The sequence below is a fragment of the Triticum aestivum genome, chromosome 5A (genome assembly GCF_018294505.1).
Source record: "Triticum aestivum cultivar Chinese Spring chromosome 5A, IWGSC CS RefSeq v2.1, whole genome shotgun sequence".
Classification (NCBI taxonomy): Eukaryota; Viridiplantae; Streptophyta; class Magnoliopsida; order Poales; family Poaceae; genus Triticum; species Triticum aestivum.
Genome location: NC_057806.1, coordinates 34,863,037 through 34,935,125, shown reverse-complemented (window position 1 = coordinate 34,935,125; position 72,089 = coordinate 34,863,037). Strand labels below are relative to the sequence as shown.

Sequence of the window (72,089 nt, the reverse complement as noted above, 5' to 3'; positions counted from 1 at the left end):
ATCCGCGTGGCTGGCTTCGGCATCATCCTGACAAATATCATCATCAATAAGACGCATGAAAAATAAACCAAGTGAGTCAAGCTCTACCTCAAAGTCCGGATTATCCACATCATCATCAGGGGCTGGATTAGAAGATGCAGTGGTTCGTTTCCTGTGGGCAGTCTTCTTCACAGCTTTAGTCTTTTGCCAGGTTGCTCTTTCCGGTTTGTCTGGTTTTTCTGGTTTCTCCTGCGGCAGTTTTTTGCTCCAAAACGGATCATTGCCCTGATTATGCAGACACTGATATTAAACAATGACCAGACATATCAATAACAGATTCAGCAAAGAAAAAAAAATCAAAGTCTTACAGCTGGCGGTTTGTTGGTGGCACAGAAGGGAAGCAGGCCGGTTCTAGCGCAGACGTGTTCCGGTTCATTCAGCATCTTATTCACAGCCTCTGTGATTTCTTCATCGGAGAGCTGGATTTTTGAATTTTGCAGTGGGTCATCAACACTGTCAGTATACTCGCACATCAAACCGGAGCGCTGACTAAGGGGCAGTATGCTCCATGATATCCAACAGCGAGCGAGATCAACCCCTGTTAAACCGTTGGCCATAAAGGCTCTGAGCTTTGACAGTTGGGGAGCATATTTTCTTCTCTCCTGGGCAGTCAATCTTTGAGGAAAAGGGTGTGTATTGCTGAGCCGCTCCGGACGAAAGCCAGGTGAGGGATTCTCACCAGCAGGGGAGGTGTCTTTGCAGTAGAACCATGTCTGATTCCACTCCTTGGGGTGACTGTGCAGCTTGGCGTGAGGGTATGTGATCTCTTTCCTTTTCTGAATCGCCACGCCACCCAACTCTGTATTAGAGCCATTAGTAAACTCAGTACGGCGGTTTAGATGGAAAAGGTCTCTGAACAATTCCACTGTGGGCTCCTCTTGAAAGAACACCTCACAGAGCACTTGGAAGTGACACATATTTGTAACAGAGTTGGGGCCAGTGTCTTGCGGATGGAGTTGGAAATCGGCTAAAACATCCCGGTAAAATTTAGAACCGGGCGGCTTAAAGCCCCGGGCTAAGTGATCTACGAAAACAACAACCTCTCCTTCTCGAGGTGTGGGAGGGAATTCTTTGCCAGGAGCCCTCCAATGGATGGTATATTTGCTGCCTAAAGCGCCAATCAGGACTAAATCGTCCAGTTGATCCTCTGTGACGCGAGAAGGAACCCAATTGCACTCATATACTTGCTTGGCCATGATGGAATCTGCAAGGTAGAAGATCCCGATTCAAAAATGCATTTGATCAAGGTAGGTTGGTATGTGCACGGTTAAACCGGAGACAGAACTATCTGAACCGGAGTTTCATGAAGCAACCAACATCTGGCAGTTCAACAAGGGGACTAATGGCATATACCGGTTTGGAAAATTTTCTATAAGGTTAAACCGCCTGATCTAAGCATTGAAAAGCTGAGATTGTGGATGGACAAGTACGCAGAAACAGGTTTCACAAGATTTCTTTACAGCATTGGATCTGAAGCAAGTTCAAAAAAAATGCTTAGAGGTTCAAAGGAGCAGTACCGAACCAATGAGCAAAATGTTCATATAGATCTATGGTTTGAGATGCATAAGTGAAGGCGAAGGTCAAACAACTATCGTTGCACAGAGTAAAGATTTGCGGATTCATCTAAAGATCTATCATATGAGCAAGATGCAGACGATGAACACTGAAGAACTGTGAAACCCTAGGCCAGATCTGCGGGGGAAAGGATAGAAGGTTTACCGGAGCTGAGGAAGATGCGGAAGGTTGCCGTGATGTTTTGGTGCGCTCAGGTTGATGCAGCGGCCAAGGATGAGGCAGAGGTCGACGGCGGCGGCGGAGCTCCGAGGCTGGCGACGCGAGGAAGACGAAGAAGGCACGGAAGGAGAAAAGAAATGACCCTTCGGTCCTATTTATAAGGCGAAAGAACATGAGTCAGGCGCGACAATCAAGGGGCCACAAAACGGAGTTGTCGCCTCGATTTCCGCCGATCTATTAAACAAAGAAGCATAATGGATAGCTTCGTTATGACAGGTGACGTCACTCCGGTTTACAGCAGTCAGAGAAGATGACATCATGGCGGTTTTACCAATTTATAAAAAGATGTTGAAGATGAAGCTTTTATTAAAGGATTGACATGAACCCGTTCAAATCAATCTGGGGCCTGATGTTGGGGATATTACTACTGGGCGTAAACCGGCCTATCTGGGCCGGGTTAACTTCGTCAGTAGTTAAGTATGTTAAAGCCCAAGAAGACAGAGGAGGGTTCAAGGCCCATGGTCGGTTCAAGGCATGTAGCCGTAAACCGGCGTTAGTAGTTAACCTGTATTGTAAGTTAGGAATAAGTAGAGACCAAACCGGATACATCTATGAGCCGGTATTGGGACTCCGTAAGCCGACGGGAGTCACCCGTGTATATAAGGGGAGGACCCGGCGGCGGTTCAAGGACAACAGACAACAACTCGAGACATAGGCGAAGCTTGTTTGCTCCCTAGTCATCGAAACCCCATCAATTCCATAACAACTAGACGTAGGCTTTTACCTTCATCGAAGGGGCCGAACTAGTATAAACTCTCTTGCGTCCTTGTGTCCGCTTTAACCCCTTCAAGCTAACCCGTCACGATGGCTCCACGACTAAGTCCTTTCTCTAGGACATCTGCCATGACAAAACCACGACACCGGAGCCGAGGAAGAAACAGAAGGTCGCCGCGATGCTCTGGTACAATCAGGGTGATGCAGTGGCCAAGGCTGGAGCAGAGGTCGTCGACGGCAGCGGAGCTCCGAAGCTGGACGACGCGGGGAAGACGAAGTAGAAGGGCACGAAGGGGAAAAAGAAATGACCCTTCGGTCCTATTTATAAAGCAAGGGACATGTGTCATGCACGAAAATCAAGGGACCGTGGGTTTGGAAACGAAGTTGTCGCCTCAATTGTCGCAAACCTATTAAACAAAAAAGGTATCATGGATAAGTTTCTTTATAACAGGTGATGTCACGCCGGTTTACAACGACCAGAGAAGATGACATCACGGCGGTTCAACAAACTACAAGAAGATGTTGAAGATGAAGTTTTTTGCTAAAGGATTGACATGAACCTATTCAAATCAATCTGGGGCCTAATGTTGGGGATATTACTACTGGGCGTAAACCGGCCTATCTGGGTCGGGTTAACTTCATCAGTAGTTAAGTATGTTAAAGCCCATGAAGGTAGATGGGGGCTTAAAGCTCATGATCGGTTTAAGGCCTGTAGCCGTAAACCGGCGTCGGTATGTAAACTTGTATTGTAAGTTAGGAATAAGTAGAGACCAAACCGAAAACGTATATGAGCCGGTGATGGGACTCTGTAAACCGACGGGCGTCACCCATATATATAAGGGGACAACTCGGCGGCGGTTCAAGGACAACAGACAACAACTCGAGACTTTGGCGAAGCTTGTTTGCTCCCTAGTCATCGAAACCCCATCAATTCCATCACAACTAGATGTAGGCTTTTACCTTCATCGAAGGGGCCGAACTAGTATAAACTCTCTTGCGTCTCTGTGTCCGCTTTAACCCCTTCAAGCTAACCCATTGCGATGGCTCCACGACTAAGTCCTTTCACGAGGACATCTGCCGTGACAAAACCACGACAAGAGCCCTGGCCGGACTATGGTCAGCAAGGTTGGAATACGGACGATGAAGAAATTCAAAGCCCACCCACCACCCACTTTGTAGCCACTGTCGACGATTTAACCGACATGCTCGACTTCGACTCCGAAGACATCGACGGTATGGACACTGATGAAAGAGACAATGAAGAACCAGCGCCTATTGGGCCCGGGAAAGCCACCTCGTCATATGACGTATACATGGTGGACGCACCAAAAGATGATAATGAGGAGCGGAAGGACGCACCGAAGGCTTGTTCCCTCGAGAAGCAGTCAAAGCGGCGACGCAAGCGCCGCCCCAAATCCCGCCTCGACAGAAATAACGATCACACAGACCCAGCGCTGGAGCAGGGCGAACCGCTGCCGGACAACGGCAATCCGGATAGTCAAACCGAACAAACAAATTCTATCAAGGATAATAGTCCAGACGACATAACGCCGGACAGGCACCCAGAGCAGCAGAATGCCCGTAAAAGGCTTGTTGCCACCGCGAGGAGTCTTAAAAAGCAGAAGCAAAGGCTCAAGGCTGCACAAGACACACTCCAAATTAGATGGAGTAAAATACTCAACACAGCAGCGAGGTACGGCGACAATCGCCCCTCCAAGAGCTACCCAAAGCGGAAGCTGCTACCTGAATTCGATGAGGAGGCCTCAGACCCCCCACAACCAAATATCAAAGCAGCCACCTGGCCGGATAGACGACCCCTCTACCAACACAGAGCGGCATACAACGCCACTCAAAATACAACACGCGACCCATGCGAGGGCTCGCACCCAAAGGACGGCGCAACAAGATCCATCTATGGACCACGCAAGCGCGCCCCAGCATACAATGCAACACAACAAACATCCGAACAACGCGGTACACCCAGCTACAGGGGTGCCGCACACTCCCTATGTTTCACCGATGAGGTGCTGGACCATGAATTTCCAGAGGGATTCAAACCTGTAAACATAGAGGCATACGACAGAACAACAGACCCTGGGGTCTGGATTGAGGACTACATCCTTCATATCCATATGGCTCGAGGAGATGATCTCCACGCCATCAAGTACTTACCCCTCAAACTCAAAGGGCTAGCTCGTCACTGGCTTAAAGGCCTCCCCGAAAGCTCCATTGGAAGTTGGGAAGAGCTCGAAGACGCCTTTCAGGCAAATTTTCAAGGGACTTATGTCCGACCTCCGGATGCGGACGATTTGAGTCATATAACTCAACAGCCCAGAGAGTCAGCCCGAAAGCTTTGGAACGGGTTTCTTACTAAAAAGAACCAGATTGTCGACTGTCCGAATGCCGAAGCCTTGGCAGCTTTTAAGCATAGCGTCCGTGACGAATGGCTTGCCAGACACCTCGGCCAAAATAAGCTGAGAAAGATGGCCGCATTAACAAACCTCATGACCCGCTTTTGCGCGGGTGAGGATAGCTGGCTAGCCAGATGCAGCACCAGCGACCCCAGTACATCTGAAGTTAGAGATGGAAACGGGAAATCACGGCGCAACAACAATAACAAACGCCGGAATAAAGAAGACAACATGAAGGGCACGGTAGTAAACGCCGGATTCAAAAGCTCTCGGCCAGGTCAGCAAAAGCCGCCCTCTAAAGGCACCAGGGATGAATTGTCCAGCCTCAACAAAATTCTGGACCAAGTATGTCAGATCCATAGTACCCCTGGTAAACCAGCAAATCATACCCACAGAGAATGTTGGGTCTTCAAGCAGTCCGACAAGCTCAACGCCGTACACAAGAGGGAGGATACACCAAGTGAAGACGAGGACGAGCCTCCCAAGCAAGACACTAGGGAACAAAAGAAATTTCCACCAGAAGTCAAAACAGTAAACGTGTTACACGTGATCAAGGGAAAAAACAACATGGCACTCCCAGGAAAATATACCCAAGTTCCTGTCACCGCGAAGTCCTGCCATTGGTCGTCTCAACCGATCACTTTCGACCATTGCGATTACTCAGCAAGCATCCAACACGCAGGATGGGCTGCCCTGGTATTAGACCCGGTAATTGGCGGATATCACTTCACACGAGTCTTGATGGACGGTGGCAGCAGTCTAAACCTAATATATCAGGATACAATCCACGGGATGGGGTTAGACCCAACAAAAATCCGCCATAGCAATACTACCTTTAAAGGAGTAACGCCAGGCCCAGGGGCTCGTTGTACGGGCTCCCTCCTACTATAAGTTATATTCGGCTCCCCCGATAACTTTCGTCACGAGCATTTAACCTTCCACATCGCTCCGTTCCAAAGTGGCTATCAAGCGCTGCTTGGACGCGAAGCTTTCGCTCGCTTTAATGCAATACCACACTACGCCTCCCTCACACTCAAGATGCCCGGTCCACGTGGCATCATTTGAGTGAAAGGAAATATCAAGCGATCTCTGCGCGCCGAAGAGAGCCGCACACTAAAGGCGCCCGGACCAGCGAAAGCATCCAATAGGTCGTCAAGACCTCAGACACAACTAATCAAGTCCGGCGCCGCTATTTATACCGAATAAATGGTCACACCCCTATTGTCAATACAAGGGGCTCAACGCGCGCAGACAAGTGGCAATTTCTTCTCATCTTGAATTATACATGGTTTCTCTCAAAACTATCCTTTTTGCACGACAACTTTTTCACCTAAATTCCTCTCTTTTACAGACGATCATCGTGCTACACCCGTCCAGGATACGGCACAACAGAGACACAGGCGCAGACGTGCAGCAGGGACCCGCCCCAAGGATTCTTTTTAGATTAAGACCCTGTGTAAACCTTTTTTACTGTCTCTTGTTGATACATATCTACCATTGAGAAGGATGCTGACATCTTGGCATGTGGCCACGCCAGAACAATGCACGTACCTGGACACAAGGGGCTTCTTACAAAGGCCATTATTTAGGCCCGGTTTATACCACAAAGACCGAATACCTTAGGGAGTGTTTGGCGTCGCGAGTTTGGCCCTATATGCATCGGCTCCGTATCATTGTCTTTGGTCAAATGTTGGGTTTTCCCGGCTCCTGTGTTTTGGTGCCTTACGTTCCACTTTACCGGCTAAGGTAGCACCAGGAGAACTACTCCGATTGTGCCCTGGTTCATCCGGACGAGCACCTCAGTAGAGAAAGCCGAAAACTGACTGTCATGATATAGCGTGAGACTGGTCAACCACTCGATGACCTGTTGGAATGTTAGAATTCCTCCGCCTTAACGAAGGGCCGTTTTCCGGCCAGGCATGTACGCACCCCGGGATCGGGAGAATGCGGAGCCACCAGGGGCTATCTAGTAGCCCCACTGTCAAACTTCTATGGTTAAGTGAAAGTGTTAAAGCATTATAGTCTGGTTGCCTCGCTCGCTCCGCTATCACCTCCTTAATAGGACCAAGACGTTGGGTTAAGTGTGAACGCATGTTTTTTGCGAGCACCTCCGCATTATATGCGTGGGGGTCGAAGCCGACGGCTGCAATCTTTCAGGTTATACACATGTATACATAAACGGCCGCCCAGGAGGCATCATATTACTTTCAGGAAAAAGTATAAAAATAGCCTTATAAAAATTTATAAAAGCATTTCGCTTACAATGAGATTACATATCACTCAAACATAATATTTTTTGAGCATTGGGTCTCTATCAAACGAGCACCCTCAAGAACTTCTTCAAAGTAGTGCTCAGCAGCCATTCGACCTATGGCCGAATCCCGCGCTGCAACAGTGGTAGCATCCATCTCCGCCTAGTATGCTTTAACACGGGCAAAGGCCATCCGTGAGCCCTCTATGCACGCCGACCTCTTCACCGCATTAATGCGCGGCACCACGTCAAGGAGCTGCTACACCAAGTTGAAATAGCTGTTCAGTTTTGGCCTTTCCGGCCATAGCTGATCCACAACAGACCTCATGGCGAGTCCGGACAACCTATTCAGTTCGGCCCATTTGGCTAATTGGTCAGTCAATGAAAGCGGACGCTCGGGAGAATGGAATTGTGTCCAAAACAGCTGGTCCACTTCACGATCCGTCTGACCCTGGAAGTACTTGGCTGCATCGGCAGCGCTCGCCGCCAAATCCATATACACATCCTCCGAACTCCATAGCCGATCTAGAGAGGCATACCGTGGATCTCCGAACTTCCTCCGCAACATAAAGGATTTCCCAGCTACAATATCCCCTCATAGCAGAGCGGATGTCTTTTCTCGTCGCAGCAGCCTTCTCAAGGTCCGATGCCTTCGCTAGGTTTTCCTTTTCAAGAACCCGGCAACGGTCGACGGCGGCTTTTAATTCTATGGCCATCTTGGCCATCTTATCTTGGCTCTCGCCATGCGCGGCCTTCTCGGTTTTCAACTCTTCGGCCACCTTCAAAGCAGCCGCATTACTAAACCTCGCTTGTTCCTTGGCTCGGGCAAGTTCTACCCGCAAGGCTTCAACAGTGGCAGCTCCATCTGCAGTCACAACATATTAAAGATACTGGCATCATGCTGCTCTTACTATGTGGCATTTACCAGATAATGACACTTACCCTGTGCCTCGTCAAGCCTTTGGTTAACAAGCTCGATGTGGGCATCTGCCGCATCCAACTGCCGTTTTAAATGGGCAAACTCTCTAGTCTGGCTAGCCACCGGAGCTTCCATCACCTGCACATAGAGGCAGTATGGCTATTACCTGGGAATATGATCCTCTGTTCATCGTCGTTTCCGACGACAACCAGAGTCTCAGGGGCTACTATCTACACAGGGCACACCTAGCATGTGCAGGACTATTATACATTATTTTACGTACCTCAAAGCCTCTCAGTAGACTCATAAAAGCTTCATGCAATCCGCTTTCGGCGGACGAGATTCTCTCCATCACCGTATTCATCAGCACACGGTGTTCATTTGAGATAGCCGCTCGCCCCACCAACTCCCTCAGAACATCCGTTCGCACACCAGACGGTGCCGGACTCTTTTTTCCGCTCTCTTCGGGAGCCGGACACTGGGAGCTTCGGGGTCAATAGGATTATCTTCTGGCCTCACCGGACCCAGAGAGGCCCTCCGCGATGACACTTCGGGGTCGCCCACTTCCGGAGTGGAGGAGTCCGGAGGGGGCGTTTCGCTCTCCATCATCTCTGGAAAGAAGATCCCCCAAAGACGAGCTCATTTGAGAGGGGCTAAGACCCGAACTGCAAAGATATATGCGGTGGTTATTTTCTCAGAAGAAAAGGATGGCATACCTGTACTACTAAAATATTTCGGGTCACTTACGACTCGCTGGAGAATTGATCCCCCCGCGGACTTTGTGCGACAAAAGCACCCCCCGAGGTAGGACCCTCTGTGGGAGACTTCTTCTCCCGTTTGGAAGCTTCGGCTTCCGAATCCCCGGGCGTAATCCTTTTCCTCCTCCGGTCGTCTTCCTTCATGGAGACGCTCGCTCCCTCAGTTAGAATGGGCAGCGTTGGGGGCCCGCGTCCGCCCGTATTATCCTCCCCAGTATCTTCCTTCAAGGGCTCCAGGCAAGGTGCGACCTGGAGCATCTTTTCCAATACCGGATTCTCCAAACCCTCAGGGAGGGGGGCCGAACACCGAATCAACTTCGCCTTTGTCAGACAGTCCTGGTCAAAAAGCGAACTCTCAGAAATAACTTCGTAACAAGTGAGAGATAGTATGTTCGGCCGGAAGATTCCTTACCTGTTCAGTGGCGCGGTTACGGCTCAGGCCCACGTCCTCAGTAATTTTCGGACACTCTACCTGAGGTCCAAAGAATGATTTGTACATCTCCTCGTGCGTCAGGCCGAGGAAATTTTGAATGACACACGGCCCCTCGGGATTGAACTCCCACAAGCGAAGGGGCCGGCGTTTGCAAGGCTGGACTTGACGAACCAGCATAACTTGTATTACCGCAACCAAACTAAAATCTCCATTGAAGAGATCTCGAATGCGGCTTTGCAGTATAGGCACGTCCTTGGCTGGACCCCAGCTCAGACCTCTGCTGATCCATGACATCAGTTGTGGTCGAGGGCCCGAGTGGAAAACTGGGGCGGCCGCCCACTTGGCACTTCTAGGAGCCGTGATGTAGAACCACTCCTATTGCCACAATTCAGACACCTCTGGAATGGAACCTTTGGGCCATGGAGCTCTCGTCATCTTGCATATTGAGGCACCTTCACACGCTGCATGTTGCCCCTTGATCATCTTCGGCTTTACTTCAAAGGTCTTGAGCCACAGCCAAAGTGAGGGGTAACCCGGAGGAAGGCCTCACACACGACAATAAATGTCGTGATATGAAGAAAGGAGTCCAGAGCTAGATCATGGAAGTCTAGCCCGTAATAAAACATCAAACCCCTGACGAAAGGATCCAGAGCAAGGCCTAGACCTCGGAGGAAGTGGGAGACGAACACGACATTCTCGTTAGGTTCGGGGGAGGGGACGGCCTGCCCTCGGGCGGGCAGCCGATGCACAACCTCGGCGATCAGATATCTGGCCTCCCTCAACTTTTTGATGTCTTCTTCCGTGATGGAGGAAGGCACCCATCGGCCTTGAAGGCTAGATCCGGACATGATTGAAGGTTCGGAGCACCTGACCTGAACCTTGGGTGTTTGAGCTTGAGGTGGGGGAAGGATTCGATTGAGCACGGGAGGGAAAAAAGTAAGAGCCTTGTCCCTTTATAAAGAGGGTGAATATCAAGCGTCCTCTCCGTGGCCGTTTGGACTTGCCTATAGTCTAGGAGTCCTAGAAGCGGTTGGGTTACCCACGCCCGTATTGATGAGAATCCCGGAATAAGGGGACACGATCTCTGCTTCGACGAGACATGCCAAGGAAACCGCCTCGCGTGACACGCTGAGGTGGGATAATAAAACGATTCGAATAAAGGCTTGGCCGTGGTGCATCACACTACGGAATACGTCAGCAGATTAGATTTGTGTAAATATTATTCTCTCTATGGCATATGTGGAAACTTATTTTGCAGAGCCGGACACTATCTTTGTGTTCAAAATCTTCTATGAAGTACTTGGAGGAGGAACCCGCCTTGCAATGCCGAAGACAAACTGCACGCCGGACTCATCGTCGTTGAAGCCTGGTTCAGGGGCTACTGAGGGAGTCCTGGATTAGGGGGTGTCCGGATGGCCGAACTATACCTTCAGCCGGACTCCTGGACTATGAAGATACAAGATTGAAGACTTCGTCCCGTGTCCGGAAGGGACTTTCCTTGGCGTGGAAGGCAAGCTTGGCGATACGGATATATAGATCTCCTACCATTGTAACTGACTTTGTGTAACCCTAACCCTCTCCGGTGTCTATATAAACCAGAGGGTTTTAGTCCGTAGGACAACATACAGAACAACAATCATACCATAGGCTAGCTTCTAGGGTTTAGCCTCTCCGATCTCATGGTAGATCTACTCTTGTACTACCCATATCATCAATATTAATCAAGCAGGACGTAGGGTTTTACCTCCATCCAGAGGGCCCGAACCTGGGTAAAACTTCGTGTCCCTTGCCTCCTGTTACCATCCGGCCTAGACACACAGTTCGGGACCCCCTACCCTAGATCTGCCGGTTTTGACACCGACAGGGAGTATTTGCTTGACCTCCTGCGGAGGCATGGCTTCCCTAGCAAATTTCGGGAGTGGATTGCGGCTCTCCTTTGTTCCTCATCTTCGAGGGTTCTCTTGAATGGGGTAGCCGACTCTCCCATCAAGCATGGCCAAGGGCTTCGGCAGGGGGACCCCATCTCTCCTCTCCTTTTCGTCATTGCCATCGACCCTTTGAAGCAAATCCTCGACACGGCAACTAGGAAAGGCCTTCTGCACAAGATCCGTGGGAGAGGGGTCATCGTGCGTACCTCTCTTTACGCGGACGATGCAACTATGTTTGTTGGGCCCATCAAAAGAGATGTGGACAACCTGGCGGCCATTCTGAGGGGATTTGGGGACGTCATCGGTCTGTGCACTAACTTCCATAAGAGCTCAATGGTGCCCATTAGATGTGGCAACCTCGACTTGGACTGCATAACCCATGGGCTGCCGGCTGTTAGGGCTGCCTTTCCGCTCCGTTATTTGGGGCTACCGTTGTCGATTTGGAGGCTGAAGCTTTCTGATCTTCAATTCTTAGTGGATAAAGTGGCGAGTAGATTGACAACATATGAGGGCCAAAACATCACCACCATTGGTCGTGTGGCGCTCGTCAAGTCAGTTATCGCTTCCCAAGTCATCTACTTCATCACGCCGCTTGTCATACAAACCACCATCCTGCAAAACATTGACAAACTCAAGCGGGCATTCCTTTGGTCGGGATCGGATAAGACAACTGGGGCAAAGTGCAAGGTCAATTGGGACACTGTCAGTAGGCTGCTTGGCTATGGTGGGCTTGGGGTCCTAAACACCTTCAAGTTCGCCCGGGCCTTGCGTCTGCGGTGGCCTTGGTATGAGTGGAAGGAGCCCACAAAGCCGTGGGTTGGAGGTGGGAACCCGTGTGATGAGGATGACCTAAATTTTTTCTACGCATGTACCACCATCGCGGTTGGCAATGGTGCGCGGACACCTTTTTGGGACTCTCCTTGGCTGCTGGGTCGCAAGCCCAAAGACATCGCTCCACTCATTTATGAGGCTTCCTCGTGGAAGCGCTGGAAGGTGCGGGAGGGTCTCAAGGAGAGCGCGTGGATTCTCAAAATCAGGCCACCTACACCGGCCTCCATTGAGCATGTTTCACAATTCTTCACCCTATGGACGCTGCTCCAAGAGGTCCACCTTGATGAGCTTGCCGATGATGACATCCTTTGCACACGGCTTCCGGGAACTACTCCGCGGCCTCCGCGTACAGGGCGCCGTTTTTGGGCTTGGTCCTCTCCCCCATGGACCAAATGGTTTGGAAGGTTTGGGCCCCTCCGAAAGTCAAGTTCTTTGCTTGGCTCGCGCTTCAACATAGGATCTGGACTGCAGACAGATTGCAGAGGCGAGGTTGGCCAAACTGTGGCCCTTGTCCCTTGTGCAGAGGGGTGCAGGAATGCGGTCCCCATCTATTCTTCAGATGTCGCTTCACCCTCAGGCTCTGGAACATGGTGATTCAGAAGCTCTGCATCCACGACGTGGACACGTCCGCATGGAACTTGTACGACTCCACCAAGGATTGGTGGGCGAGTTTGAGCGCCGAGGGCACCGCCAACCGAAAGGCGAAGGCTTCGATAACCATGTTGGTTTCATGGGTGATCTGGAATGAGCGTAATGCAAGGGTGCTAAACAATGTGATCGAAGAGTCTAACCTTTGGGCTAAAGCCGGGGCGACAAAATTAGGGTCTTTCTTATTGCGAGAGTAATTGCCATGCCGTTTCTTGGCACTGTGTTGTAACAAACTCTTTCTCCTCTTTTAATATATGAGACAAATCTTTTGCCTCCGTTTCAAAAAACATGCATGCCGCCCTTTAGCGTCTCACTGCCTATTTTTTTCCATGCATGATGCCCTTTCACATCAACAAAATCATGCATGGTCACCACGACTTCAACATGCCATCTCATCAGAATTAGTCCTCATAATTATTCGCGGTATCAACCTAATTATATTCTCTCCTTCACTTTCGTTTATATTATGAAACTAAATACATAAATTACGAAAATATATTCTGGCATATTTTTTCAAGTGCTCATCACACATTTAAAAATGTCGCTCAACATTTAGAAAATGTTTGTACCATTAAAGATTTATGAGAAATTTCAAAAAACGATCATGCATTACAAAAAAAAGTGACATATTTGAAAAATATTATACAATGTAAGTAAAAAGGTACACCACATTTAAAAAAATCATGCATTTAAAAATATGTACATACTTTTTTTTGTAAATTGTTATACATTGTACAATAATGTTCGTATATTCAAAAATATTTCTCTCACTATTAAAAAAACACATCACATATAAAAAGATTCAGCATTTCAAATATATTTGTGATATTAATAAAAAGGTTTGTATAGTTAGATTTTTTATCAATCAAATAAATGTTTCAACATGTAATCAATTCTTCACACATATTCAAAAAATGTATTCCAAACATGTGTTTGCCAAAATGTTAATCGTGTATTTGAAAAATAATAAACATATGTAAAAAAATGTTCAGATGTATAAAATAATAAACATATGTAAAAAAGGTAACATAAAAAATAAATTTGGTGAAATATTAATCATGTATTTAACAAATTTTAAATGTGTATAATAAAAATGTTCCTTTTGTATACCAAAAATATAAAATGTGTATGAAAAAAATTAAACATATGTTAAATAAAAGGAAAAGGAATATAATAAAATAAAACCTCACAGAAACTGCTGAAAACCAAAAAAAGAAACAAATAAAACTGATGGAAAAAAATAAACAGGAAAGGAAAAAATGAAAAAGAAAGAAAACCAGAGAAAAACCTAAGAAAACCCGAAGAGAGGTGATATAACACATTGAAAACCCCGATAAAGAAGACCATCAGAAAACTAGCACGCAGCTCAGTATTGTGCCTGTCCACAAGCACCGCGCTGTAGGTGAGACATGTTGTGGCTCATAGTGGTCGAGAAGACTCCTATTCTTCGCTCGTTGCTTCGGGTATGAGCTTGCCAACTGTGTTGGTTCGGGCATGAGCCTGATTCCACCGATTTTTTTTCTTTTAGCGATTATCATCAAATTCATTCCGTTTTTCGCTTTTATTTTTCATCTCCTTTTCATTTTTAATACCTAAATTTCCTTTTAAGCATCTGAACAAATTTACTTATTTATGTAAAATTTATGATTTTTTTATAATTCATGATTTTTCTGTAAAACATAAATGTTTCTTTGAATTCATGCACAATTTTTATATCAGTTAAGCTTTTTTTAAATTCACAAAAACAATAATTATATCTTCATTCTTATCCAAAGAGAAGATACCGATCCAGGTTCGTCTTTCTTTTGTCAAGCCCTCAGTTTTTCCAACGAGCCGATATAAGCGATCGATCGATCTGAATCTTTTTTTCCCATGCGCCTAGAGATCGATCGATCTCAGCTACCAATTGGGCAGCGTAAGAAACACAACAATTGATCCCAGGTGCTAATCGGTGCGGAAAAAATTGATCAAGCATTTAAAAATATGAAATATGTATAGAGAAAATGTTTAACATGTATACAAAAATTCAATATAAAACAATTTGATCATCTATTAAAAAATATTAATCAAACATTGGAAAAAAATATTTGAACAAGTATTTGAAAAAATTATAATCAAGCATAAAAATGTTAAATGTGTATAAACAATTTTTTACCATTCCTTAAAATGACAAAACTTTTAGATCATGTATATAAAAAATGGAATCAAGCATTTGAAAAAAATCTTGAACACATATTTGCAAAATGTTAGTCAAGCATTTGGAAATGTTAAAATGTGTATATAAAAACGTTGACTGTGTATTAACAAATGATCAAACCATGTATCATGTATATAAAACTGTTAATGAAGCATTTAAAAGAATATTGAACAAGTACTTGAAAAATGTTTATCAAGCATTTGGAAATTTCTAAATCTGTATAGAAAAAATATTAATTAAGCATTTGAAATTTTTTGAATAAATTTTGAAAAATGTTAAGCAAGTATTTGAAGAAAACCATACGAAAAACAATACATGGTCAGTAAACAACTGATCGTGTATACAATAATATTAATGAAGTATTTCGGAAAATATTGAAAAGGGTTTAAAAAATATTAGTCAACCATTTGAAAAATGTTGACCATATATTAAAAAAGGTTGAACTTGTATTTGTAAAATTTCAATCAAGAATTTCAAAACATATTAAATGTGTATTGAAAAAATATTCACCATGTATTCAAAAAATGTTAATCTCGTATTTGAAGAAAACCAATCAAAAAACAAGAAATAAAGGAAAAATCGAAGAACAACAAAGAAAAAACAATGATATGGAGAAAAGAAAAAAAATCAGAGGAAAAACAATGAAAATAAAAATATAGGAAAAACCAGCTCTTTTCGCCTCATGTAGTTCACACCCAACTACCTAAGCACGAACCCGATGTTAGCTGAAGAAAAAAATAGGAAGGCATACGTCTCACGTCATCAAATTCCAACACGCTTCTTACCTGATAGGTTTTTCTATATTTTTTTGTTTTTCCTTTGTTTCATTTGATTTCCTCTGGGTTTTTTTCCTCCATTTCATTTTAGTTTGCTTTCTTTCTTTTTTTTTCTCCATTTTTTCCTTTTTTTTCATTTGTTTCCTCGTTTTTTGTCATTTCCCTTTTTCATAGTTTTATTTAGTTTCTTTTTTAGTTCTCATTTTTTATTTTCTTTGTTTCTTTTGGTTTTCTTCTCCATTTTTATTTTTTATTTATGTTTTTCTTATGTTTATTTTCATTTTCCCTCCATATTTTTCTGTATGTCAAAAACATTTTTTTAATAAGTGATAAGCATTTTCTGTTCAATATTGTACGAACAGTAATTGAACATTTTTTAAATACTTTTTCAACATTTTTTCAATACTCACTCAACATTTTTTAATACTTTTTCAACATTTTTCAAATACTTTTTTAACGGTTTTAATACTTATTCAAATACTTGCGCAACATTTTTTAACACTTATTCAACACTTCTCAAATATACTTATTCAACATTTTTCAAATACTTATTCAACTTTTTTAAATACTCGTTCCACCTTTTTGAATATACTTCTTCAACAATTTTCCACTTATTCAACATTTTTTATATATTTGTTCAACATTTTTCAAATACTCGTTCAACATTTTGAGTATTTATTCAACATTTTTTCAAATACTTGTTTAGATTTATCAAATTTGTTTTTGAAGAGTGTCTTTTAATATACATATACATGTGTGTGTATATTAAAATATAATAAAGAGTACAAAGATAAAACAAAAATGATAACATAAATAGAAAATAAATAACAAATATAACAGGCCGTGGCCTCGGCGCCGCTGGGTCGGGCCATCTGGGATTCCCCCCATGCAAGGCTTCATCTCTGTCTCGCTTAAAGTGAGAAATAGGCGCCGCATCAAGCTGGACACCTGGATCAGTAGCAAAAAGAGAGTTTTTTCGCGCAAATTTCTTGCTTTCGAGATGCACGACTGTGCCTCTCGCGGTAGCAAAAAGAGAGTTTTTTCCTAAAATGTGCTTATATAATTAATAAAAGTGCTTGCATGCTTTACAAAAGTGATTGTGTACTCTAAATGTGTTGATGCCTTTTTAGAAATATTTACGTAATTTTTTAAAACTACACATGTATTTTAAAATGTTTGTATAATTTTTTTAAAACTACACATGTATTTTAAAATGTTTGTATAATTTTAAAAAGATTTTATGTATTGAAACATTGTTCACATATTTAAAAAATTATCCTTTTTAAAAATGTGTTCATGTAATTCTAAATGTGTTAGCATGTTAAACATTTTATTATTTAAAAAAGGTCATGTGATTCAAAAAATGGCCATGTGTTTTAAAAGGAATGTTCATGCATTTTAAAGAAAATGCAATTAAAAGCGAGTTGAAGTATGAGGGACGGTGTATGAAATAGGTATATGGTGTAGCTCGTGTAGGGCAGGCCTCACGTCCAGCTCTACTAGATTACTTTTAAAAGTTATAAATATTTCTTTGTGTTGACGCGGTTTAGTGATAAGTCTGTCGTGCGGTGGCTAAGATCACCATCTTGGGATTGACAACATTCAGACGTACCGAGATCAGATGGGCACCATAACGATTGTTGATGAGGGCAGAAAAAAAGATTAGTGAAAAAGAGTTGTGTTCCTTTTCCTGACAGCAACAAGCTTCGTCAATCGGTTTCCCCCCTCTCTCCACATCCCTCACCGATTTTTTTGTCTAGCCTTTTTTGTCGCACCTCATTTTTTGTTCACACTTTCTTCATATGATAATCAATCACCTTAATTTACTTATCTTCTGAACCAATTTCACTTCTCGTCAAACTACAAGGTAAATCACAAACATGATTTAATAAATATTTATTTACACAATTACATTAATATAGATAGATAAATCTTGGGCCAACATCTAGGATATCTATATCCCGTTGGAATTGAATGCACATGCATTGTCCTAGTACATTTTAAAAATCACCAAAAATCGATAACGGTTGCTCGTACCCTGCACCCAGCGTGCTAGGATTTCTCTTGCCTCCCGCTGGCGCCGCTGCCAGTCTACCTCATCTCCTGTGGTATTAGGACCAAGGAGACACGGTGGATCCCGGCCCTTCACTACTAGGGAAAAGGAGTAAATTGCACAGACGTACCACAATTGGGGCATTGGAAGCAGATTGATACCAAGTTTGGTAATTTTTACGTGTTAGTATCAAGTTTGAGGCTAGACGTTACAAAAAGGTCTAAATTGCGTATAAACGCGTATTGACAGTGTATCTGACCGGCGGACCCGCATGTCATCTGCTGACATGACTTTTTTTTGCAGAAACCCCCCGCACAGCGGCACCCGATCTAGATCGAGGGGAGGATCCATCGAGCCTGAGCTCCCACTCGCATCACCGCGGCCCCCGCTTGCACTGGAGCTGCCCCTGCTCGCACTGCTGCGGCCTCTGCTCGTGGCCTCCACCACCTCCTTCGGGGCCTCTGCACAACGGAAGCGCCTCCCTCCCCCCTCTCCCCGTCCGAGCTCGACGTCATCTCCGCGCTCATCCCGCGGCTCATCTCCGAGGGCCAGGTCCCCGCCGCCGGCTGCCTCCTCTCCGTGGCGCTCCTCCTACCCGGCTCCCCAGAGCGCCTCCCGTTCCCCCCGCTCGCGGAGCACCTCGCCTCCCTCCCCACGCTCACCCCGGCCTTCGCCCTGCTCACCACGCTCCGCCACCACCCCGTCCGCCCCTCGCCGCTCCCGCTTGCCACCCCGCTCCTTCACTGGAGGAGGCTATGCGGCCGCCGGAGTCCAAGAAGACGGGAACCAAGGTGGCGCGTCAAGAGAGAGAGCTTCGGGTGAGAGAGAGAGAGAGAGAAGAAAAAATGGAAGGAGGAAGAGAAGGAGAGAGGCAGGCTGCGGGGACGGCCTGGTCCTGGTCGCCGGTGGTGGTCCTCCGGTGGCCGGCCGGCGGCGCGGCGAGGAGGAGGCCAGGGCGGGGCAGGGGTTACGGGAGGCGAAGGAGCTCGAGCTCGAGGGGCTCCTCCCCTCGATCCAGATCGGGCCTGGCCGCGCGTGAGGACGAAGGAGGTGCGGGGGGTTTCTGCAAAAAGAATGCCACATCGGCAGTTGACATGCGGGCCCCGCCGGTCAGATACACTGTCAATACGCGTTTATACGCGATTTAGACCTTTTTGTAACATCTAGCCCCAGACTTGGTACTGACACGTAAAAATTACCAAACTTGATACCAATCTGCTTCCAATGCCCCAATTGTGGTACGTCTGTACAATTTACTCAGGGAAAAGCCTATACACAGAATCTTACCAGCAGTGCGCCTTAAAATAAGGCGCTGCTGCTACGTAGCAGTAGCGCGCAAACAAAACTCGTTGCTGAAATAAATATAGCAGTAACGTGCCCGCTCTAAGACGCGCTACTGCTATAATTCCCACGCCGCCGCCATGAGGCTAGTTCTAGCAGCAGCGCGTTATCACGAAGAGTGCTATTGCTACGGATTATAGCAGCGACGCATTTCACCAATAAGCGCTACTGCTAAGTTTACTAGTACAAAAATTTAGTCCGACCTCGCTCCGTGAAGAGAGTTTCTATCACCTTAAATATGTTACTTCTCAAACTTTGACAAGCACTTGGTCTTCATTGAACTCTATGTGTAGAATTTGTGGCCGCAATCTGAGTCTTCACCAGTTCCTAAACCGATGAGGACTCATATTGACAAATCAGATTGTACACAAAAAGATCGCTTGATGATCAATGCATTTTTTATGTCTATCTTTACATGCTGACACATAGCAGTAGCGCAATTTTTTTGTGAAAGGTGCTACTGCTAGGTAGTTTAGCAGTAGCACATTTCTCTGTAGCGCGCTACTGCTAAGCCATTCCATCTCCCACCCCCACTCTCCTCTATCTGATCCACTCACACTCACTGGATCTCCCCCTCAACCCCCCTGCGCCAGTCCTTCCCCGTCGCCCCTCCTCCCTCTACGCCGCTGTCACCTCCTCCTCCTCGCTGGACTCGGTACCGGCCTCCTCCTCCGTCCTCCCTCCACTCGCCGCTGGCCGGCCCCTCCTCGCTCCGCCTTCCTCCTCCGTCCTCCCTTCACTTGCCGCCGGCCGGCCCCTTCCTCGCTCCGCCTTCCTCCTCCGTCCTACTCTCTTCTCCCTCCTCGAGTCGCCCCTCCGGAGATTTGATGTAGTAGGCTAGTTCATATGCAACATTTTGATTTAGTTGATATGATTTAGTAGGCTAGTTCATATGCGACATTTTGATTTAGTTGATATGATTTAGTTTATTTAGTAGGCTAATTGATTTAGTTGATTTAGTAGGCTAGTTCATATGCAACATTTTGATTTAGTTGATATGATTTAGTTGATTTAGTAGGCTAGTTGATTTAGTTGACTTAGAACATTTTGATTTAGTTGATTTAGTAGGCTAGTTGATTTAGTATGCACCATTTTATTGTTATTTTTTCTGTACATGGATAGGTAGATGCTTTTGTTATTTTGTAATAACTTATTTTTTGGCAAAATGTAAGTGCCAATTTAGTTAAATTTGTCACTTGTTTTTAATCAATTATCTTAGGCAATAGGGGCCAAATTAGATGAAATGTCTTGGTAGGTGGTACCCTGATTTGGTAGATATTTGTGAAAAGTTTTTTCGGCAATAGGTGCCACCGAAATGCTTTGGTAGGTGGTACCTTGTCATCTAATATGTTACTAGATCTTAGGATTATAATTGTCCATCAAAATGCTCATATTGCTCATATTGCTTTGGTAGGTGGATCATTAATCCTTTGCTCATATTGCTCATATTGCTCAAATTGCTCGAATTGCTCATATTGCTTTGGTAGGTGGATCGTTAATTCTTTGCTCATATTGCTTTAGGAAAATGGCGTCACCACCACCACCACTATGTCGACTATGCAAGTCAAGGTGCGCCAGCAGCTTTGTAACTGGCAAGCTGTTCGGCATCTACTTCCAGCCGAGTTTTCATCATGTGGCGGTAAGAAATTAGATGAAATGTAACAACTATTTTATTTTTAGTGTTGGCATTACTTCATTGTGTCATTTTGCTTTTTTTACACAGATCGTCCCATACAATGTGAGGTTGAAATTCAACAAGCTGACATGAGACACTGTGATATTTGAGGCTCCTGGGGGGGCATACACTATGGAGGTTGAGAAAGGACGCAATATGTCGCAGATTGGAGAAGATGGATGGGCCCGTTTCCTTGCCCGCATGCGTCTTACCGGTGGTGAGTTGATCAGCTTCTCCTTCAGAGAAGAAAGACCCAAGTTGACTGTCATTTATCTCAACCTGGTGGAAGATGATGAAGATGACGAATATGATGAAGATAATGAGGACCCACTTGATGAAGATGATGAGAACCCACTTCATGAAGCCATCGTAGCTCAAAGAATGAGGTTGAGCGAGGAGGAGGTGTGCAACCTATGGGATATAATTCCGCCACGTGATGACTTTGTCGGGGTGCCATTCGTGACCCGCCTAACAAGTACCATGGTCGATCGGCATGAAATGGTATGTTATACTGACTGTAGTAATTTGATGATATATATGCTTTATTGTTATACTTACAAATGCAAATTATCTGATGATATGCTTAGTGAATCCGATGATATGCTTAGTGTAGAGTCCAATGATATGCTTTGTGGAATCTAGTCGATGATATGCTTTAGTGTAGAGTCTGATCACATGCTTATTACTGTAGAATTCAAGGAACTATTAATAGTGTAGATAATCCATATATACTTATTAGTAGAATTCATGATTAATTGGTACAAATGCATAGTAATGTGTCTTTTGGTAGTGTAGAAATCTAGACTTAATAGAAATATATTTGCAAGAGTATGTGCGAGGCTATTTATTAATTGATATGATTTTCTTATTCAGAAATTGACAAAGAACCTATCTGTGAGTTGTGGTATCGAGCCTGACGAAGAAGGCTCAGCTGGATTACGCCTTACCGTAAGGGGCTCCGTCACCACATGTACTTACCGCATGAATACAGACGGTCGCACACACTTAAACTCGGTTGGGTGGAAAAGATTCCTTGTTAGCAAGAATCTTCGTGTTGGACATGACATCCTAATTATTATCAGGAACACCCACCGTCCAGGCTTGAGGATGATGATCGTCGTCAATATCATCTAGAACTACATATGTGTGTGGCTATATCATCTAGAACTACATATGATGATTGTCGTCGATATCATGTAGAACTACATATGATGATCATCGTCGATATCATCTAGAACTACATATGATGATCGTCATAGATATCACCTAGTACTGCTTGAGGATGCATGTTGAGTATATATGAAATTGTTATCTAGTACTCACTCGGTTCCAAATTACTCGTCGTGGTTTTAGTTCAAATTCAACTAAAACCACGACGAGTAATTTGGAACCGAGGGAGTACTACCTAGTACCTATAATGCTTTATGAAATTGATATCTAGTAGTACCTAGTATCTGGAAATTGCAGTTTATTGAAGCTGAAACCGGGTAGGAAGCCGGGGGAAATTGTGAAAGATATAGCAGTAGCGTGGGGCTAGGAAATCGCTACAACTAATTAATAGTAGCGCGTTCTGGAAAAGCGCTGCTGATATAGTCGATAGCAGTAGCACGGATACAGACCGCACTACTACTAACAGTTAGCTGTAGCGCCTTATTGGTAGCGCGGCTGCCCGCGCTGCTGATAGCCTCAAAACCCGCGTTACTACTAGGTTTTTCCCTAATAGTGCTTGCCGGTTGGAGGGCTCCGTTTTTTATGTTTTTGTTAGGGTTTATGTCCTGTTCAAAGATGCGAGGCGACGGCGGCTCTCTATATATGAAATAAGGTCCTCCCAGCTTAGCCCCCGTTCCGTTGGTGTTTCTAGCATCGTCGGAGGTGTGTGGAGGTTTGTCTCCGAGGGATCTCTTGGGATTCGATCGGCGTTTGTTATCAGTGGATCCACGTGGATCCCGTTTTCTTTCGCCTGTGTTTGTGTGTCTACAGGTTGGATCCTTCCGATGTATGGTTCTTCATCGGCAGCATTTGATATTCTAGTATGCTGGTCCGATAAGGCCTTAGCACAACGAATTTCTGATTGTCTACTACAACAAGGTTTGCCGGCTTCGATGAGGGAGGGGCGATAACGGCAGCTCGTTTCGGCTCGATCTAGTAATTGTAGTCGTCGTTAGATGGTCTATGAATCTGGATGTATCTTTTACTTCTGGTGTTTTTGTATCACTTTGACATTTAATGAATAGATGGAAAAAAATTCTCTAAAAAAACGGATATCTGTTTTTCTCGTAATAGGAGCTGCAGGTTAACTGGCGTCAGATCGTAGCAAGAGATGCCCTCAAAAGAAAAAAGAAAGGATCGTAGCAAGAGCCGCACGCAGAGTGCTGCATGGGACGGTGATGTCGCGTCAGATCGTCCAGAGGGCTAGGCTAGCAAAGCAATGTCCGTCTTAGCGTGCTTGCGATCTTCTTGCCACCATTTGCGCGCGAGGAGGCCACCTAGCAAGGCGTCTCCAAACACCATCTCTAAACGTTTATAAATGTCTGGACCGATGCATTTGGATGTTTTTTTACCATTCAAAGCAGTGTCGTAATCGTCCGTGGACGGGTCTTCCGAATTTTCGCACGCCGGCCAAAACTAAGGAAGATTTACGGAAGTCCAGACATTTGCCACTTACGATTTTGACAACCCCGGTCCATTCAACTCCCTTCTCTCGGAGTCGTTCTCTCCCACTCCGCCCTTCCCCCTACTTTGTTTCCGCACCCTCCTAGCCCGACACCACCATTCTCCCACTCCAGCAGTCCCCCAGGCCTTGCCGAACCCCCTTCCCTCCCACACGCCTGCCCGCTCGCCCTCGACCACACTGTCGCCCACCCCGGATCTGTCCGCACTCAGACTTCACGTCCGACAAGTGTTCGGCCAAATGACATTGAGTTTTTTTTGACGTTTTATTTGTCTCTTTGGAGCAAGCACGATGTTCTTATAATTCCATCCACTCCCATTCTAAAGAGGTGTGGATCATCCCAGAAATAGTAGTGTAGATCATAAAATAATTTCTTTTTCTGTTGGTAAGTGAAATGTGGAGGAAGATACTTTGCAACAATATAATTAGCATAATAAGCAAACCAAGGTGAAGCAACTTTAATAGCAGATTTTTCTCTTAACTTTAATAGCAGATAATTGTTCATTTTGGAAATCATCATTGATAGGTATATTATCTATTGATATGTTTTCCATTCTAGACAAATGATCGGCAACAGGATTATCTTCCCCTTTTCTATCTATTATTTCTAAATCAAACTCTTGTAATAATAAAACCCATCTAATTAATCTAGATTTAACATAATTTTTAGACAATAAGTACTTCCATACTTGATGTTTAGTGTGAACTTTAACTTTAGCATCTATGATGTAAGGTCTAACTTTATCACAAGAAAAAAATCACAGCCAAGAATTCCTTTTCAGTGCTAGCATGGTTCTTTTGAGCATCATGTAAAGTTTTGCTATCATAGTAAATGACATTCATTTTACCATCAATTTTCTGTCCTAGAACGGCTCCAACAGCAAAATAACTAGCATCACACAAATTTCAACAGGTTTATCCCAATCAGGAGGTTGAATAACAGGTGCAAAAACTAAAAGCATTTTTAAGCACTCCAAAAGATTTCCTACAATCATCATTAAAAATCAAAGGGAATAGCTTTTTTGTAGGATATTAGTAAGGGGTTTAGAGATATTAGAGAAGTTCTTAATGAATCTCCTATAAAAAACAAGAAACTTCTAATTCCTTTAACATCCCTAGGATAAGATAATCTTTATATAGCTTCAATTTTATCTTTATCAATTTCAATACCTCTACAGATATTATATGCCCTAAGACAATTCGTTCTTCAACCACGAAGTGGCATTTCTCCTAATTTAAAACTCGGCCAGCTGGAGTTTTCTTCGACAAGTTTTGTTGGTCAAGGGCTTCGATGGTTCGATGGTTCACCGCCTGATGCAACTTGTCACTGGTGGCCACACGGCGGTGGCTGTCAATGGACAGACCAGTAAGTTCTTTGTGAACGGCAGGGGCTTAAGACAAGGAGACCCGACGTTTCCCTTGCTTTTTAATTTTGTGGCCGATGCTCTATCTCACATTCTGTCTCGTGCTGCGGCTGCAGGTCACATCTCGCCTGTTAGCTCCCATCTTATTCCTAATGGCATCTCTCACCTACAGTATGCGGACCACACCATCATTATTGTTGAACTTAATGATAACTCCATCAGAATCTGAAATTTCTTCTTCTCTGCTTTGAAGCTCCGTCGGGCCCTGAAAATCAATTTCTCTAAAAATGAGGTCATTGTGACTGGGGTATCTGTCTCGGAAGCGCAGAGGGTGGCCCATCTTTTGAACTGCTCGCCAGGATCCTTTCCTCTCAAATATTTGGGCCTACCCATTTCCCCTCTTAAGTTTTTGGCCAAAGATTTCGCCCCGCCAGTGTCTAAAGTGGGCAATAGAGTTTTGCCGTGGCGAGGCCGTTATAATTCTCAGGCGGGCAAGGTTGCCCTTACCAACTCCTGCCTCTCCTCCCTCCCGATGTTTCTAATGGGCTTTTATCTCCTGTCCGAAGGGACTCACTCGGGCTTCGATAAGCACAGGGGTGCCTTCTACTGGAATTCCTCCGACAACAGACACAAATATAGGATGGTTAAGTGGGACCTCATCTGCAGACCTAAGATCATGGGGGGCTTAGGCATCCTTAATACCAGGATCATGAATAAATGCCTTTTGTTAAAATGGTGGTGGAAGATTATGTCCCTTGATGATCGCCCTGCTTGGCTGAGCCTTCTCAAAGCTAAATATTTTCCCTCCTCGAGCTCTGTGTCCGCTTCCTCTTCTGGCGGCTCTCAATTTTGGCGTCAGCTTGTTAGTATTAGACCGATTTTCCGGTCCCTTGTGAAATTCGTTGTTCGTAACGGCAAATCTACTCGTTTTTGGTTAGACTGGTGGGTTGGGGACACTTCTCTTGCGGTGGCTCACCCGACTTTGTTTTCGTTTTGTGCTAACCCCGAGATCTCTATCTCTGAGCTCTCGGCTCAGGGCTGGGTTTTAGATTTCCGGCGTTCTCTTTCCCCTGTGGAGTTGGAAGATTGGCAACGCCTTACTGCCTGCTTCCCCCTGCTCTTGGAGGAAGAGGACTCCGTTGTTTGGCCTCATTCCTCTTCGGGGCGTTTTTCTGTCAAGTCGGCGTATTCGCAACTCATCGCTGGTGTGCGCACTGACAAGTTTAAACTTATTTGGTCTGCCCGCATCCCTCCTAAGATCAAAATCTTCCTTTGGCAAGCTCTCCGTCGCAAACTTCCTGCGGCTGACCAGATTAAGAAGAGGAACGGGCCGGGTTCTGATAGTTGTCATCTGTGCGGTGCCCTAGAGAATACCGTACATATCTTTTTTCAGTGCTCTTTGGCTAAATTCTTTTGGAGTTGCATTAGACTTTGGCTTCGTGTTCCTTGGAACCCATCCTCTTTCGAGGATCTTCGGCGTTGTATTAATTCTTTAGCAGGCCGGTCTAAGCGGGTTTTCATGGTGGGCTGGGCTGTGATTTGTTGGTCGCTTTGGACTACTAGAAACAAGTTCACTATTGAACACATTTTCCCGGCTAACCCTGTGAGTTGCTTATTTAAAGCCAATGTCTTTTTGCAGCAGTGGAGATCATTGACTAAGGATGGGGACCTAGAGGCGTTCGACAATATGCTATCCAAAATGAAATCTACGGCTTCTTCCCTGCTGCGGTGTTCCAGGAGGCCGGTCTCTTAGTGGTTTGATTGCTCGCTTGGCTGGCCTGCGTGCCATGATAGGCGTGTTTTGTTAAACTTATGTGGTCCCTTCTGTTGGTTGTGACTCTGCCTGGTGGTTTTATCTATAAAGTCGGGCTCTCGCCTTTTATCTAAAAAAAGTTACTGTCCTTGCAACGTTGCAAGACTTTGTTCAAGTTATACAAGCATTTATCAAAAGAACTACCATAAACAGAGAAATAATCGAAAAACACTTTCATTATTTTCTCAACATAATAAGAGAATATGGCACTCATACATATTTGAGAAGTAGCAAGAGCATTAAACCAAAAGAGTGCACAGGTATTTGAAAGCAGAATAATCATCTAAGTAGCAAAAGTGAGTACGTTTAGCTAGCCTGTCAAGCATTTGATCGACAAACGGTAAGGGGTAATGGTCTTTTCTGCTACCATTACTTGTTACTTGCTTAGTTGATACTTTGCCACAATTAGATCTGCGTTGTTGAGTCCTTGCCAAATAAGGTTGAGTCCTTGCCAAATAAGGTTGAGGCCTTGAACATCTTACAGACGTGAGCCCTACATTAGATGGCAAAAGATGCATGCAGTCTCATTGGTTTCCCTATATGCTTAAAAGTCCAGTTTAGTTGCGATACAAATACCTCATTGACTTTCCATATTATCCTGTGATATATCTTGGTCGCATGTTTAACTTTGTGATGTCTTAACTGTAGAAATAGTGTTGCTTTAATATTACAATAGACAATAGATAACTACCCTGGATGTTGTCCATCTGTTGGCAAATGTCAGTTCGCCTAGGATGGAACAAACGAGTGGATTTTTTTAGATAAAAGGCACAAGGCTCAGCGAGAATGTTAAAACAGAGTGCGGTTATGCTGGGAGAACCAGCTCACATGAAGTTCTACAAACTTGAAAGTTTCACACACCTCCACTAGTTAAGGAGACAACACACGAGATCACACAAAAAGTTGTGTTTGTGAATGGAAACAATTCGCATGACACTACTCAACCAACTCTCGTTCTCCTCCCAACTCCGGCTTTACAGTGAAGTTGGTGTAGCACTTGACGAATTTGCTCAATTGTTCTTTCGAGTTGGTCCTGCTGCTTCGGCGCCACCAACCGTCTTCAGTGCAGTAAAAGGTTCATAACTCTGTAAACGACATGCATATGATAAGAAACTACTTTGTCACGAAAGATTATATCATTCCTAGTCATCCAAATCAACCATATTATTGCTGCCAAGAACATAAGCATGATACTGTTTTTCTTTCTCCCTGGTATTGGGATACAAACCTGATTAAACTCCTCTAAGTTTAAAGGAATATATCACAAATTTAAACCTTCTTTCACAACACACTAAACAAAGTTAGCCATGGGACACTGAGACATTAGATGCGTCGTGGCTTTGAGATGCCCACAGAGACGCATCCAACGTCTCCTGGCCAGCCTCGATTATGTAACTCCGTAGTTACTTGCAATTTACCATGCCAAAACAGCCATAAGAAAATTTGCTGCTTAGCAGGAAATTTTACCTTGCAATTGCAAATGTCCACACATCTGGAGCTCAAAACGCCCCTGTTAACCATGGGTTTATACAAAGATTTGGTACATAAACAACCATTCTTTTTTGGGGGATAAACAACCATTCTTGGAAAGAGACCATCTTGCACTATCCTCACTATCCGTTAGCTGGATTTAGCTCTTCCCACTGGGTCATTTAATTCCAAATTGGTCACAGGACTATTCAAAGAAATATCAATAAGATGATCTCACTAACTGTAACATCTTTCTGCTCTGCTCACAGTACTGAAAAATGTGTGCATATTTGGCCCTGAGAGAAACATTGTCACACCAGACATCATGACAAAAGGAAGTGCCACAACTAACAAGTGCATCAACTTTTCAAATAAAGAAAACAAGAAGATATTGGTTCGACTAAACTTTTCACAATGATTGAGCATATGCAGCATCTATGGCTCGAACGACTGATCGATACATAAAGCAGATGTGATGCGCAAAGAGCATTACGGACAAGAACTAGTGATCACCCTACAGTGGCTTGGTCTGAAAATTGGTGTCTATAAAGACCTATACTCCTTGATGTCCATTCTTCCCCGGGCTCAATACTAGTACAGGACAGGATGTCCATTCGTCCTAACCAGGCCCACGAGGCCACGATAGGTAAGCTTCTATCGGCTTGTTCAGTGTGCTTCAGTTTTTTCCGTCCGATTCCAAGTTCCACCATCATTGTGAGATAGTGGGCCTTGAGATTGCTCTGCCCTTTCGAACAAGAGAAGGTTTTCTTGATAGCACATTGACCGAACAAAATGTTTTATCTAGTCCACTATGAAATTCTCTTGAAAATCCAAGGCACCAATCCAAAATATGCCCCTTGACCTTGAGGCTGCTCTGCCCTTTTCAAAAAGAGAAGGTTGCCCTCCCACAAAACGTGCCATAGAGCTTTACGCGCTCACATCACGCCCACTACCCATGCTGGGGCCGTCCTACAGCAAATTAACTGGCAAAATCTATGCATACCTAGAGGTACCAACAAAAATGTGCATTTGGGTTATATTGTGTGTGCAGTTGCAGATACGCTGGCAAGGTTCCATGCATGCATTGGTATGAAAGAACAGGAAAAAAAAAAGCCATGCATGCATGCATGCCTTCCCTTTTTTATACTGCACAAAAATGTATTTAAAAAACATACAAGTACATGCTAAATGTACAAGGGTGAAATGTTTCCACCGCTTTTTCAAAAGAGGAAGTTACTTTTTGTGCCTACTGCAGGTGAACTCCATATATAAGTACGTACATGCTAAATGTATATAGCGTATGTTAATTTGTTAAAAGACAAATAGAGAGCACAAGCAATATGCACGGCAGCGATGATTGAGCATCTCTGATGTGCAAGGAGCATTATAGACAAGAACTAGTGATCACTCAACAGTGGCTCCATTTGAAAATTGGGTACTGTAAAGCTATATATTCCTTGGTGATACCGATGTGACAGCTGAACTAATTTGCCATAGCCATAAATCTACAGCTAGCTAGGTCCAGGCGATGTTTCCACCAAACAATTTCTCGATATTTCGCTTGCTCATCCCGTTGGTGAATTATTTATGTCTCTCATCACTAGCTAATGAACACATAAATCGGCTACCATGTGCAAGGAGCAAAAAAACTAGTGTCACACCACCATCTGAAAAAACCGGATCTGTAAAGTCATATATTCATTGAGATGTCCATTATTCTTCCCCAAGCTAAATGCCAAGCTCTACAGGATATCCTTGCTACAATTGTGGATTGCTTCTATCACTCCAGTAACCTTCCGCTGCAGATTTTCTGATGTGCCCAAGGGAAGTCAGATGCACAGTAATTAATAGCCACAGTTTTTTCACTTTACGAAATCTCAGCCGTTAGAGTCAATACGCTTCAGACTCGATGCTTCTATGCTACAATATCTCTGAACAATACCTCAATATATATAGTGTCTTGCTAATATGCTGAACTAAATCTTAACCTGTCTTTTTAGTCAACGGCTACAAGCGCTAAGTAAGTTAGAGGGATACTTAGCTTCAGGATATCAGACAAGCTGCGCGAGTAACCTTCACCTTGGTTCCTTTTTAGTTTGCTCATTTGTGCTACAGGTTAATCCCGGTGTCATATCAGTTGATACAATGTCGGTGGCAACATATCGGTCCTACCACTTGCAGGCACTAACGACTGCAACTTTAAACAAGTAGAGGTTCTCAGCTCAGAGCTTACTATAAAAAGAGGAAGGCAGCTGTGGTTAGTAATGTAACAGATCCATGGCAAGGTTCTCAGAGCTTAGAGCGCCATGTCTTCTGCTACTCCTTGTGTTTCTTCTCCAATCATCTCTGCGATTGCAGCTGTCGCAAGGGCTCGAGCAGAGCCAACAAAGACGGGTAAGCTAGCTGCCATGCCATTAATAACCCAGCTTCAACCTAGCTAGCAAGCGTGTTCGTCATGATCCCTCTTAATCTATGCCTTGTCAAAGCTGTTCTCCGAATGTGCTGTCCGGCACACTGATGTTAGTGACTAGCTTGTATCTGCAATTAATAAAGTAATTTAGTTGCCAAAAAACATGTTAAACCACAGCTTACTAGCGAAGCCAAGTTGGTAAGGTCCATTCCATTCATTGCTAATCAGGTGAGACGTTATTAGTTAATACGTAAACATGTTTTCAGGTATACATCGTCTACCTTGGGGAGAGGCAACAGGAAGATGTCAGTCTCGTTACCTCTTTGCACCATGACTTGCTCGCTTCCGTTCTCGGAAAGTACCTTTCATAGTACTACCTAGCTACTCCCTTTGATCCATAATAAGAATCATTAATTTAATACAAAGTTGCACTAAATCAGCGATATTATACAACATCTTGGCTCCACTATTATACAACACAACTGCTTCTCTATATGCTTCCATGTTGTGTTCGGTTGGCTTCATCAGCGTGTCTCTTTGTCGTAGCCGTGTTCTACATGACTACATCTACTTTAGTTAGGTACTTATTAGGTGGCTGCCTTGGTCTTGTTGAGATTTTCACCTTTTGTTTTGCTTAAACGAGTTTCGCATATTTTGCATTCCACTACGTCCATTTTTATGTGCTTAATTAAACTAGTTGTAGGAGCTTCCAGTCATTTTGACTTTCTCCAAAAATAAAGTTGCAGGGAGGGACTATGCTATGGTTAGTCTCAATATTGTAGACTCATGGACTCCTCTGAATGGCACTATGGCAGTCCCATCACTTTCTGCACCTCTCTTTTTTGTTTGAACCAAAAATCTCAAACAAGAATCAAATGCAGAAAATTCAAAATAAAATACCCTTATTCTCTAAGTGGTCAAAATTGATTAATATAATTAGAAATTAGTGCACAGTCTCCAGACTTTACTGTGAGAAAGAAATAATACCACCAAATATAAATTGCAACGTGAGTATCTGAAGCTAGCTGCTAGAAATTAAACTGCATTCGTCAGCGGATCTTAAGTGTCCAGGTTAACTAAGGATGACAAGCTAGATAAATGGTAGCTGAGGTGGTGTTTGGCTTATCTGTAATTTCTGTATGCAGAATTTTTGTTTTCTTTTGTCCCTTCATTTTCTCCTCTATTCTTCCTCCTTACTGTCCACTCCTCATCTGTTCAAAAAGTTAGAAAAATGTTACAAGAAGAAACTTAATCGAGCTATTTGCAGAACACTACTCCCTCCGATCCAAACTACGTGTCGTGGTTTTAGTTCAAATTTGAACTAAAACCACGACACTTATTTTGGATTGGAGCAATGGGAGTAGTATTATAATGCCCTCCAGGATACAGGATTGTAGAAACATAGGAAGAAATAAAGTCATAAAATTATGATATCCCGTCATATGGAATCTTATAAGAAACAAAAACATGGACATCATTAACTGGCATAATTATGTGTTACTTATTTAGACATGGAAAGGATAGAGTAAATCACCAAGATGCATTGGAACTTTAAATATAATTGGATTAAGAAGTAACCTCATGGTATGACATATAACTCCTCTAAAATGTGAAGGAAACATTCCTATTCTACAAAGGCTTTTTATATCCTCCAAATTAAATTTCTTCAGTTTCTCTCAAAAGTTCCTTTCCTCCAAGAGTAGAATTATATTTCATTATACCATTTCTCAAGTTTGTTTACGCAAGTACGTATGTAATGGCTATGAAGCAAGGAGGCGGCTCTCGAATCGATTGTCCACAGCTACAGATATGGTTTCTCGGGCTTTTCTGCAATGCTTACCGAATCACAAGCGAGAAAGATCCAGAGTATGTATAATATATATGTGCATATATAAGTGATCTCTCTTTTGATAAGATGTAGTATTAGTCAATTGATATTTACCGACAAATGCTTGTTGACCATCAATCATTGTTATTCATAAGTGAGTTAATAATCACTTGCTGCTTCCGGCTCGGATACAGAGTTGCCTGGAGTGGTGAGTGTGAAAGAGAACACAATGGTACGCATGCATACTACTCGGAGCTGGGATTTCCTTGGGCTGTCCATGGGCGTGGACATCAAGCAGGAGCAGCAGCCAAATGAGCTCCTTGCAGCAGCAAACCATGGAGATGGGATGATTATCGGTGTCATCGACTCAGGTGGATGTGATGGCTCGTTCAGCCCAAGGTTAACACAATTAATTGTGTGGGGGGTTTACCTCTAGTCCACTTGTCTTTCATTTCAGGTGTTTGGCCTGAGTCACAGAGCTTCGCTGATGATGGCTATGGACCTCCCCCTTCAAAATGGAAGGGAACTTGCCAAACCGGTGCCAACTTCAGTGCCCACGATTGCAATCGAAAGCTCATCGGTGCGCGGTGGTATGCTGGCGCTGACATCGACAGGAGATTTCTCCAAGGTGACTTCCTGTCTGCCAGGGATTCTCATGGCCACGGCACCCACACAGCCTCCACAGCCGGTGGCAACGTCGTCCACAACACCAGCTTCTTCGGACTGGCTGCTGGAACGGCTCGTGGTGGCGCACCTCGCGCCCGGATAGCAGTGTACAAGGCTTGCTGGGGTACTTGCTCTACCGCGAGCGTTCTGAAAGGCATCGATCATGCTATCCATGACGGTGTTGACGTCCTATCACTCTCTCTCGGAAGCACGGACGAAATGGCAGCATTAGGAACGCTGGGTGCTGTGGCAAGAGGCGTCCCGGTCATCATGGCAGCTGGAAATGATGGACCTACGGAGCAAACGGTGCAGAATTCTTCACCATGGCTACTCACGGTTGCTGCAACCACGGTTGATCGATCATTCCTCATGGTTATCACCCTCGGGGATAACCGACAGTTTGTGGTATGCATCTTCAGATTTGACCATGCGTCATGTTTTACCTCTCTTCCTTCTCACAGTGGGATGCTTAATTGGTTACAGGCACAATCCATGTATGTGGCTGATAAAGGTGGAGATGAGTTCTCTCAACTTCTGTATTACTTTAATGATAGGTAAGATTCCCTTATAAATATACTCCGAACACCATTTAAATAAATATGAATTTCACCCACAGTGGATAAGCAAGGGGTAACTGTTTTGCAGGTGTGACCCGGACTACATAAACAGCACTGACATACACGGGAAGGTGGTATTCTGCTACACACCAGGACCAGGTAGTGTCTCTCCACCACCCAAGTATGCAGATATTGCAGCGACGGTGCGGAGAAATGGAGGGAAGGGATTTATATTCTCACAGAATAATCTGGACTCTCTTGATCTATATGCAATTAAAGGACCAGCCCTTCCTTGCGTTCCTCTCGACTTCAAGACTAGCTATCAGATTGCTGTGTACTGCAAGTACGTACATAAATCGATTTTCTACTTTCTGGACGTACGCACATTATCATCTCCATTTCAATGTTTACCAAAGCTTTCTCGTTTCCCCTTATAATTATGGCAGTCGCATTGGCATCCCAAAAATAAAGATATCAACAACCCGAACAACCAGCGGAAGTGAAATTGCTGCCCCAAGAATAGCAGCTTTCTCATCAAGGGGGCCTAGTCCTATCTATCCTGGGGTTCTCAAGGTAAGCAGCGCACCTCTAGCTAGCAATCTCTTGTTAAGGTAAATAAATTGTTCGATTCAGTCACTACATGGTGTCATTGGAGTCTTCTCTTTCCTTAAAGTTACAATCTACTAAGAAACATATATAGAATTAACTCTACTTGCCTTAATTAGTTGTGCTCCCAAATGAACAGCCTGATATTGCTGCACCTGGGGTGTACATTTTAGCCGCTGCAGCACAAAGTGGTGATTACAAAAGTCTAGGTGTTTCCTACGTCTTTGATTCTGGAACATCCATGGCCTGCCCTCATATATCTGGGATAGTCGCTCTACTCAAATCCGTGCATCCTGACTGGTCCCCTGCCGCCCTAAAATCAGCACTAATGACAACCGGTAATTATCTGATTCTCTACATATATAGTTGAGATATCGAGTATTTATTTATGCAAAGCACAAATAAAGTGTCTCTCTTGCAGCACATACCATGGACAGTCATGGGGTTCCAATAGAAGCAAATGGAAATCGTGCAAAGATCGCCGACCCGTTTGATTACGGAGCAGGGTCTGTTAATCCAACCAAGGCAGCTGATCCAGGCCTGATATATGACATCAGTGCGTCAGATTACCTCGAGTTTTTCAACTGTCCACAAGGATTTGGTTCAAATAACAATTGCACACCACCTGACTTGAACCTCCCATCGATTGCCATTCCTGGCCTCAAGACATCTGTGACGGTTGTGCGCACTGTTACCAATGTTGGCCAGCCGAATGCGGTGTACAAGGCATTCTTGGAGCCTCCACCTGGAGTCAAGATGGCTGTGGAGCCAGCAGTGCTGGTGTTCAGCAATGCAAGGAGGGTGCAGAGTTTCAAGGTGACTTTCAGGGCCACCCGAAGGATCCAGGGCAGCTACACCTTCGGTAGCTTGGCATGGCATGATGGAGGCGCCCACCTGGTTCGGATCCCGATTGCAGTTCGTGTGGTGATTGAAGAGCTCTACTCAGATGCCTCTTAAGTGGGGACGTGACATGCGGTTCAACTGTATAAAATAAAAGACGACTGGATCTGTATCTGTGCTTTTTCCCGAATTCCAACTATGGCTGTGGTGATTAGTGTCCGTTCTTATGGTTGGTATATGAACATTTATGTCAGTATTGAAAACTTGACTTAAGTTTGTATGGTACCGGCGGAATAAGGAAATCCACCCGCAACTGGCAAGATTTTCTGCCTTGCTGCTAGCAATGGTAACTCCCTTAATGTTAAAATTCTTCAGACTCAGTGAATGGAAAGCATCGCATACAACAGCACTGTGATAGGGTTACGTCAGTACATGTTAAAAGAAACTCCACACAGGGAAGAGACGAACTGTAGAGCTAGTTTTATAAGTCGATAGACTAAAGGATAAGAAAGATGATTCTTTGCGAGGAACAAAACATTTCTCTTTAAAAAAGGGCAGCCCCAGTGCATGTAGCTCCCGCTTGCGCAGGGTTTGGGAAAGGGTCCGACCACTTTGGGTCTATTGTACGCAGCCTTTTCCTACATTTCTGTAAGAGGCTGTTTCCAGGAACAAAACATTTCTCTTTACCGACCCAAAAGAAACTGGAGGCCTTTTTCTCGTTTCTTGTTTGACTCACGTACACACAAGACACAACAACGGAGGCCCCTTTTCTTCTCCTCACGTACAGATAATTTGAGGCGTCAACAGCATCGAGACGCTGTCGACCTTTTTTTTCCTTTTCTTTGCGACTGGAAGGCACATACTACTCCTTTTTCTCTTGAACCTTGTTTGATGGTGTACAGAAGCCAAAAACCCAGATTCAAGGCATATACAGAAGCCAAAATAGAAATCTGATGCCTGTACTTGGCAGTGCACTGTTTTGACAGCCTAAAGTCTATGACTGTAGTCTTTTTATTGCAGGAAGGGGTTGTCGAAACAAATGAAACAAGTTTCCTTTGTGGATGGAGTATCTGTTGATGCTCAGGTTTCAAGGGAAGAGAGGTCATTTATGCCTATGGATTAACAGAGCCAAACGTAATGGGCCGGCCACGGGTCCGTGTGCGTTATGTGGGGAACCGGAGGATGCCAATCATGTGTTTTTCCGGTGCCCGTTAGCAAGGTTTGCGTGGAGTGCTGTCCGCATCGCGGCAGGTGTCCTTTGGGACCCACGCTCGGCTACTGAGCTTTTCAACCTCCTTGATGCGATTAAGGGCCCAGCATATCGGGTTATGTGGAGTTGTGTTGGGGCACTTCTCTGGGCCTTATGGCTAACTAGGAACAAGTTTACTATAGAAGGGTGCTTCCCAAATCATCCGGCTAATATTATCTTCAAATGCAACCTTCTATTGCAGCAGTGGAGTCCGTTGGGAAGGCGCAAGGATGCTGAGCTAATCAAGACCGCCCAACAATGACTGGTGCAAGTGTATGCGATGGCTAGGGAGTCATGACTTCGGTTCTTTTGTTGCTTGACGAGCCTGCGTGCTCTGTACGGGCTCTGCCCTGTAATCTCGTTTGGCGGCTTGTTTTTAGTCTCATCTGAACTTTGGTGCTCAAGCCAGCAGGGCTTATGGTATTGTATTAAGACTTGGTTTGTGGTACGCTGCCGTTGGGGCTTTATTAATTTAAAGCCGGACGCATCTGGCGTCTTCGTTCTAAAAAAACAGCCTGGGAATTTCAACATATATAAACAATGTATTATAACGAAGATGTTAGAAACGGGTAGGCCATACTTCTGATTGTCTATATGATATGTAACTCTTCTATTAAAACGAATCTGAATCTACCTTTCATATTTCAGTCAATTGGAAGTTGGCAAGCCGACCCCCAATAATACTACACTACCATTCAGAAAAGTTGAAAACTGTAATCAAGTCGAGTCCTGATTGTCAAGTTACCTGGACTGGGACTACCTTTGCTTTGCGTGTGAGCAGCTGAGATGGAATTGGACTGGGCGCCTGCCGCCGGCCGCCGGTAGCCGCCTCGCCGAGTAGTCTCCTCGAGACCTGGACTGGACGAGCGGGCGCCGGGTAGCCGCCTCGCCGGGAAGGAGCTGGCCGAACGCCGCACGGGGCTGGCCGTCTGCGCAGGGAGAACGCCGAATGGAACGGCCGGGCGGGGCACGGCGGCGGGCGGCGAGCCGGCGACGGCCAGGGTATGGTACACGCGTCAGAGGACTCGCGCAGCGCACTGTGTGCCTGTGTGTGATTTGGGCTGAGATCTCAGGCCCAACCAGGGTTAGAAGTGGGCTGCGCACCAGGCCAGTTAAATTTGGCCGAAATCACTATTCTGACCTTTTCAGCAATCTTTGCCACAAAATGAACTCGACACGAAAGTATTTCACAATCTGACCCTTTTAACAACGCCATAATTCATGGCGTTTCTTCTCCATATAAAAACACCGAGGTATCTCGCACTTCAGCTCCACATTCAAACGCCAAGCTAGCTAGCATTTTAGCTTCATATGGAAACGCCAAGCATAATGGCGTTGCTGGCTAGGCCCAAACGCTAAAGCTCATGGCGTTTCTAGCTGAAACTCCCGCCAGCCCTCCCTGAGCGCGCCGCGCGCCGCGTCTTCCTCCAGCTCGTCTCCGCGATCATCTACCGCCACGTGCGCGGTGTCACCCACCGCGACGTCAAGCAGCGGAACGTCCTCCTCAACGCAGACGGCAACCTCAAGGTCTGCGACTTCGGCCTCGCTGCGCTACCGGAGTCCCACCGCGACAACGGCCGCCTGCACACCACCTGTGGGACGCCCGCCTTCGCCGCCCCCGAGGTGCTCTACCGCAAGGGCTATGATGGCGTCAAGCCCGACGCCTGCTCCTGCGGCGTCATCCTATACGTCCTACTCGCCGGCCGCCTGCCTGCCGTTCGACGACTCCAACATCATCAAGATGTGCAGGAAGGCGCACCGCCGCGAGTACACGCTCCCGGAGTGGTGTCCCCGCCGACGCTCCGCCTCGTGAGCCGCCTGCTCCACCCCAACCCAGCCACGCGCCTCACCGTCGCCGAGCTCTCGAGCCACCCGTGGTTCAAACGGTCGCTCAGCCTCGACTCGCAGCTCTGGACGTGTTCTCGTGTGCGTATCCAGTTCAAATCTACATCAATCAATTCATATTAGGCATGGTTGAGTAGCTAATTAAGCAAATATATATTTGTGTATGTATACGTACGCGCTTGCCGGGCGGCCGCAAGTACTCGAATACGTATGTATATAATATATGCATACAAACGGGTATCTAGGTATATACAACTATGAGCTTTCTGATATACAAATATGTAGATATGTAAGTATATACGTATCTAAGCTAGCTATGTCTAGCCTAACGTTCATGCGGCCAGGAGCGCGTGCATCAATTAGAATTTTGTGCTAGCTTTCCATGCTCATATTTCGGATGGGACGAGCTTAGGACGGAGCTTGGGAAGGTGGTCATGGCCTGGCATGGATGCGAGGAGTTGTGAGGAATTGTGGTCAGCTAGAAACGCCATGAGCTTTGGCGTTTGGGCCCGGCCAGCAACGTCAACATGCTTGGCGTTTTCATATGGAGCTAAAACGCTAGCTAGTTTGGTGTTTGAATGTGGAGCTGAAGCACGGGACACCTCGGCGTTTCTATATGAAGAAGAAACGTCACGGGCTGTGGCGTTGCTAAAAGGGTCAGATCGTGAAATACTTTCATGTCGAGTTCATTTTGTGACAAAGATTGCTGAAAAGGTCAGAATAATGATTTCGGCCGTTAAATTTTCCTAGATATATGGGCTGACTAATTTTCTGATGCCCAATGGCCTGGGCTGCCTGGGACCAAATACAAGTTTCGAAAAATGATTTGCATTTACAGGAATCAGACAATCCATATAGGAAAATCTTCTAAGGATAAGAATCCTCCAAAAATCTTTTCAATCAAATAGGCACTTAGCTAACAGGATTTACGGCCCTACATAAAGACATGGTTTGTCTCAGTTCATGCCTAAAAACTCTGCGCTTGGGATCACCAAACAAATTAAGGACAAGCAACACAAGCTAAGAAAGGTTTAGATCACTTCAATCAAGCAGAGCTCCTGTGCCAAACTCAGATAACAGAGAGGCGATATTTTTCACTTCCGAAACATGATAAATAGGGATGCATCATGCCTAAACTCCGGCTGGTTTGTACAAGCATATGCATGTTTCAACCAGGAGAGAATTACTAAAGGACTGCAGTCAAAATAGAGATACAACAGGAAAAAAAAACTCAGTCTCCACACAGACCAATTGAAGTGCATACAGAAAACCACAGGATTAATGCAGAATCCAAAAGTGCCAGTTCTACATGCATAAATAGAATAGATTTATAGCAATTTTGTCAGCTCAATAGGCAAAGGCCTGGCAGTCAGCTCTTTGAGGGCAGACCCACACACACACATAATAGATACTAAGTAACTCACTTGATAGATGATATGATCATCAGTACCCAACCCACACACGCAAGTACTAATCAAATTGACATGATAATATCCTTGGCTGCTATCAGCTCAACAGGCAAGAATCTAGCAATGAACTCTTTGAGAGCAGACGGGCAGCTGCTTTTGAGATGCTGGTAGCCATCACTTGCGATCATTGCCTCCAAATTGGAAGGAGAAGCAAGGAACTCAAAGCAAGCCTCCTTGAGTCCATGGCAGTTATGCTGCACGGCCAAAGCCAAACTCGCGGCAACAACTTTTGTGTCAATGTGATTGCACAACTTCTCCTCGCATATCAGCTTCAGCCTCTCGATGTCGTATCTGTCCGCCGCTACAAGTAGATGGCTAGCTGTCACCACATCTTCACGAGTCGTCTCGGGGAGTGAGTCCGTGTAGATGAAATGGAGCAAGGATTTGAACACATCAGCTTCTATATCATCAATTTCGATCGGATCACCAGCTTTCTCCCTCATGGTACCAAAGAGCTCTGCCTTGAAGACAGATGAACGAGCAGCAAGCACAGATCTATGAGCCGAGATCATCTCGCCGTCGACTTGAAAGGCCACGTCTGCTCCATCCTTGCTTTCCAGGAGGCTACGGAGCTGCTGATGCATGTTGCTTGGAGGAACCACAACAAACTGATTCTCATGTGACTCTTTGCTACAGATCTTCATGACGGTGACATCGCACCTGATTCTGAAACTATCGCCTCTTAGATGCACTGATCCCTCGAGATCCTTGTGCTCGATAAAACGAGGCAAACCCCAGTCTGAACCCTTGCTTGGGAAGATATGTTGTGCGAGAGTTTTGGTGTATGAAGGCACTGGTTCTCCACCATCGTCAAGTAAACTAAAGGTGAATTTCGCCTTGACATCCTTGGAACCAGCCGAATGAAGAACCAGATAAACAGATATGTAATCATGTGCCGTGCAACCGTTTGGGTAATACTTCACAGCCCAGTTGTGATCTCCGACCTTAAAAGGGACAGATTTCGTATAGTTCTTGGCCTGGAGCTGCTCCTTGGTTCTTGAGTATCCCTCTATCTTGATCACATGTGTCCTTGTTTCTTCTTCAGCTATAATGGTGGACGTGACCATCCGGCGCTCAGCCATCCTGGGGTCGGGCTGAGGTAGCTTAGGGGCTGTTTGGTTCGTGCCCTTCTCAGCCCTACCAAATCGTAGGGGCTGTTGGCTAGCCAAAAAATTGGCGAACGATTCCCTCGCCCGCGATTCTGCCAACTAATTGGCGCAAAAGAAGGAGGGAAGGCTGAGGCGGGGCTGGCATGCCAATTATTTGGATCCGATCCAAACGCCACCACCAGGCTAGTCAACGACCAATTTTTTGGTCGGGCAAGTCACGGCTCTAAACCAAACAGCCCCTTAGGCTGTAAGATCGCGAAGAATGCAAAATAAAAGATTTTGCCCGCGCTCTGCCACTTTACGCCATTTTGCACGAAACGATACTCTGCAAAGTCACACGCAGGTGAGAGGTTTGCCTCTGTTTATACAGTGCTGACTAGCTAGGCCTGGGTTAAATGTCGATCGGAGTCGTATTGACCTACCAGAAACAGCTCACCAGCGGGGGCTGCGCGGTCGAGGATGAGGACGAGGACGAGGCGACGAGCAGGCGGATGAGGCGGTCGGCGTCTCCCGCGGAGCCGGTGAGGAGCAAGAGCAACGCGAGCGCGGTAGGGGCCGGACCAGTGAAGGAAGAGGCGTGGCTGGGAGCGGCGCGCTGTGGAGAATGCGGAGGGGGAGAAAAGAGAGCTCGGGGATGAAGCCGGCACGTCGGGATCTGAGAAACGGGAGAGATGGGGGCGACTGACGTGCAGGGGATGGGGATCGGAAGAGGACGGATGTGTGCGCCGCCAGCTTCGAGAAGAAAATACACACAAGGGAGAGGAGAGGGGTGGGGTGGGGTTTAGGGTTTTTACGGCAATTTAGGTTTTAATTTTAAAATTTTTTTTGCAAAAAAGGAACCTGATATGTTAAAAGGGTTCGTGAGAAGTACAAATCATTCTAAACATAATACAAATTACATCGAGCATCCTGCACCACCGAACGATCACTGCCACTGCCAGAACGAGCCGCCAACGCGTCGATCCCCTACCGGAGCCGGCTTGACTTTGTAAATGACACCCAGGAAGTCTTCATGCACATGACCCTAAGGACTTGCGCCCCAGAGCCGCAGTCGTTGTCACTGAACCATTGAATTGATCCGAAGTGTCCGACACCAAATTTCACGAGCGCTCACGCATGACGAGAAAACCTTACGTCGCTGCCCGAATGAGACTGTAGCAATCAACGTCGGAGATCCGTCGACTTCATCCTAAAGGACGAATTCCAGGAGTATCGGATCCCAAAAGACCAACTTGAAAGATGAAGCGCATCATCTACCGGAATGCCACCCCTATGAGAAAAAAACCCTAACATAAACTACTAACCGGAGCTGAGGCACCGGGATCCTCCTCCCTGCCACCGTCCACCTAAGCGGCAGGTAAAGAAGAGGTGGATCCACAGACTCGGCGGCGAAGCTTGTAGGAGATGAGTGTAACCTATGCCAACATAATAGCACAAACACGCAAGGGGGAGCCGCCGGCGTGTGCCAGCGCCCGGGTGACCGGTGTGCGGTATTGTGACGGTGGCACGGGAAGGAGCGCCCATAGTCAGGCCTCGGGGATGTAGCCATATCGGTGAACCTCGTTAACAAATCTCGGTGTCGTCTTTGTGTGATTGCTTGGTCCTCGGATGATCGACGGTATACCTCGGATTTATTCTAACAAGTGGTATCAGAGCTAGGTCGTTTGGAGGCTATGAATTGTTGATCTAGAGGAAGGAAGCATCGACAAATATCTGCAGGAAGAGATCGTGATGCGGGAGCGAATATCGTCGGCGAGTTATGATTCAGAAGCAGAGTTGGTCGTGTTTTGGTCTTCAAGCAGCAATCGGACGCGAGCAGGTTGGCGGCGCGTTGCACGCGACGCGAGCACGAAATCTCGGAGGAGATCGATCTGGAAGCGAGCGGGGGCGAAGGCTGCTAGGGTTGCATGGCATACGAGGCGTACGGTCGCGAGGCGAGACGTGCGGCGGTTGATCCACCTAATCGATCGGGCGAGCGTCACTCGGCGTGTGTGTACGTGTGTTGCGATCTCGGGCGCCTGGCGGCCCATGGCAAGGCCCATCCGAGGGCGCCAGGCTGATAGCGCCGGGCTAAGGCGCCGATGAAGCCGTGGCAGGGGAGCGCGGTGCTTGTTCGCTGGATGGATCGAGAAACGGAGGAATCGTGCATGGTGAGATTTGTTTGAATAAAAGGGACCGAGTCCCGGGAGGATTAAGTGTCCTCGTGTTTGAGCCGGAGATGTGCGGCAACAAGGCAGCTCCTTCGTGTAACACGTCTGTTGGAAATAGGCTAAGGGATTGACAGCAATTGCTAGCATCGAGAGTTCAGCCAAGTTAGTTTTTCACAGGGTCAGTCATACAAAGAACCATGGCATCAACGGATACTAGGTTTGAGGTGGAGATGTTCAACGGAACGGGAAACCTTGGGTTATGGCAGACAACGATGAAAAAATTTGTTGGCACAACAAGGATGCTTGAAGGCGTTGCGGGGTGTCAAGCCATTTAAGATGGACGATGATGGTTGTGAGGAGTTACAGATGGTTGCAGTCAGGAAAGTTCGGCTCAGGTCAGACACATAGGGCAGTTGGCCTGGACAGTCTGACGGATCGACGTGAGTCGGTTGGTACAGAAGACCGTGGTGAGATCGGCGACGACGACTTAGGTGCGCGATGCTGATAGTGACCGACTTCTAGGGCGTGGAAACACGTGGCGCAGGCCTGAGGGCTTGTGTGACTTCGACAAGACTATGTCACGGGGTTGATTCAAGGTGGTGTACACATGGAGCTTGAAGTCGACGGGGCGCACGGTGACACGTACAACCACCATGGAGTCATGTTGAAGGTGGAGCTGGATTGAGGGGCTGCGGTGTAAGGACCCAGAGAATCGAAGCCTATTTCAGCTGGGGAAAAGCAAGGGACACGTAATTCGGACTGGAGCCCAGTGGTCTGATGGAAGCGTGAAACTCGTCATCGACCGGTGATGGTCGGTGGTACTCTGCAGTGGGGGTTGAGTGGTGTGGGTTCGCGACCCTTGAGACTCGACCGGGACAGCGGAGGATCGACGTAGTAATAGCGGCGAGGCGTGCGGTATGCACGGGGCATGGAGACGGGCCAGAGCTCTGGTGGTCATACATGTGGTGAGACAACTGTGAATTTGACTCGGGATGACTACAAGCAACGGTGAAATTCTTTCAAGTTTCAGACATGCGGTCAAGAAAGGAGCCGTGATGTTGAGTTCAGGTAACTCTTATGTGTGACACCCAATATGTGAGTTGTTCACTTTCACGCAGGTCAGTGATCAGTGTGTGATGGCGTTGGACGGATACTCTAGAAGTTGGGAGCACAAACTAGAGTAACAAGGAACTTAATTTTGCTCGAGTGTTAACTCTGGTCAAAAAAAGGAGGGACTACAAGTTGCGGGTGGAGTCATATGGAGTCTTTGGAGTAACAGCGGTACTCATGGGATAAACTCAGGTCCAATGTACATGGAAGTTTGACACATTGACGAATTCAAGGTGGTGAAGAATATTCGTCAAGGTGGAGTTTGTTAGAGTTGTGTCGAATATTGTGTACAAGTTAGGTTACAGTTGGACTAGGAGTTGTATTGTGTTTACATAAGATGTGGAGTCGTGTCCTAATAGGACACTTGTATCCTAGGCCTCTCATATATAGCGGGGGTAGACACACGATGTAACCTATGCCAACATAATAGCACAGGCACGCAAGGGGGAGCCGGCGGCGTGTGCCGGCGTCCGGATGGCCGGTGTGTGGTATTGTGACGATGTCACGGGAAGGAGCGCCCGTAGTCAGACCTCGGGGATGTAGTCATATCGGTGAACCTCGTTAACAAATCTTGGTGTCGTCTTTGTGTGATTGCTTGGTCCTCGAATGATCGATGGTATACCTCGGATTTATTCTAACACCCTAGCCGTCGAAGACGGGAGGAAGAGCAAAACCCTAACTTTGGGGTTATACGTGCGGACTCTGGCGATACAATCTAGATTTTATGTTTTCACCAGCTAATTACAAAAACCAAAATGTTAGTGAAACTCTAACAATTTAACACAACATATGTGGCTTTATTGTAAAACCATAACTTTTGTATTCCCTCACATCCATATTATTTGTCGCTGCTTTAGTAAAATTTGACAAAGATCCAAATTTGCCTATTTAGTCCGTCTGGAATTGATCTCAATAGGACAGGCCCACCAGTAAAGGCCGACATGGCAACAAATGTCACACAATCTACGCCCAAAGCCACACATCCTAGGCAAGTTAATGGCGCTCAATCGGGTGTTGGTCTCAAGTCCGGTCGAACAATATCAGCCAAACCATAGTACTACCCTGAATTCACTTGATTTGTCCATCAATACTTCTCAATGTTGGGATATCGCCTATCAGAAATTTATCGGTCAACCCAAGATAAGGGTAAATCGGCCAGTTTATCGGCATATCGGCTGATTAATCGTCATACCGGCTGATTTATCAGCCGATTTATCTTATCGGTCAGACACTGGTAAGCGAAAAATTGGAATATCGGAAGATATCTTGAACAGTGAACCTACTATAGGATTGAATGGTTGTATGATTATGCAGAAGAAATAGCATTCTTAAATGAAAAAAAATCTACGGAACCTCGTACAAATGAATCATAAGAAGAAAATGATTTGCAATTAGACGAATCAAAAAGACCATATAGGAAAACTTTCTAATGGTTAGAATCCTCTAAAAATCTTCTGAATCAAGAAAGAGGTCCTTAGCTAACAGGATTTGCGGCCCTACATGGCGACATGGTTTATCTCGGTTCAAGGCTAAAAACTCTGTGTTTGGGATCATTCAAGAAACGACGAGCAACAAAAGCTAAGGTGCAGATCACTTCAATCAAGCAAAACTGCCATGCCAAACTTGGAAAACAGAGAGGTGATATTTTAAACTCAGGCTGGTTTGTATCAGCAGGCAAAATCAGACTCATCTCCACTCTGACCAATCGAAGTGTATACGGCTAGGCAATGCATACGGAAAACAGAGAATTAATGCAGGACCCAACAGTACCAATTCTACCTGCATAAATAGATATAGATTGATAGCATTCTGTTTGACACGGCAAACTAGCAAAATATACACTAAAGTTTACTTGAGACACGATCAGTAGTTCCACACGCGCAAGTCCTAATTAAATTGTCCTGATAACTCTCAGCTCAACAGGCAAGAATCTGACAATCAGCTCTTTGAGGGCAGACCCACACACGCAAAATAGATACCAAGTTTACTTTATAATCAGTACCAACAGTACTGGTCAAATTGACCTGACAATATCCTTGGCTGCCATCAGTTCAGCAGGCAAGAGTCTAGCAATGAGCTCTTTGAGAGTAGACGGGCAACTGCTTTTGAGATGTTGGTAACCATCACTTCCGATCATTGCCTCCAAATTTGAAGGAGAAGCAAGGAACCCAAAGCAAGCCTCCTTGAGTCCATGGCAGTTATGCTGCTCGGCAAGAGCCAAACTAGTCGCAACCATGTTGAGGTCAATATGATTGCACAATTTATCCTCGCATATCAGCTTCAGCCTCTCGATGTCGTACCTGTCCGCCGCTACAAGCAGATGGCTAGCTGTCACTACATCTTCCTGTGTTGCACCTTGATGAGTGCTCTCAGGGAGTGAATCCGTGTAGATGAAATGGAGCAAGGACTTGAACACATCAGCTTCAATATCATGAATTTCTATCGGATCGCCAGCTCTCTCCCTCATGGTGCCAAAGAGCTCCGCCTTGAAGACCGGTGAACGAGCAGCGAGCACGGACCTATGAGCCGAGAATATCTCGCCGCCGACTCGAAAGGCCACGTCTGCTCCATCCTTGCTTTTCAGGAGGTCGCCAAGCTGGCGATGCAAGTTGCTTGGAGGAACCACAACAAACTGATTTGTATGCGTCTCTTCGCTGCGGATCTTCACAATAGTGACATCGCACCTGATTCTGAGACTGTTTAGATGAACTGATCCCTCCAAATCCTTCTGCTTGATAAAATTAGCAAAACCCCAATCCGAACCTTTGCTTGGGAAGATATGTGGTGTCACAGTTTTGATGTATGAAGGCACTGGTTCTCCACCCTTGTCAAGAACACTGAAGGTGAATTTTGCCTTCACATCTTTGGCACCAGCCGAATCAAGAACCAGATAAACAGATACGTGCCCAGGTGCGTAATTATCTGCATATGTGTTACCGTTTGGGAAATACCTCACAACCCAGTTATGATCTCCGGCAATGAAAGGGATAGATGTTGTATACTTGCCAACCTTGAGCAACTCCTTGATTGTTGAGTACCTATCTATCTTGATCACATGTGTCCTCGTTTCTTCTTCAGCTACAATGGCGGACGTGACCATCCGTCGCTCATCCATCTATATATCTTGAGAGGTTTGCCTTTTTGTTTATATATACAGTGCTGAGTGCTGACTAGCGAGGCCACCAGCGGTCGACAGGTGGGAAGTGGCGACGAGCAGGCGGATGACGGGGTCGGCGTCTCCCGCGGAGCCGGTGAGAAGCAAAGCGAGCGCGGTAGGGTCCGGACCAGTGAAGGGGGAGGCGTCGGCTGGGAGCGGCGCGCGGTGGGGAAAGCAGAGGGGGACAAGAGAGAGCTTGGGGATGAAGCGGGCACGGCGAGATCTGAGAACGGGAGAGACGTGGAGGTGACTGACTAGGGTTCCTGTACCTGGGATGGAGATCAGGAGAGGTCTCGATGTGTGCGCCGCCAGCTTCGAGAAGAACGGATGCTGGGGACTCGGGAAGGGTTTCTCGGGTTTGGGATTTTTACTTTTTAGGGTTATTTAGGTTTTACTAGGTAATTGCTCGTGCGTTGCAACGGGAACATAAATGTTCTAGTGGCTCAGTCCTAAACATGTCAAACATATACCTTATCCTCGTGTTTTACAAAATAGCACCCTGTCTAGAAACATTAGCCTGATAGGAAATATGGGAGGTAATGAGAGATGTATTGCTCATTTTTTATACACAATAGTTAAACATTTACCCGCGAGCAAATATGGACCATAATGAGAGGCACATCTCTCACTTATACACACAATAGTTACAATAGTCGGCGATAAAACCCTCATATTTCGGAACATTTCCCTTCGATGGAAACGCAGGTAAGCCTCCTTTGGGAGGCAGAAGCATTTCAATGATTCGTTTTCTTTCCAACCACATATCCAAGTGTGACGCGTACTTTCGTTACTTCAATTCTTTGAGTTGTTTGTAAATTGTGAGGCCTAATCCCATTCCACTGCCCATTAATTAACACATTCTTTGTAGTAGCAACTGATCATTGTGCAAATATATTTCCATTTATTTGATATAAAACACTAAAAGAAAACCCGGGCCATGTAGTTTCCATTTAAACAAAGTTGTGCGTTTGTCCAGATCTCAAGATGATGAATCAAACTTTAGAGAGTCCATGCACCAATAGTCTGGAATGCATGAAAACCTGGACAATGTATACCTTGAACTATCTCAATGGCTTGAGCTTGTACTCCCAAGTCCCAATTGTTTCACCATCTAAATCTGGTCAACATTATCAGCATGATCAGCCTTTAGTCTTTACTAGGAAAAGTGCCCGTGCGTTGCACCGGGAGAAAAAACACCTCGCACTTTAAATCCTGCATGTTCGTGTTGAAGGCTCATCGAAATCGACATCTTGTGGTCCAGTCTAGTTCAACTAATAAACATATAACACTAATTTTATAGAGCGCAAGTGTTTGCATAACCTCACAAAATATTTCATATTTCAGGTAGTCCTTTTTTTCTTCATGTAAAGGCCATTTCCACATCCAAGGCCTGGCCCAACCTCATGTGGCACATCTATTAGTGCACATTCTAGCAATTCTAGTGTCAACCGCAAATGCAGAGTAACATATCGACAGAAGGCGATGTAAACCCGTGCCAAATAAAATGATGTTCACCTTAATCTTGTGAGTCAACCAGAGATCAACATCAAGAAGGAGCTTATTTCAAGATGCATCTAGCTGATGCTACAGGTATACTTTTGGCAATAAGATCCTGTCCTACTCCCTCACGCACTACAATTAATGACCATGTGGTTGTTCTCCTTAAGTTTCTTTCTTTATACTAAAAAAGTCCACCCTCTCCTTAAAATGGAGATTTAGGAATTAAGCAACAGTCCTAGTGTCCTACAGAAGACAGGGAAAAAAATCTAGGTTATCCAGCTAATAATAACACAAATTATGAGAAGAATGGCACATCTGAACATTGGTGAAGCATCTCGTCAAACACAACAAATGTTAAAAAGAAGAAGAATATAAAGCTTTACAAAACTACTGAATGCATGTTTAGAATAGATCAGGTATGCATAGAAGGTAGACTTACCACATCCCTGCTTGTCAGCGTAGCATACATTGCAAAATAAAGGCGAACTTACCGCATCTCTGCTTATCAACCTAGCATACATTGCAACAAACCCTGCATTAGCAAGGAATCGTCACAGTGAGGACTATGGACTTCATAATGCAATAGCCAAAAAGAAAAGGTAAAGATAAATTTATTTTCCTTTCACACAAAGGAAGTGGTCTGTACACGAGAAATAAACATTTTTTAGTTAATCAGATAAGATCAGCGAATGATAAGGTCGCCCCTTTTGGTCTGCCTTGACATGAGGTGGGTGCCCATAGCGAGGCCAATCTTTGTGAGCATTCGATCTAGGGCGTCCTCCATCTCCGTGTCAGTCAGGACCGGCGGACAAAGCATAACATGCAGTACTAATTATATGACCACAAAATCATCGAGCAAATGTTAACACATCTACACATATGTACATTGAGCTTTTTGACAGAATTTTAACATATTTATACAACTTTCTTACACAGTAACACATCTAGCACACATATATTCACATCTATACAGCAGCAACAGTAGCACGACCTAGCAGCTAGAACAAAATACAGTAGCAAGGATAGCAGCAGTAGCAGTCCTCAGGCACAGGAAATCAACAGGCTTAAGGACTATATATATGCTGGTGTGTGAATAGTCTGACTAAACTAATATGATCAACTTGTACTGAAAAGATTGTCAATCCAACTAAGCACATCAGGAATCCAACCTCCCAAAATATTAATTCATTGATTTTCTTATCATGTGATTCCATAAGTAATGCACCTAGCCTAACATACCTCTTGGCAGCGTTCCTATCATAGCTTCCATTATCGGTTGGTAGTACAGCTGGAACTTTTCAGTTTTGTATTGTAAGAAATAAAGCCAATACACTTCAACGACAAAGGAAGGTAGAAAATATTTTGCAAAAACAGATTGTCTGATTGTGCTTTGTCCCTGGTTTATCTCTTGTCTGTAAAGAAATGAAACAATTTTCCCCGTGAAGCTATTTCACATTTAACACTGCCCCAGACCCTTTAAGTTACATGAAGCAACCATGATGTATATCTTGCCTTCAGCATGATCAAATTATAACGACTGAAAAAACTACACACACATGGGGTTTCCAATTGCCAAAGCCAAACATACCATTGTTTCAGTCAGAAATGCGGAACATATATCAGATTAACGAATGAATTACTATCATCGATAAAGCAAACTGCTCACAGAACAATTCATACTCTGATATTATGGGCATATACTAAAGCATTTTGAGAAGCATAGAATTAAGCAAAGAGACCATGAATCATTTTTGGTACCTTTCCTCTGCAGCTATCGCTTCAGGTATCAAAATTTGATGTGCTATCTGGTGTCTGAAGTAGATTTGAATGCTAGCATACCTGAAAACTATGGCAACATTTTTTTCTACTTGGACCATCTTTAAGTAGCTAAGTATTTTCTGGATAACAACTTTGCTTTACCTCAAAATTGATCAAACGGCATGCCAACAAATAGAACCCAAGAGCTGAGTTACAATCCCAAATATCATAATTTAGAGCTATTTACATATCGTTTACTTAAGTAAAAACCCAAGTTATCCTTTGGCATAGCTCTGAGCCTCTGACTATATCAAGAAGGATGTCTCATGCAAAGGTATATATACATCACAACAACCAAGATCTGGTTTCTTACCACAGCCTTCTCAGTAAGAAAGCTCCCATCTATATCAAGAATGGAAGGTAGAAATCCTAGTCAGGCATAGTTCAAAAGATCATCTTAGCCAAGTCATTATGTCAATTTCTGAATGCAATGTTTGCGTTATGGATAATTGTATTTATAGGGAGCAAGGGTGTAAAAACAGAAGAGCTAGAAGTATCGTATCGGTGAACCATGTACGTTTCTGTAGTAGCATAGAGCACTGGAATGAAAACCAGAATTATGTATATTGGTGTTATTGAACTACTTTCAAAGGAAACTCGGGCATCAACATTAGCATATGAGTCCATTCTTTGTTCAAAAAATGATGCAAGTTTTGCATAGGGTTGCATAAGAAAACAACACATTATTACCTCTGTCAGCATGCCACACTGAAATTGAAGAAATAGATAAGAGCCTTGGTAGCTACCTACCTTTGCATATGGATCACCAGATTGTTGATGCAGGAGGGGCCGTGACGCTGAACCCACTGCAGCAATCCTTCTTGCAAGGGCATCCAATGGAACATTTAACCAGATAGTGAGTCCTTTCTTCAGATAACTCCTGCAAACTTCACAAAATAAACTTAGTAAGCATTGCCTTAATGACCAACTTGGGCCAGATGGGCAAAGCTGAGTGAGGTTTCCGGCAACTACGACCAACACAACGTGCGCCACCGGAACATCAATCACGAGCAGGGTTGTTCCAGCAAGATAGAGAGGGAAACCAGAGTAAGCTATGTGTGCAGATTATTATTTTTTGTTTGAACCACATATTTACACATAAATCATCCTAAGTGTGCTGATGCTAGTGCACATACGTAATATCCATTGGGCACATATTGAATGTAGTTGTTATGTTAAAATTTCAGTACTCCACTGGGAGTAGATAATAGGCAACATATGATTCAGTGTGATACTTCAGTTGGCTCCTAGTTGGACAAACTGAGATCAAAACAGTGAAGGTGGTAATGCTGAGTCATGTCCCTTTGATGGCTCCATCTCATGCGAGCGAGGAAATAAATTCATTCATGTGACATAGCCAATTTAAACATTTTGATAGCTCAAATTAAATAGTCACATTTATCTAAGAATCACTTATAAAGGCCTATACAACAACCTCCAAATGTTCAGAAAGCAAAATGTGCCAAATTTGTTGTTACCTGACGTCCCGACCACCAACAATTGAGCACAATCTCTGATCCCTCTTGATCTTCTAAGCCTCTGCCCTCTTACCAGCGACTGATTCTCGTAGCCCGGCAATTCTCTCAGCCAGTCCGAACAGGGAGTTCTTCACACACAACAAAATGAAAACAATAACAACATCAGCATCTCAGTCACACTGTGGAGATCAAACTACATCATGTCACAGTAACAAGGCCTCACCTCCACCGCAGCAGCCTTGGCCTTGGCCGCCTATGCCCCTGGGCGTTCAGCAACCTGTACTGAACGTAGCGGTTGACCAGCAGCCGCAGCTGGTGCACGTCCTCCAGCATCCCGGCAACCTTTCTCCTCCCAACGACCGTCGTCTTCTTCATCTCTGCTAGTTTCATCCCATGTGGCTGCTGTGGCCTAGGCGCCGCCATCATCTTCGCAGCCAGAGCCGGGCAGCTCGAGTCAAGATGGCAACGGGGACAAAGCCCATCGGGTTTTGCCTTCCCAAACCCATCCCCACGATAAAATCGTAAACCCGTCCCCATCCCCATCACCATGCGCGGGGCTAGTTTTCCGCCCGTCCCCTAAACCCATCGAGTTTCGGGGAACCCACGGGGAACCCACAAGAAAATCAAAATATTTAAACAAACATAGTGGCGACAAAGAATAACATTTCAGCAGCAAAACAAGCACATTTCAGCAGCATAACTTGAGCAAATTTCAACAAAAAACAATAGTAGATGGTTCAACAGCTATATAGAGTGTATTTCAGCAGCATAATACCACATTTCAGCAATAAAAATGATCAGCTCAGCATGAAAGATGATAAGCCATACATGGTTCAATAAGATGTGCAATTACATAAGACGATAGCTTTGGTTTGGGCCGCACCGAATCAGTGCATGGTAAAAAAAAGTATTTTGCCGGGTTTGCCGGGTTTCGGGTTCGGGGACTACTGAAACGGGTGCAAACCCACGAAACATGTCGGGTTGTATAATATGCCCAACAACAGCCCCACGGGGATGAAAATACGCCCATCCCCGTCCCCTAATAGGGTAAAAACCCGCGGGGACGCGGGTTTCGATGCCCCATTGCCATCTTGAAGCTCGAGAGATCAGTGCACAGCGGGATAGGCGCCACCCGTGTGGAACCGCCCGACTTTGGAACCGACGACAAGCGACCCGCCACGGCAGGACGCCGGGCCGAGCAGCAGCGGCCTCTCGCAGGGCGCGGCCACCACCGGGATCGCATCAGGCTCAGAGAAGTCGGTCAGGGTGGAGGACGTATCCGTGAAGCTGCAGGACGCAGCGTCGTCCGTGGCGAAAGGGGAGAAGGAGGCGCGCGCGGGCATGGCAGGGCGTGGGTAGCCCCTGTGCCCCAAGGACGGGGCCGGCCCGCTGGACGAGCGGGGCAGCGGCGGCAGCAAGGGAGACGGAGGCCCGCGGGTATGGGAGCCGGCAACGACCGCGACGTGGGGTGTCGCCGGCGGTAGAACGTCGCAGTCATGGGGGGAAACTGGGGTAGGAGTGCCGGCGGGGTAGGCGGTGGCGGCGCGCTGCGGCGGGGCTGGGGCCGGCGGCTCGCGCCAGAGGGTAGCGGCGTGCTAGAGGTGGAGATGCGGTTGGGAGTTTTTTTTTTCTATCGCTCGTATCTGGTTGACTTTATCATGACCGCGGGTGGATTTGTACAAACTTCAGGGGCTTTTGTGCAAAAGTACTAATGACGGACGGCCAAAAATAATAACTGCTTTATTAGTAGGGAAGGACTTTCTCATGTGCAACATCATCATGAGACGATCTTAGATGATAAACAGTGTCCACTACTTTTGGTTGTTTATTGTGTGAATCCTCAATCGGAGTCACGTGCTCTCGGTGCCTTTTCTTGCACAAACTAAAACTTCAAAAAGTGAACAGAATCTAATGAAGTAATTAGGATAGAAAATTCCTAGTAGCAATTGAATAATGCCCAACAATCTAAAATCATTCACTTACGAAGAAAGAGGGAAGAGAACAAAGGGGAAACCATCATATCCAGATGTGGCATACTCGGCTCCTTCCTGTCTTATCACCATCTTCGTTCATGTTCTTTGCTGGTCGATTTTCTCAGCAGCGGCCAGGCACAGGAAGCTCCGTTCAAGAAAGAACCGGCCAAATAACCAACAAAATTCTTGTTTACACAGACACAATAAAATATAAATGATAAACTATACAATAATTTCTTAGTGATCATGCAATAAGCTGGTCCCAAATCTAAAACTTCCGCTCACATAAAAAATACAGGAAACAATATGCATATATGATTTTACGTCTTGATGATTATTTCGAGAAACTCCTAATATATATTTGGATGGCTCCACTACAAAAGTATGAAATTCTTCACGTTGAAAACATAACACAAAAAAAGGGAATGACGAATCTCTTTGAGACATATATCAACAAAAGGAGAAAAGATTATCTCAGTGACCAATCGAAGTCGTTGAAAGTTCAACAGACCAGTCCTTGAGCAAATGTGTACCCGCAAAGTAAATTTTTCTCGAGTGCACACTTAACTCTTTTGTGTCGCATGTAAACAACATCAAATTACATTAGATAAACATGGTGTATATGCATGTGTGGTAGGTGGCCCTAACAGAAATCACGAGAAAGACAATGAGTAATGAGAACTTCTCTTTTGTAATGGCCTGAGTGGTGGTTATGTATATAATGAAAACAATGTTCAGAGAAAGGTATCACGTACACAGAGACATGTAGCTGGAGAATCACAGGTCCTCAATCAAAAAGCTAAATGTCAGTAAAACGTATTATGTGGACTGAAGGCATCACGTACACCATGAGACATATAGCTAGAGAATCATAGATTATCTGAATGAAAAAGTCAAATGCCTGTCAAATAGATTGAGCGCTTTGCATGGCATACGTACTGTTGTCCCTCCTTGTCTCTATCCGCTCACGACAAAGGCGAAGCCTGCCGGCGGCTCCAGGCAGCGGTGCGGTCTCTTTAGCCGGGAAGCGATACTCCCTGATTTGGAGCCGTAGCGAGGTGGTGGTTGCTTGGGGACGCGCAGCTCCCGCCATAATAGTCTTCATCGATCACGCCGGGCTCGTCATTTGGGGTTACAGCCTTAGAGCATCTTCAACAGGCGCCGCGCGCGCCGTGCGCAAAAACTGATTTGGCGCGTGTTCATCATCTGGTTTGGCGTGGCGCGCAGCGCTGACTCCAGCGGCCGCGTTAAAATGCAGCGCGCGCGCCGCTCCAGCAGCGCGCAAAAATGCAGCGTGCGACTCGCCGATGCATTGCATATTGCATTTTGAACACAAAATTTGATAAAACATTCAAAATGCAATGAACATGACATATAAAATTTCACACAAACAAGTTGATGAAGAAAATTTCATGCCCACAAGTTCATCCAACCAACTTCAAAATGCAAATCAAGTTCAATACACAAATGAAAGACACATCATTCCTCGTCCTCGTCTTCGTCCTCGTCCTCATCTTCGGAAGACGATTCTTCCGCCTCCGAAGATGAATCTTCATCATCGCGCACCGCATCACGTGAAGCTCCGACGGTGTTGGCAAGATCTTCAACGGCATCTTCATAGGAATGTGTGCGAGGAGGCACATCGAAAGACATTCCGCCCATGACGGCCGGAGGTACACCCATGCCTCCCATGAGAGAAGCAAAACTCATGCCTCCCATGGTGGCATAGCGTCGGGGGGTGCTCCAAAGCCAGCCATGCCTCCCATTGCACCGCCCATGGTACCTCTGAAGCCACCCATGCCACCCATGGCGCCGATGTGTGATGCCCCAAGACCGATGTGCCAGTTGTCCTCCAGTTTTTCGTTGTTGTTGCTTTGTCATTTGCTTGCGCGTCGCTTCTTGTCATGTCATCATGTGCATTGCATCATCATGTTTTCAAAACTTGCATCCGTCCCGGTCTCCTCGTTTCTTTCGTTGTCCGTTTTGAGCCCAACCACACTTGCACGTGCCCGCGGCATGTCCGAGATATTATTTTATAAGTGGCCGAAAAATGTTCTCGGAATGGGATGAAAGTTGGCGTGCGGTGTTGTTTTGTTGTTAGTAGGCCGCCTGCCAAGTTTCATCGCATTCGGAGTCCGTTTGACGCCCCAACGGATAACTATAGCGGCAGTATAGCCGGTCTAACGTCAGACGTTTTTGGTCTCCGAAACCGTGTCGGGCTGCATCTCTCCCCTCTCCTCTCAGACCAAACCGCTCTCCACAGTCCTCCTAGGCCCAGCCTACCCCTCTTTGCGCCGCGCATAGACCTCTCGTGCGCGTCCAAAACTTACCCGGACCCGACCCGAGCAGTCGTCACTGTCGTGTCCGGATCATCCCCAAACATCTACAAAACGTCTCCGTTTTTCTTTTTGGGTTACCTAGCCTATTTTTTTTCCGTCCGTCCGATTACGATCGGACGGACATAACCGCCCTAAACCGATTTCATCAGCTATAAATATAAGGTCCAACCCTAGATCCTAGGGGTCTTGTTCCATCAATCCCACCGCATCGCCACTCCACCTGTTTTTCCTCGGGATCCCTCCCGGACCAACCCGCACCAAACCCCCGATCCAAAAGAATATCCTCTCGATCTCTCCCCACCAACCGAGGCCTTCCCTCGATCCAACCCTCCTCTGCCTCCCTGCCCGTTCTGGATCGGAGCCCGAGCAGATGAGCCCCGTCGCGCCCTCTCCTTCCTCTGTTTTTCCTCCTCTCTGTATCTCATCTCTCTCTCGTCTCTGTCTCGTCTCGCAGGAAGCCCGAGGATTTGCGCTCGTCACTGCCGGCGAGCATCAGCACGCCCTAGGGACATGGCGCTGGTCGTTCTTCTACAAGCCAGAGCAGAGGACCTGCAGCCCCTGCCTCGAGCATCCTCGCAAGCAGCAGCAGCTCCCGCAGCTCAAGGAGGAGCCCTGCCGTCGGTGGCCACCACCAGGCTGCACCTCTCCTTCCCTTCTTCCTCCTGTTTCTTCCCCCTCCCTTCTCACCGAATCTCTCTCTCCCTCTCACCAGGGAGCGCCGCCGCCCGGAGATTCCCGAGATCGCCGTCACCGGGAATGAGGCCTCGGGGCCAGATCTATCCTCTCCGGTCCTCTCCGCGCCCGGATCCCTCCATCCCCGGCGAGCTCTGCCTCCCTCCATCGCCGGAGCTCCGCCGAATGCCTCGTCGTTGACCCTGCCATCTGCTTCGTTCGCCTAGGCAGCGCCCAGTCTCTGCTTCATCCACGCGAGGGAGACGAGCGCAGCGCTCCTGTTTCGTTGACCGAGTCCGCCCGAGCCGGCCTGCTGCTGTTTTCCCCTGCAGGCCTCCTTCTCCGTCTAAACCGGCCCAAGGCCACTTGGTGAGCAGTCCCAGATCCAGCGCCCACTAGTCCGGCCCAGTTCCAGTGTTTTCAGCCCAATGTATGTTTTTTCCCTGCCTGCAATTTTATCAATTATGCAGAGACTGCAGTTTTGCAGAAAGGTCCCTCATGTTCATGCATATAATAACTCTCCAATGGTGCATCATATGTAAAAACTTTAAATATGAGACTTGCTTAGAATTTTGTGTGGTTTAATAATTTGCCACTTTCACCCATGTTTAAAATGATGTTTGGTTAAATTTGCTCCTATGCCATGATAAAATGCTTTAATTCATAACTAAATAACCGTAACTCGGAATTTAATAAACTTTATATGTAAATGGGGTAGAAAATGTCTAATTTAACTTGGTGTACTTGTTTTGCATGTTTAACAACTCTAAAATATGGTTTAGGGCAGAACAACACCAAATCTAAAATATGCATATGGGGATTTACCGGAATTTGTTGTTTGTTGTTCCGGCCTCATTTAAACTTGCCTAGTTAGGTAGTTTTGTTGTGCTTCACCTCTTGCCATGCTAACAACATTTAAAATTGTTGGGTACATAAACAAGATCGAACTAAATAAGTCATGTGGTGTTTTCTTCAATATGCAACTCCGTTGCATATTGTGCTTCACTTAATTTGTAGAATTGTTTGTGCATTTTTGCCATGCCATGCTTCATTAAACCGGACATGCATCATACTTGATTGTGCATCATGCCATGTTCATGTCGTGGTTATTTACTATGTTGTGTGCTTCTTTCCGGTGTTTGCTTCCTCGGGTTGGTTTCGGTAACGTCGCGTTTGTGAGGACCCGTTCGACTACGCCCGTTTGTCTTCTTCATGGACTCGTTCTTCTTCCTTGCGGGATCTCAGGCAAGATGACCATACCCTCGAAATCACTTCTATCTTTGCTTGCTAGTTGCTCGCTCTTTTGCTATGCCTATGCTGCGATACCTACCACTTGCTTATCATGCCTCCCATATTGTTGAGCCAAGCCTCTAACCCACCTTATCCTAGCAAACCGTTGATTGGCTATGTTACCGCTTTGCTCAGCCCCTTTTATAGCGTTGTTAGTTGCAGGTGAAGATTGAAGTTTGTTCCTTGTTGTAACATGGAGATGTTGTTCCTTATTGGAACATGTTTACTTGTTGGGATATCACAATATATCTTATTTAATTAATACATATATATACTTAGTAAAGGGTGGAAGGCTCGGCCTTTTGCCTAGTGTTTTGTTCCACTCTTGCCGCCCTAGTTTCCGTCATATCGGTGTTATGTTCCCGGATTTTGCGTTCCTTACGCGGTTGGGCTATTATGGGAACCCCTTGACAGTTCGCCTTGAGTAGAACTCCTCCAGCAATGCTCAACCTTGGTTTTACCATTTGCACTAACAACCTACCACCTTCCCTTGGGTTCTGCAGACTCAAGGGTCATCTTTATTCTAACCCTCCGGGCTAGTGCTCCTCTGAGTGTTGGTCCGACCGAGCAGACTGCAGGGCCACCTCGGGGCAACTTGAGGTTTGGTTTTACTCGTAGGATGTCTCATCTGAGTGTGCCCTGAGAACGAGATATGTGCAGCTCCTATTGGGATTTGTCGGCACATTCGGGCGGTGTTGCTGGATTTGTTTTAACTTGTCGAAGTGTCTTATAGAACCGGGATACCGAGTCTGATCGGAATGTCTCGGGAGAAGGTCTATTCCTTCGTTGACCGTGAGAGCTTGTCATGGGCTAAGTTGGGACACCCCTGCAGGGATTTGAACTTTCAAAAGCCGTGCCCGTGGTTATGGGCAGATGGGAATTTGCTAATGTCCGGTTGTAGAAATCCTAAAGTTGACCTTAATTAAAATGCATCAACGGCGTGTGTTACCGTGATGGTCTCTTTCCGGCGGAGTCCGGAAAGTGAACACGGTGTTGGAGTTATGCTTGACGTAGGTTGTTTTAGGATCACTTCTTGATCATACTTTTATCGACCGTGCTTTGCCTTCTCTTCTCGCTCTCATTTGCGTATGTTAGCCACCATATATGCTAGTCGCTTGCTGCAGCTCCACCTCTTACCTTCACCTTACCCATAAGCTTAAATAGTCTTGATCGCGAGGGTGCGAGATTGTTGAGTCCTCGTGACTCACAGATATTTCCAAACCCAGCTTGCAGGTGCCGATGAGTCCGTGCAGATGACGCAATCAAGCTCAGGAGGAGCTCGATGAGGATCTTGTCCTTTATGTTGTTTCGTTCTAGTTGATCAGTAGGGGAGCCCAGTCGGGACGATCAGAGATCTGTGTAGCATTTGGGGTAGTCTTCTTTTATTTTGGTTCCGTAGTCGGACCTTGATTGTATCTGGATGATGTAATGCTTTATTCATGTAATTGTGTGAAGTGGCGATTGTAAGCCAACTATGTATCTCTTTCCCTTATGTATTACATGGGTTGTGTGAAGATTACCTCACTTGCGACATTGCTTTCAATGCGGTTATGCCTCTAAGTCGTGCTTCGACACGTGGGAGATATAGCCGCATCGAGGGCGTTACACGATGCCACCGCCACCCATGGCGCCAAGGCCACCGCCACCCATTGCGCCGAGGCCACCGCCACCCATTGCGTGAATCATGCTCTTTTTTGGATCAAGACTTCTTCATGGGCAAGATTGACATACTCCTTTTGCACCTCATTGAGGATAGATGTGTCCAAGAAGAACAAGTGCTTCTCCCATTCCAACAATCTTGTTCGCTCCTCATTGCTCACCTTCCTCTCCTCCAAAACCATCTTTCTCTCCTCGGCCGCCACCCTCCTCTCCTCGGCGGCCAACCTCCTCTCCTCGATCGTGACATCTTGGTTCCTTGCCATTTTCCTCACCTCGTTGGCTTCTTTTCTTGCCTTCACAATTGCTTCCATAGCATTTTTGAGCTCATCATCTCCTTTCCTCTTCTTCTTTTTGGTTTTGTCTTTCTTGCACCCATCCGGTCGCTTTGGCTTCGAGTATCAAACCGAGTTGGGTGTGGGGCTTCTCTTGCCATCATCACTTGATGCATCATCCTCCTCATCATCATCATCCAACTTAATTGTTCGCTTCCGTTTGTTGCTCAAATGCAAATCATCCAAATCTTCACGCTTCTTCCATTTCTCATCATCCTTCAACACTTCATAGCAATGAGGCAAAGTAAATATCCTTCCTTTCTTGATCTTCCCCTTCTTGGTTTTCCTCTCCTCTTCTTTGAACAAGTTTTGCGCAATGTTGTACTACATGAAAACAAAGCAAGTTAGCACCAACAACAAGTATGATGAACATGTATGATGAACATGTATGAAATGCCACTTACTCTATCGTCCTCATTTGTGCCACTTGGGTTCAACTTGTCAACCGCCTTTTGACAGGCCGCCCACCTTTGACAATCCGAGTTGATTGTCGACCACTGGGACCGAAGTGATCGGTCGGAGCAGTCAATTCCACTCACGTTGCGAACATCAAAGTGTTCCTTCATCCGAAGCCAATAAGCATCTCTACTTTGATCACCTCCAACGGATGGATCCCTCGACACTTGCAACCAAGTATTGCATAGTAAGATGTCATCGGCGTTGGTGTAATTGCCCGCTCTTCCTTTCGGTGCGTCGACAATGCCCTCACCCTCCTCGTCCACCTCGAACTCATGGTTTTCGAAATGCATGTCATTGGTTTGAGACCAATGCGAATTGTTGGAGCCAACACCCATCGTTGACATGTATGCATCATCATTGAGACTACAAAGTTTTTTGAACAATGCAAATAAGCTATCTATATGTGAATGCATTCAAAAAATAACAAAAAGATGAAAAGTTAGAATTTTTTTACCTTGGAGGCATTTCGTCGAACATGTTGTGCGCGCCGGCCGCCGGCTCAACGAGTGAGCTCGCCGGCGCTTCGGCAGCCGCCGCTCCCGTCACATGCCCCGCAAGCTTCTTCCTCCTCGCCTTGGAGGTGCCGGAGCCGTCCGCCGCCTTGTTTTTTTTTGCCAATGTCTTGCCTTTCTTTGGCCGCGCCGCATTGGGTAGCTTTGAGGAGGAGGGGGCGGCGGCTCGGGCCGACACCGGCGCGACGCCACCCGCCGCCGAGGTCATCCGCGGCGGCATGAAGAGGCCGTGCGCGAGGCCGAAGGTCGGAGGAGCTCCGGCGGAGGCGAGGCCAACGCCACCCGGGCTAGGGTTTGCGGTGGCGGCGGCGGCGGCGGCGGTGGGGGGGTCGCGACTATAGGACGGGGTGAGCGGGGTGCCAGCGCGTGCGTCCATGGGGTGTGGGTCGCCGGCGCCATCGCGCGCGGGGCTTTGGATGGGGAGAAGATAGGGCGCAGCGCGAGCGCTCGACTGTGCCGCGCGCGGAAGCGGGCGCCGCAAATACACCGCGCGAGGTAGCGCTTCCTGCCGCACGCCCAACTCCTTATACCACGCGTGCGATTATTGCGCGCCCAACTCCTTATACCGCGTGTGCGGTTATTGCGCGCCCGCTGGAGCCACCCGCCGGGTTGCGCGCGCGCTAAATTGAATATATTTACGGCGCGGCGCCTGTTTAGCGCGCCTATTGGAGATGCTCTTACAGGCGACAAACCAATCATGCAGTCCTTAATGCCGAACGCCCCAACCTCACATGGATCCTCTGCTCGGAGGCGACCTCACGATGAAGGCCTTTCTGTCGACGAAGGGGCAGTCACGGGCCTCAGTGCAAGCTTTGCCGCTGGACGTGACGTGTAGTGAGCTCCGATGATCAGCCTGGCGGAGGTCATCATCCAGTTCGTCACCATCGTTGATGAACTATCACGCGAGTTGCTGGGAGGTATTCCATCTTATGGGCGCACGCTGACGCTGCAGCCACCGCCGAGCCAGCATGTATGCGACAAGCGAAGCGGGCGTCATGTGGAGACCGGAGTAGCCACGGCCGAGGGCAGCGCGGCGATCGCATGCTAGTGTCGACGCTGATCTGGAAGACCTCAAGATCCTGGTGGACATCAGGCGTGTCGCCAACGCCATCGTCGGCCCAGACTGATTCCTCCCGTCGTTGCAGAGAGAGGACGAAAGAGAGAGAGAGAGGTGACTCTCAGTCTCAGCCGGCCGTACCGTTCGCCCATTCGGACACCAGGCTCCTCCCGCCTGTAGCCGCCGCCGCGACGCTGCTAAGGCTGGTTATAATGGGGAGTATCATATACTAGTATCATGCATATGATACTGGTGTATGATACTATCTCCCTAATGCATAGTATCATATATTAGTATCATGTACAACTTTATTTATTGTCATGCATGACACAAAGTAGCATAACATTTATTATGATACGGTATCATGATATGATACTGCACCCTTTCTTTCTTCATTTAATGCTATGACACCTCATCAAAATTGCCTAGTTGGCATGCATGATACTAGCTATGATACTACCATTACGACCAGCCTAAAGAATAGAGAAAGGGTGAGACAGGAAATAAATAAATGCGATTACGGTGATTGGTTCCCAAATATGGTAATTGAATCAACTCTTATATCTATCAACACACGAGGAAAGGGGCGGAGATAGTGTGTCGTAGGACGTGCGTGGGTGGCAGACGAAGTTGGACGAAGGCGAGGTGGGGCACCGAGGGACTCTCCGATTTGTATGAAGCGAAACGCGAGGAATGAAAGCATGGGATTGCGCCTGACATTTTTCTCAATTGTTGATTGTGTTTCCTTTTATTAGGGGCGACGAAGGCGAGGGATCACTTGTTGACGGAAGGTTGGACGAAAGAATCTCTACTCCTAATGTCTCAGTTGGTAGTCCGCGTTCCGGGTTTTATTTTCGTCCCACCTCACCCGGTCTTTTTTGGTACTTCTTTGGTACTTGCTCCCACCTCCCGCTCAGTCCTGAAAAACCGAAGAAAACCCCGCGATCGAGTGCCAAACACTCCCAACCTCCCATCGCAATTGTACCACCTCGTTCAAAAAACCATCGAAAACAAACCGGCGAAAAATAACCAGCGACAAAAAAATGCCCGAATCTGCGTCCGCCTCCGCCCTTCGATCGAGGTCTCCTGTTCCTCGTGCGAGGAACAGTGGCCCGACTCTGCCCTCCTTCGCCCGCCGCCGCCTTTCGATCCTTCACCGCCACCGCTCCATCCATGCGTCACCGCACGTCAAAACCACCGGACTCCACTGATCCGGCGCTGGTCCCGTTCAGGACCCTCCGCTGAACGCTTACAGGATCCGGCGCCGATCCCTAAGAGGACCCGTCGCCGAAGGCATCAAGGATCCGCCGCAAAACACCGCAAGGATCCGGCGCTGATCCTGGACCAGATACGCCGCCGGCCTCCGTCCTGAACACGTCCGGGATCCGATATACAGGTATTATTAGATACAGCAGTCACATGTCATACATCATTCGCATCCCATACATCTCACATCTCGTACATCCATCGCATGTCATACAGTCATGGCATTATCATTTTACTCCTCATGCGAGTGCTTTCATAGAGATGCTTTCACATAGTAGATGCAAATTTCATGGCTTCCATAAGTACTTTATCTCTAATCACCACTTGAAGACATCCAAAAGCTTGTGCTTCTGCCATACCAAACGAAATCAGTTAGAAATCTTCCAGCTTATTAAGAAACACTGCAATACTGCAAGTTTGTTTTCTATTCTACACATCTTAGGGTTTGGAATTGGCAATTAGGGTTGTTTTTCATGATTTGTGACACACTGGGGCACAAGCCAATTTGTTCAACAATAAATGGCACAGAAGCAAACACAAACAATAACTCACCTTGTCTGCAACAAGTATTGCATGGTGCTAATCGTGTGAGATATGAATTCCTGGGACTAAACCTTTGTCGACTTCCACCTATGCATACTAAAGAGATCCTATTGTCAATACATTTTTGCAACTTAACTATATACAGTATGTCAAATAGCCTATTTTTAGTTACATAGTACAACAGAATAATACAATGCAAACGCAGTTACCTATAATGCATGAAGCAAGCCAAGCACTCCATGGGAATATGAGAAAGGACCCTGCAGATGAAATGGTGCACAAGCAACCGTGACTAGGAACAGAATGATAAACTGTGAAAGCGTTCAAGTAATTTACCATATTGTGCATGCGCCATCTCTCTTGCTTTCATCTTGAATCTACTATCTCCATCCGAGTCAAGTTTCCTTTATGTGTCTTCCAGGCCTCAAGACGGAGGTAGCGGTCATTCCAGTTGAGAATGGGTAATGCAAGAAGCAAAGCCGGTGAACATCAAAAAGAAGAGGACGTAGCTACAGGTATTAAGCACAGCACCAGTTTTACATGCATTTCTGACAGTAACAAGCTTTTTGCATAAGAATGTACAGGTCAAGCGAGTGAACAAAATGTAGAATACAGTCCAACCTTGATACCCTTTGATGAGAAACATGAAGCTATTTATGCGACGCAACATGGTATATAACTATATGAAATAAACTGGCTGGTATTGCCTGACGTGCATATCTGACAATGTCATGCATCATGCTTAATGTTCCGCAACCCCTACGAACGAGACAAATCTGGAAGAATATAATCAAAGCAACGTAACCGTGGCTGCAATTGTTGACCCAATATACACGACCGAAACAGGTAGCTACTTCATACAGTTAGCTACTTCATTGAAGATATAATTTTTTTCTGCATGCATACGAGGCATACATTGGTTTTGTAATCATGCTGACTCGAGCTCTACATATGGATCGGAATGGGTAATGCCTGGACAACATGATGCAGACAACACAACTTCCGAAAAGGCTGAAACTGGATCTTTAATTAATGAATGTAAAAAATACGCTGAGGAAGCAAGGGAGCAGTACAATGCACGGAAGCGTGCTGCTTATCGAAAGAAAAAAGATAATGATATTGTCAACTTACAAGATAAGAATCAGCCTGTACTTGCTAAATCTGGTGAGTTGATTAACGTGATGTTGCTGGCTGCTCTTAGTTTGATGTTCATATATATATATATATATATATATATATATATATATATATATATATATATATATATATATATATATATATATATATATATATATATATATATATATATATATATATATATTGCACATGATACGTTGTATTAACCTACATCCTTGATTAGAGATGATATGATGCTAATACTATGTTGCACATCAGATCATAGGGATCTTATCAACGCTCGTAGGCGGGCGGCTTATCGCCCTATCAAGCCAGGTTGTTTGGATAAACATAGTTTCAATGGGCAGTCAGCCCGTTGCCAATCTCTATGTGATATCACAAATGTTCTCGAAGACAGGGAGATAAGTAAACCCAGACGAGATTATCATGGTTGGTAAATTGATCCACATCCCGTCTGTGATGTGTTTGCATGAAGGTATTCACTTTTTACACAACTTAAATAATTATTACTGACCTAGCTTGTTGAATCATATAATTTAGCTAGCTCAGACTATACCTCAATCTCGCCTAATGATGCAACATACCCTCATGAAGCTATGGGCGCATCCGATGCCTGTTGTGTGAGAGATAAAGAAGGTAATATGATATCATAATCTCCATGTTCATTAGATGCAAAGTCTTTGTTTTCTCATTTGGCTTTAGAGATAATGACATGAATGGCATCGTTATGTGACTTTAATGGCACCAAACTATATACGCGAATGACAGAAGTTTTTTGTAAAATAGACCAAATAAACGCACTGGAAATGGCTTTCAGTCAGCGTAAAAGACATCCTAATGTCCGAGATGAAAATGCACATGCCCTTCATTCATCAGGTGAGCTTATATTGTTTTAACATGAGGGTCCGTACCATCTAAACCGTTAAGCTGACATATGATTGGACATCCGCGTTTAACCAGACAACCCAACTAGCTCTAACTGTACATCAATCTCGCATGACGCGTCAACATTTCCTGGTACAACTACGGTCACTTCTGGTCTCATTAATGACATAGAGCTACAAGGTAAACATATTTTGCCTACTCATTCAGGAATGCCTCTCATGTATCTGGTATATTATCTAATATTGGGGTTTGCCCTGTATGACACCAGATGCAAATGTAATCTTGAATGAGACCAGACGTACAGAGCATAAAACGGAAGAAGAGCGCAAGAGAGACCATAGAAACGCATTGAGGAGGGCTTCATATCGGCGGAAAAAACAACCCAATGTGCGAGATGAAAATGCACTGACCCTTATTTTATCAGGTAATTTTAAAATGTTAAAACATTGTACTCGGTACCGTCTTAACCACTAAGCATTAATATGTTTTGTAATATCTGGTTCACCAGACAACCCAACCAGCACTACAACATTTCCGAGTTCAAATGTTGTCTCATCTGGACTAATCAATGACAACAGCTTCAAGGTAAACATTCCTTGCATGTATCTGTTTTATTATCTAATTTTCGGGAATGTTCTGAATGACACCAGATATGAGTGTAATCTTGCCTGACACCACAGAAACACAGCAACAAACGGAAGAAGAACGCAAGAGAGACCATAGAAATGCTCTGAGGAGGGCTTCCTATCGGCGGAAGAAACAACATAATGTCCAAGTTGAACATGCACAGACCCTTAATTTATCAGGTAAGCTTATTACGATTTAACCATTGTGGTCAGAACCGTCTTACTAATTTAGCATTAATATGTTTGGATTAATTTGGTTCAACAGACAACCCCACTAGCTCTAACTATACCTCAATCGAGTATGAGGTGTCAGAATTTCCTGATACAACTACGGTATCATCTGGGATCTTTAATTACAACGATCTACATGGTAATCAATCTTTTTCCTACTAAAACAACAATTGCGAAAGTTTGATTGGTATGATCACTAATTTTCGGGATTGTGTGAAATGTATCCAGATGTGAATTTGAATGACACACAAGTAACAAAGCAGAAAACAGAAGATGAACCCAAGAGAGATCATAGAAACGCCCTGCGGCGAGCTGCTTATTGGAGGAACAAGGCTAAGCGTATCGAAGATCAAAACAAACGTCCATCTGATACTTCAGGTATACGCTTACATTCAGTATCCCTTTCATTGTCAGGCCCTACTAATCAAGATGGCACTCCTCAGAGCCGATAAATCAAACTGGTCTAACTATGTTTTGAAAAATATGATTGAACCAGACGATATGAAAAGCTCTAGTGTTACATAATCAATGAATGAGGGAGCAACATGTCCCCCTTCAGCTGTAGACACGTCTGTCATTCAGGAGACTATTCTAGCAAGGAGGCAAAGAGACAATGAGCGGAAACATAACTTAACAAACAAGCAAAGGGAGCATAAAAACGCAAGTAGCAGAGCATGCCATCAGAAGAAAAATGATGATTTAACGATGGAGGACAGAGAAACAATGAATGAAAATATACGAGTGAAGCGCATGCAGCGCCGCAAAAGCATGTCGGTGATTGAGAAGGGGGAGTCAAGTGCACATAGGAAGGCCAATTATGAAAGAAGGAAAAAACACCGTGCAAAGAATGCATCGCAATCCCCCTTACAGGCCTAGCAAACTCAACCTCTAAATGTCCCACTTCCCCAATCTGCGCATCACCCGTCTCCCAGGCCGCACTAGATGATTCATCTGATGGTGATCCCGGGACGAACATGCTGAGATACACTGCCGGTGCTGATGGTATGAAATTGCCATTATCAGTTTCTTATGCTCTTTCTCACCATGTCGTTCAAACATGATCCTGTCTTTTGCTGCATTCTGTACGACGACAATGCAGAAGAAGTTGATGCATTCCAACGCGGTACCATGGGCGATGAGCAGGAAACACACGACATGATTGATGAGGAGTACTACATGTTTTGCAACGAAGGTATTGCCAACTCTACGCTATGACACTGTGTAGATTTATTGTTGTGTCCTGTATTATTTGTTACTGTTTTCAACGTGATTTTTCAACAATTGCCCGTAGGATCCGATAATGACATGTTGGATGATGATGAGGAAGCGAGCATGTCTAGCGCTAAACCTAGCGAGATTGATCCATTTGACGCTGTCTACTCAAACATTCCAGACCGCACTCACATCCTGAAACTTGACGAAGATTGCAAACACTGCAATGCCAGGAAGTTTGAGTCTGAGACTGATGGCTTCTGCTGTCGCAATGGCCAGATCCAGCTTAAGCAGCCGGAACCAATCCCAGAGCTTATGAGGCTATGGTCCAGCATGGATGCAGATTCTAAACATTTTCGGGATAACATACGGTTCTTCAACGGGCATTTCGCCTTCATAACCCTTGGCGTCAGCCTAGATGAAAACTACACGAACATGAAGTCTGGGGTGTACACATTCCGAGCACACGGTACCATCTACCACAATGTCCATTCTATCGGGCCTAGCTCCCGTCCAGAACATCTACAGTTGTACTTCTATGACGACGACCCTAACCTAAATCATCGTAAGGCGACCACCAAGCAATTAGACCAGGATGTCGTCAAGAGGTTAGTAGACATACTCAAAGAAAACTCATACTCCCAGCAATTTAGGAGTTTGGGTTCATACAAGGACAACCTTGATGATTATAGGATAGACCTAAACACCGATAAGAGGCTTGACCAAAGAAGATATAATAGACCGGTGTCATATGAGGTCGCTGCTATTTGGGTTGAGGGCACTGACCTAGCAAAAAGGTTTGATTGCAGGATAACACTTTGTGGTAACAACAACGAAAGGCATAGTATACGTGTGACCTCAGGGGCATATGACACGTTGTCTTATCCATTATTCTATCCAATGGGGAAGCTAGGTTGGCATCCGAAGCTACCTAAACGTAATGTTTCTTGGGAGCTTGTACAAAATCCTGGCTTGTGTCATGATGATGAGGATGATGCAGGTGTGTCTTTTGTGTATCAATTTGTTACAAATAATTTCTTGTTTCTAAAAATAATGCTCACGCGATGGCACTCAAACTTGTGCACAGGGGAATAGCAGGTTATGCGTCTCCGTGAGAGACTACTACTATTACATGCTGCAAACACGGCCTGCGATCTTCAATCCAATACTCTGTGGAGCACGCCTACTGCAGCAATGGGCGGTTGACATGTACATAAAGATTGAGAGCTGTCGGTTGAGGTGGTACAGGAAGAACCAGACGCAGATCCATGCCGATTTGTATAAAGGAGTTGTTGATGCGATCACATCGGGGGAGATGCGAGCAAGCGTTGTTGGGGTGAGAATAGTGCTCCCTGGAACTTACCCTGGTGGCGACTGCGACATGAAGAAGAGACATATGGATGCCATGGCAATTGTCCATACATACGGGAAGTCTGACATCTTCTTGACCATGACTTGCAACCCTAAATGGGAAGAGATAACAAATGAGTTGCTTCCTGGACAGACGGTGCAAGACCGACCTGATATTGTGGCTCGCTTGTTCTATGGCAAACTAGAGGCTATGAAAGACTTGTTGCTCAAGAAGATGGTCCTGGGTGTTGTTGTTGCTTATGTTTACGTAGTCGAGTTCCAGAAGAGAGGCCTCCCCCACGCACATTTTTTGTTGATCATGGATTCAAATTATAAGCTTCTTGTCCCAGAGCAGTATGACCGGCTCATTTCCGCAGAGCTCCCAGACAAACAGAAGTATCCGGAATTGTATGCAATGGTGGTAAAACATATGATGCACGGACCATGCGGTGCTCTCAACCCGAAGAATGTTTGCATGCAAGATAATGAATGCAAGTGCAGATACCCGCGGCCGTTCAATGAGAACACGATACAAGGCAAGGACTCATACCCATTTTATCGGCGTAGAGACGATGGTAGACATGCTAAGGTTCGAGGGAAAATGTTGGACAACCGATGAGTTGTGCCATATAACCCTTACCTTCTATGGATGTTTAATTGCCACATCAACGTCGAGGTCTGCTCTAGCATAAAGGCTGTAAAATACATTTATAAGTACATTTATAAGGGACATGATAAGGCTTCTTTCAGCATCGACCAGCCAGACGCTGATGGCAACATTGATGAGATCAAGAGATACGTTCACGCAAGATGGGTCACCCCTCGGGAGGCTATGTGGAGGATATTTGGTTTCCCATTGTGTGCCAATTATCCGCCTGTCTTGCAGTTGCCTCTTCATCTCCCGAATATGCACAGGGTTGCATTCAATGCACAGGCTGACTTGAAGAATGTTGTATCCTCCGAGAATGCTTCAAAATCCATGTTAACGGAGTATTTCAAGGCAAACGAAGAACACCCTTGGGCAAGGCATATATTGTACAAGGATTTCCCCGAAAGCTTCACGTGGGAGAAGAAAAAGAAGTTTTGGAAGAGGCGGGTGGAGCGTTTTCAAATAGGTCGTATCGTGTCTGCCAATCCTGCGGAGGGGGAGCGATACTACCTTCGTGTGTTGTTGAACCATGTTCCGGGGAAAACATCATTTGAGGACTTGCTCACCGTCGACGGCGTGGTATGTGGGAGCTTTAGAGAGGCTGGTGAAAGGTTGGGACTCATCGAGGCAGACAACACGCTCGACGACTATCTTACTGAGGCGAAGCAGTGGGCTATGCCATGTTCTCTTAGGAGGCTCTTTGCAAAAATATTGGTGCACTGCGAGCCAGGCGACGTGCGCGGTTTATGGGATAGACACCTCGAGCCTATGTCCGATGACTACCGTCGGACACGCACGTCCCTGAACAAGGTGGAGCAGATGGTGTTGCTTGACATTAGGGGTATGTTGCAGTCTATGGGTAAAGACATTATTGATTTCGCTCTTCCAACGATCGATGATGCGTTTGACCCAACCGAGGGCGAGGCCAGAGAGATCATCGAGGAATCAACTGTTGAGTTTGATGAAAGTGACACTAAATTGTCATCTTCCCTGAATTTTGAGCAAAGGGCTGCATACGACGAAATACTAGCGACTGTTGAACGCAGTGATGGGGGTATATTCTTTGTTGATGGCCCTAGAGGTACGGGGAAGACTTTCCTCTACAGGGCGATGCTCGCCAAGGTGAGGCGCGAGGGCAAGATTGCAATCTCTACCGCGACGTCGGGCGTCGCTGCTTCTATCATGCCTGGCGGCAGGACTGCCCACTCAAGGTTCAAAATCCCACTGAGTTGCGATGATGGAGCGTCGTGCAGCTTCACCAAGCAGAGTGGGACCGCCAAGCTGCTAAGGATGGCCTCCTTGATACTATGGGATGAGGCCAGCATGACTAAGCGACAAGCGGTTGATGCATTAGACAATAGCATGCGCGACATCATGGGAATACGCGACCGACCCTTTGGAGGAAAGACTGTTGTTTTTGGCGGGGACTTTAGGCAGGTGCTTCCGGTTGTCAGAAGGGGGTCACGCGGCTAGATAATTGATGGAAGCCTCTGGAGTTCTCATCTATGGAAGAGTATGCGGCAGCTTCGGCTCATCACCAACATGAGGGCTGGTAATGACACGTGGTTTGCAGATTACTTGCTCAGGGTTGGTAATGGCACTGAGGAAGCCGATGACCAAGGCAACATACTACTCCCTGATGATATTTGTCTGCCATCTACAGGCGAGGTTGACGACCTGGAGAAGCTGATTGACCACGTGTTTCCAAGTCTAGATGACAACATGGCAGATTCGAGTTACATGACATCTCGCGCAATCCTTTCCACGACAAATGACAATGTCGACAAGATAAACATCCGCATGATAGAGCATTTCCAAGGAGATGAAGTAATCTACCATAGCTTTGACAGTGCGGAGGACGACCCATATGGCTACTATGTGTTGGGGAACGTAGTAATTTCAAAATTTTCCTACACACACGCAAGATCATGGTGATGCATAACAACGAGAGGGGAGAGTGTGATCTATGTACCCTTGTAGACCGACAGCGGAAGCGTTAGCACAACGCGGTTGATGTAG

The 72,089-nt window shown here is 45.8% G+C and overlaps 3 protein-coding genes across 4 annotated transcripts; 1 reads left to right on the top strand and 2 right to left on the bottom strand.

The window, feature by feature from the left end:
* The first annotated feature begins 30,351 nt into the window (after positions 1-30,351).
* Positions 30,352-35,360, top strand: LOC123102147 (subtilisin-like protease SBT3.8). Of its 2 annotated transcripts, none has more exons than XM_044523443.1 (8): positions 30,352-30,480; positions 32,519-32,695; positions 32,782-33,395; positions 33,474-33,544; positions 33,636-33,890; positions 33,994-34,120; positions 34,293-34,491; positions 34,575-35,360. In XM_044523443.1, exons 1-8 carry the CDS (start codon positions 30,393-30,395, stop codon positions 35,108-35,110), a joined length of 2,067 nt encoding a protein of 688 aa, XP_044379378.1. In that variant the 5' UTR covers positions 30,352-30,392; the 3' UTR covers positions 35,111-35,360. The 2 variants fall into 2 exon arrangements, with proteins under 2 accessions (XP_044379378.1, XP_044379379.1); XM_044523444.1 differs by lacking the exon at positions 30,352-30,480 and adding an exon at positions 31,670-32,362.
* A 4,201-nt stretch (positions 35,361-39,561) lies between these two features.
* On the bottom strand, positions 39,562-40,655 carry LOC123106457 (BTB/POZ and MATH domain-containing protein 1-like). Its single transcript, XM_044528616.1, has one exon. It carries the CDS (start codon positions 40,636-40,638, stop codon positions 39,562-39,564), a length of 1,077 nt encoding a protein of 358 aa, XP_044384551.1. The 5' UTR covers positions 40,639-40,655.
* A 5,095-nt stretch (positions 40,656-45,750) lies between these two features.
* Positions 45,751-47,417, bottom strand: LOC123106456 (BTB/POZ and MATH domain-containing protein 1-like). The gene has a single exon (XM_044528615.1). It carries the CDS (start codon positions 47,038-47,040, stop codon positions 45,940-45,942), a length of 1,101 nt encoding a protein of 366 aa, XP_044384550.1. The 5' UTR covers positions 47,041-47,417; the 3' UTR covers positions 45,751-45,939.
* Positions 47,418-72,089: the final 24,672 nt, after the last annotated feature.

Coding starts and splice junctions, on each gene's coding strand:
- LOC123102147 (XM_044523443.1), top strand. CDS start 30,393: ATGTCTTCTGCTACTCCTTGTGTTTCTTCTCCAATCATCTCTGCGATT. Junction 33,396..33,473: donor GGGATAACCGACAGTTTGTG/GTATGCATCTTC, acceptor AATTGGTTACAG/GCACAATCCATGTATGTGGC. Junction 34,492..34,574: donor ATCAGCACTAATGACAACCG/GTAATTATCTGA, acceptor TCTCTCTTGCAG/CACATACCATGGACAGTCAT.
- LOC123106457 (XM_044528616.1), bottom strand. CDS start 40,638: ATGGCTGAGCGCCGGATGGTCACGTCCACCATTATAGCTGAAGAAGAA.
- LOC123106456 (XM_044528615.1), bottom strand. CDS start 47,040: ATGGATGAGCGACGGATGGTCACGTCCGCCATTGTAGCTGAAGAAGAA.